The following is a 72,089-nucleotide window of genomic DNA, read 5'->3' as shown; positions in this document are numbered from 1 at the left end:
GTAATTTGGTCATTTCGGGGCTGTGGAAATTGTTTCTTAGGCCGTATTTGATGTCCGGGACAAATATTAGGCGATTTCACGATGGAACAATCCGGGCCCAAGGCGGAGGGCATGGGCTATATAGCACACAAAAATTTGGGACTCGCGCGGATTTGCAGTTTTATGGCTACTGAATGCCAAAGAATATAATTTAGTCATTTCGGGGCGGTGGAAATTATTTCTTAGGTCGTATTTGATGTACGGGACAAATATTAGGCGATTTCACGATGGATCCATCCCGGTCCAAGGCGGAAGGCATGGGCTATAGCACACAAAAATTTGGGACTCGCGCGGATTTGCATGTTTATGGCTATAGAATGCCAAAAAATGTAATTTGGTCAGTTCGGCGCGGTGACAATGGTTTCTTAGGCCGTATTTGATGTCGGGGACAAATATTAGGCGATTCCACGACGGATCCATTCGGGCCCAAGGCGGAAGGCATGGGCTATAACACACAAAAATTTGGGACTCGCGCGGATTTGCAGTTTTATGGCTATAGAATGCCAAAAAATATAATTTGGTCATTTCGGGGCGGTGGAAATTGTTTCTTAGGCCGTATTTGATGTCCGGGACAAATATTAGGCGATTTCACGATGGATCCATCCCGGCCCAAGGTGGAAGGCATGGGCTATAGCACACAAAAATTTGGGACTCGCGCGGATTTGCATGTTTATGGCTATAGAATGCCAAAAAATATAATTTGGTCATTTCGGGGCGGTGGAAATTGTTTCTTAGGCCGTATTTGATGTCCGGGACAAATATTAGGCGATTCCACGACGGATCCATCCGGGCCCAAGGTGGAAGGCATGGGCTATAGCACACAAAAATTTGGAACTCGCGCGGATTTGCAGTTTTATGGCTATAGAATGCAGAAAAATATAATTTGTTCATTTCGGGGTGGTGGAAATTGTTTCTTAGGCCGTATTTGATGTCCGGGACAAATATTAGGCGATTTCACGATGGAACAATCCGGGCCCAAGGCGGAGGGCATGGGCTTTATAGCACACAAAAATTTGGGACTCGCGCGGATTTGCAGTTTTATGGCTATAGAATGCCAAAAAATGTAATTTGGTCATTTCGGGGCTGTGGAAATTGTTTCTTAGGCCGTATTTGATGTCCGGGACAAATATTAGGCGATTTCACGATGGAACAATCCGGGCCCAAGGCGGAGGGCATGGGCTATATAGCACACAAAAATTTGGGACTCGCGCGGATTTGCAGTTTTATGGCTACTGAATGCCAAAGAATATAATTTAGTCATTTCGGGGCGGTGGAAATTATTTCTTAGGTCGTATTTGATGTCCGGGATAAATATTAGGCGATTTCACGATGGATCCATCCCGGTCCAAGGCGGAAGGCATGGGCTATAGCACACAAAAATTTGGGACTCGCGCGGATTTGCATGTTTATGGCTATAGAATGCCAAAAAATATAATTTAGTCATTTCGGGGCGGTGTAAATTATTTCTTAGGTCGTATTTGATGTCCGGGACAAATATTAGGCGATTTCACGATGGATCCATCCCGGTCCAAGGCGGAAGGCATGGGCTATAGCACACAAAAATTTGGGACTCGCGCGGATTTGCATGTTTATGGCTATAGAATGCCAAAAAATGTAATTTGGTCAGTTCGGCGCGGTGACAATGGTTTCTTAGGCCGTATTTGATGTCGGGGACAAATATTAGGCGATTCCACGACGGATCCATTCGGGCCCAAGGCGGAAGGCATGGGCTATAACACACAAAAATTTGGGACTCGCGCGGATTTGCAGTTTTATGGCTATAGAATGCCAAAAAATATAATTTGGTCATTTCGGGGCGGTGGAAATTGTTTCTTAGGCCGTATTTGATGTCCGTGACAAATATTAGGCGATTTCACGATGGATCCATCCCGGCCCAAGGTGGAAGGCATGGGCTATAGCACACAAAAATTTGGGACTCGCGCGGATTTGCATGTTTATGGCTATAGAATGCCAAAAAATATAATTTGGTCATTTCGGGGCGGTGGAAATTGTTTCTTAGGCCGTATTTGATGTCCGGGACAAATATTAGGCGATTCCACGACGGATCCATCCGGGCCCAAGGTGGAAGGCATGGGCTATAGCACACAAAAATTTGGGACTCGCGCGGATTTGCAGTTTTATGGCTGTAAAATGCCAAAAAATATAATGTGGTCATTTCGAGTGGGTGGAAATTGTTTCTTATGCCGTATTTGATGTCCGGGACAAATATTAGGCGATTCCACGATGGATCAATCCGGGCCCAAGGCGGAGGGCATGGGCTTTATAGCACACAAAAATTTGGGACTCGCGCGGATTTGCAGTTTTATGGCTATAGAATGCCAAAAAATGTAATTTGGTCATTTCGGGGCTGTGGAAATTGTTTCTTAGGCCGTATTTGATGTCCAGGACAAATATTAGGCGATTCCACGACGGATCCATCCGGGCCCAAGGCGGAAGGCATGGGCTATAGCACACAAAAATTTGGGACTCGCGCGGATTTGCAGTTTTATGGCTATAGAATGCAGAAAAATATAATTTGGTCATTTCGGCGCGGTGACAATGGTTTCTTAGGCCGTATTTGATGTCCGGGACAAATATTATGCGATTTCACGATGGAACAATCCGGGCCCAAGGCGGAGGGCATGGGCTATATAGCACACAAAAATTTGGGACTCGCGCGGATTTGCAGTTTTATGGCTACAGAATGCCAAAGAATATAATTTAGTCATTTCGAGGCGGTGTAAATTATTTCTTAGGTCGTATTTGATGTCCGGGACAAATATTAGGCGATTTCACGATGGATCCATCCCGGTCCAAGGCGGAAGGCATGGGCTATAGCACACAAAAATTTGGGACTCGCGCGGATTTGCATGTTTATGGCTATAGAATGCCAAAAAATGTAATTTGGTCAGTTCGGCGCGGTGACAATGGTTTCTTAGGCCGTATTTGATGTCGGGGACAAATATTAGGCGATTCCACGACGGATCCATTCGGGCCCAAGGCGGAAGGCATGGGCTATAACACACAAAAATTTGGGACTCGCGCGGATTTGCAGTTTTATGGCTATAGAATGCCAAAAAATATAATTTGGTCATTTCGGGGCGGTGGAAATTGTTTCTTAGGCCGTATTTGATGTCCGGGACAAATATTAGGCGATTTCACGATGGATCCATCCCGGCCCAAGGCGGAAGGCATGGGCTATAGCACACAAAAATTTGGGACTCGCGCGGATTTGCATGTTTATGGCTATAGAATGCCAAAAAATGTAATTTGGTCATTTCGGCGCGGTGACAATGGTTTCTTAGGCCGTATTTGATGTCGGGGACAAATATTAGGCGATTCCACGACGGATCCATTCGGGCCCAAGGCGGAAGGCATGGGCTATAACACACAAAAATTTGGGACTCGCGCGGATTTGCAGTTTTATGGCTATAGAATGCCAAAAAATATAATTTGGTCATTTCGGGGCGGTGGAAATTGTTTCTTAGGCCGTATTTGATGTCCGGGACAAATATTAGGCGATTTCACGATGGATCCATCCCGGCCCAAGATGGAAGGCATGGGCTATAGCACACAAAAATTTGGGACTCGCGCGGATTTGCATGTTTATGGCTATAGAATGCCAAAAAATATAATTTGGTCATTTCGGGGCGGTGGAAATTGTTTCTTAGGCCGTATTTGATGTCCGGGACAAATATTAGGCGATTCCACGACGGATCCATCCGGGCCCAAGGTGGAAGGCATGGGCTATAGCACACAAAAATTTGGAACTCGCGCGGATTTGCAGTTTTATGGCTATAGAATGCAGAAAAATATAATTTGTTCATTTCGGGGTGGTGGAAATTGTTTCTTAGGCCGTATTTGATGTCCGGGACAAATATTAGGCGATTTCACGATGGAACAATCCGGGCCCAAGGCGGAGGGCATGGGCTTTATAGCACACAAAAATTTGGGACTCGCGCGGATTTTCAGTTTTATGGCTATAGAATGCAGAAAAATATAATTTGTTCATTTCGGCGCGGTGACAATGGTTTCTTAGGCCGTATTTGATGTCCGGGACAAATATTATGCGATTTCACGATGGAACAATCCGGGCCCAAGGCGGAGGGCATGGGCTATATAGCACACAAAAATTTGGGACTCGCGCGGATTTGCAGTTTTATGGCTACAGAATGCCAAAGAATATAATTTAGTCATTTCGGGGCGGTGTAAATTATTTCTTAGGTCGTATTTGATGTCCGGGACAAATATTAGGCGATTTCACGATGGATCCATCCCGGTCCAAGGCGGAAGGCATGGGCTATAGCACACAAAAATTTGGGACTCGCGCGGATTTGCATGTTTATGGCTATAGAATGCCAAAAAATGTAATTTGGTCAGTTCGGCGCGGTGACAATGGTTTCTTAGGTCGTATTTGATGTCCGGGACAAATATTAGGCGATTTCACGATGGATCCATCCCGGTCCAAGGCGGAAGGCATGGGCTATAGCACACAAAAATTTGGGACTCGCGCGGATTTGCATGTTTATGGCTATAGAATGCCAAAAAATATAATTTAGTCATTTCGGGGCGGTGTAAATTATTTCTTAGGTCGTATTTGATGTCCGGGACAAATATTAGGCGATTTCACGATGGATCCATCCCGGTCCAAGGCGGAAGGCATGGGCTATAGTACACAAAAATTTGGGACTCGCGCGGATTTGCATGTTTATGGCTATAGAATGCCAAAAAATGTAATTTGGTCAGTTCGGCGCGGTGACAATGGTTTCTTAGGCCGTATTTGATGTCGGGGACAAATATTAGGCGATTCCACGACGGATCCATTCGGGCCCAAGGCGGAAGGCATGGGCTATAACACACAAAAATTTGGGACTCGCGCGGATTTGCAGTTTTATGGCTATAGAATGCCAAAAAATATAATTTGGTCATTTCGGGGCGGTGGAAATTGTTTCTTAGGCCGTATTTGATGTCCGTGACAAATATTAGGCGATTTCACGATGGATCCATCCCGGCCCAAGGTGGAAGGCATGGGCTATAGCACACAAAAATTTGGGACTCGCGCGGATTTGCATGTTTATGGCTATAGAATGCCAAAAAATATAATTTGGTCATTTCGGGGCGGTGGAAATTGTTTCTTAGGCCGTATTTGATGTCCGGGACAAATATTAGGCGATTCCACGACGGATCCATCCGGGCCCAAGGTGGAAGGCATGGGCTATAGCACACAAAAATTTGGGACTCGCGCGGATTTGCAGTTTTATGGCTGTAAAATGCCAAAAAATATAATGTGGTCATTTCGAGTGGGTGGAAATTGTTTCTTATGCCGTATTTGATGTCCGGGACAAATATTAGGCGATTCCACGATGGATCAATCCGGGCCCAAGGCGGAGGGCATGGGCTTTATAGCACACAAAAATTTGGGACTCGCGCGGATTTGCAGTTTTATGGCTATAGAATGCCAAAAAATGTAATTTGGTCATTTCGGGGCTGTGGAAATTGTTTCTTAGGCCGTATTTGATGTCCAGGACAAATATTAGGCGATTCCACGACGGATCCATCCGGGCCCAAGGCGGAAGGCATGGGCTATAGCACACAAAAATTTGGGACTCGCGCGGATTTGCAGTTTTATGGCTATAGAATGCAGAAAAATATAATTTGGTCATTTCGGCGCGGTGACAATGGTTTCTTAGGCCGTATTTGATGTCCGGGACAAATATTAGGCGATTTCACGATGGAACAATCCGGGCCCAAGGCGGAGGGCATGGGCTATATAGCACACAAAAATTTGGGACTCGCGCGGATTTGCAGTTTTATGGCTACAGAGTGCCAAAGAATATAATTTAGTCATTTCGGGGCGGTGTAAATTATTTCTTAGGTCGTATTTGATGTCCGGGACAAATATTAGGCGATTTCACGATGGATCCATCCCGGTCCAAGGCGGAAGGCATGGGCTATAGCACACAAAAATTTGGGACTCGCGCGGATTTGCATGTTTATGGCTATAGAATGCCAAAAAATGTAATTTGGTCAGTTCGGCGCGGTGACAATGGTTTCTTAGGCCGTATTTGATGTCGGGGACAAATATTAGGCGATTCCACGACGGATCCATTCGGGCCCAAGGCGGAAGGCATGGGCTATAACACACAAAAATTTGGGACTCGCGCGGATTTGCAGTTTTATGGCTATAGAATGCCAAAAAATATAATTTGGTCATTTCGGGGCGGTGGAAATTGTTTCTTAGGCCGTATTTGATGTCCGGGACAAATATTAGGCGATTTCACGATGGATCCATCCCGGCCCAAGGTGGAAGGCATGGGCTATAGCACACAAAAATTTGGGACTCGCGCGGATTTGCATGTTTATGGCTATAGAATGCCAAAAAATATAATTTGGTCATTTCGGGGCGGTGGAAATTGTTTCTTAGGCCGTATTTGATGTCCGGGACAAATATTAGGCGATTCCACGACGGATCCATCCGGGCCCAAGGTGGAAGGCATGGGCTATAGCACACAAAAATTTGGGACTCGCGCGGATTTGCAGTTTTATGGCTATATAATGCCAAAAAATATAATTTGGTCATTTCGGGGCGGTGGAAATTGTTTCTTAGGCCGTATTTGATGTCCGGGACAAATATTAGGCGATTCCACGACGGATCCATCCGGGCCCAAGGTGGAAGGCATGGGCTATAGCACACAAAAATTTGGGACTCGCGCGGATTTGCAGTTTTATGGCTATAGAATGCTAAAAAATATAATTTGGTCATTCCGGGGCGGTGGAAATTGTTTCTTAGGCCGTATTTGATGTCCGGGACAAATATTAGGCGATTTCACGATGGATCCATCCCGACCCAAGGCGGAAGATATGAGCTATAGCACACAAAAATTTGGGACTCGCGCGGATTTGTAGTTTTATGGCTATAGAATGCCAAAAAATATAATTTAGTCATTTCGGGGCGGTGGAAATTGTTTCTTAGGCCGTATTTGATGTCCGGGACAAATATTAGGCGATTCCACGACGGATCCATCCGGGCCCAAGGCGGAAGGCATGGGCTATAGCACACAAAAATTTGGGACTCGCGCGGATTTGCAGTTTTATGGCTATAGAATGCTAAAAAATATAATTTGGTCATTCCGGGGCGGTGGAAATTGTTTCTTAGGCCGTATTTGATGTCCGGGACAAATATTAGGCGATTTCACGATGGATCCATCCCGACCCAAGGCGGAAGATATGAGCTATAGCACACAAAAATTTGGGACTCGCGCGGATTTGTAGTTTTATGGCTATAGAATGCCAAAAAATATAATTTAGTCATTTCGGGGTGGTGGAAATTGTTTCTTAGGCCGTGTTTGATGTCCGGGACAAATATTAGGCGATTTCACGATGGAACAATCCGGGCCCAAGGCGGAGGGCATGGGCTTTATAGCACACAAAAATTTGGGACTCGCGCGGATTTGCAGTTTTATGGCTATAGAATGCCAAAAAATGTAATTTGGTCATTTCGGGGCTGTGGAAATTGTTTCTTAGGCCGTATTTGATGTCCAGGACAAATATTAGGCGATTCCACGACGGATCCATCCGGGCCCAAGGCGGAAGGCATGGGCTATAGCACACAAAAATTTGGGACTCGCGCGGATTTGTAGTTTTATGGCTATAGAATGCCAAAAAAATGTAATTTGGTCATTTCGGCGCGGTGACAATGGTTTCTTAGGCCGTATTTGATGTCCGGGACAAATATTAGGCGATTTCACGATGGAACAATCCGGGCCCAAGGCGGAGGGCATGGGCTATATAGCACACAAAAATTTGGGACTCGCGCGGATTTGCAGTTTTATGGCTACAGAGTGCCAAAGAATATAATTTAGTCATTTCGGGGCGGTGTAAATTATTTCTTAGGTCGTATTTGATGTCCGGGACAAATATTAGGCGATTTCACGATGGATCCATCCCGGTCCAAGGCGGAAGGCATGGGCTATAGCACACAAAAATTTGGGACTCGCGCGGATTTGCATGTTTATGGCTATAGAATGCCAAAAAATGTAATTTGGTCAGTTCGGCGCGGTGACAATGGTTTCTTAGGCCGTATTTGATGTCGGGGACAAATATTAGGCGATTCCACGACGGATCCATTCGGGCCCAAGGCGGAAGGCATGGGCTATAACACACAAAAATTTGGGACTCGCGCGGATTTGCAGTTTTATGGCTATAGAATGCCAAAAAATATAATTTGGTCATTTCGGGGCGGTGGAAATTGTTTCTTAGGCCGTATTTGATGTCCGGGACAAATATTAGGCGATTTCACGATGGATCCATCCCGGCCCAAGGTGGAAGGCATGGGCTATAGCACACAAAAATTTGGGACTCGCGCGGATTTGCATGTTTATGGCTATAGAATGCCAAAAAATATAATTTGGTCATTTCGGGGCGGTGGAAATTGTTTCTTAGGCCGTATTTGATGTCCGGGACAAATATTAGGCGATTCCACGACGGATCCATCCGGGCCCAAGGTGGAAGGCATGGGCTATAGCACACAAAAATTTGGGACTCGCGCGGATTTGCAGTTTTATGGCTATATAATGCCAAAAAATATAATTTGGTCATTTCGGGGCGGTGGAAATTGTTTCTTAGGCCGTATTTGATGTCCGGGACAAATATTAGGCGATTCCACGACGGATCCATCCGGGCCCAAGGTGGAAGGCATGGGCTATAGCACACAAAAATTTGGGACTCGCGCGGATTTGCAGTTTTATGGCTATAGAATGCTAAAAAATATAATTTGGTCATTCCGGGGCGGTGGAAATTGTTTCTTAGGCCGTATTTGATGTCCGGGACAAATATTAGGCGATTTCACGATGGATCCATCCCGACCCAAGGCGGAAGATATGAGCTATAGCACACAAAAATTTGGGACTCGCGCGGATTTGTAGTTTTATGGCTATAGAATGCCAAAAAATATAATTTAGTCATTTCGGGGCGGTGGAAATTGTTTCTTAGGCCGTATTTGATGTCCGGGACAAATATTAGGCGATTCCACGACGGATCCATCCGGGCCCAAGGCGGAAGGCATGGGCTATAGCACACAAAAATTTGGGACTCGCGCGGATTTGCAGTTTTATGGCTATAGAATGCAGAAAAATATAATTTGTTCATTTCGGGTTGGTGGAAATTGTTTCTTAGGCCGTATTTGATGTCCGGGACAAATATTAGGCGATTTCACGATGGAACAATCCGGGCCCAAGGCGGAGGGCATGGGCTTTATAGCACACAAAAATTTGGGACTCGCGCGGATTTGCAGTTTTATGGCTATAGAATGCCAAAAAATGTAATTTGGTCATTTCGGGGCGGTGGAAATTGTTTCTTAGGCCGTATTTGATGTCCGGGACAAATATTAGGCGATTTCACGATGGAACAATCCGGGCCCAAGGCGGAGGGCATGGGCTATATAGCACACAAAAATTTGGGACTCGCGCGGATTTGTAGTTTTATGGCTATATAATTCCAAAAAGTATAATTTGGTCATTTCGGGGCGGTGGAAATTTTTTCTTAGGCCGTATTTGATGTCCGGGACAAATATTAGGCGATTTCACGACGGATCCATCCGGGCCCAAGGCGGAAGGCATGGGCTATAGCACACAAAAATTTGGGACTCGCGCGGATTTGCAGTTTTATGGCTTATAGAATGCAGAAAAATATAATTTGTCCATTTCGGGGCGGTGGAAATTGTTTCTTAGGCCGTATTTGATGTCCGGGACAAATATTAGGCGATTTCACGATGGAACAATCCGGGCCCAAGGCGGAGGGCATGGGCTATATAGCACACAAACATTTGGGACTCGCGCGGATTTGTAGTTTTATGGCTATATAATGCCAAAAAGTATAATTTGGTCATTTCGGCGCGGTGACAATGGTTTCTTAGGCCGTATTTGATGTCGAGGACAAATATTAGGCGATTCCACGACGGATCCATTCGGGCCCAAGGCGGAAGGCATGGGCTATAACACACAAAAATTTGGGACTCGCGCGGATTTGCAGTTTTATGGCTATAGAATGCCAAAAAATATAATTTGGTCATTTCGGGGCGGTGGAAATTGTTTCTTAGGCCGTATTTGATGTCCGGGACAAATATTAGGCGATTTCACGATGGATCCATCCCGGCCCAAGGTGGAAGGCATGGGCTATAGCACACAAAAATTTGGGACTCGCGCGGATTTGCATGTTTATGGCTATAGAATGCCAAAAAATATAATTTGGTCATTTCGGGGCGGTGGAAATTGTTTCTTAGGCCGTATTTGATGTCCGGGACAAATATTAGGCGATTCCACGACGGATCCATCCGGGCCCAAGGTGGAAGGCATGGGCTATAGCACACAAAAATTTGGGACTCGCGCGGATTTGCAGTTTTATGGCTGTAAAATGCCAAAAAGTATAATTTGGTCATTTCGGGGCGGTGGAAATTGTTTCTTAGGCCGTATTTGATGTCCGGGACAAATATTAGGCGATTTCACGATGGAACAATCCGGGCCCAAGGCGGAGGGCATGGGCTTTATAACACACAAAAATTTGGGACTCGCGCGGATTTGCAGTTTTATGGCTATAGAATGCCAAAAAATATAATTTGGTCATTTCGGGGTGGTGGAAATTGTTTCTTAGGCCGTATTTGATGTCCGGGACAAATATTAGGCGATTCCACGACGGATCCATCCGGGCCCAAGGCGGAAGGCATGGGCTATAGCACACAAAAATTTGGGACTCGCGCGGATTTGCAGTTTTATGGCTATAGAATGCAGAAAAATATAATTTGTTCATTTCGGGGTGGTGGAAATTGTTTCTTAGGCCGTATTTGATGTCCGGGACAAATATTAGGCGATTTCACGATGGAACAATCCGGGCCCAAGGCGGAGGGCATGGGCTTTATAGCACACAAAAATTTGGGACTCGCGCGGATTTGCAGTTTTATGGCTATAGAATGCCAAAAATATAATTTAGTCATTTCGGGGCGGTGGAAATTGTTTCTTAGGCCGTATTTGATGTCCGGGACAAATATTAGGCGATTCCACGACGGATCCATCCGGGCCCAAGGCGGAAGGCATGGGCTATAGCACACAAAAATTTGGGACTCGCGCGGATTTGCAGTTTTATGGCTATAGAATGCAGAAAAATATAATTTGTCCATTTCGGGGCGGTGGAAATTGTTTCTTAGGCCGTATTTGATGTCCGGGACAAATATTAGGCGATTTCACGATGGAACAATCCGGGCCCAAGGCGGAGGGCATGGGCTATATAGCACACAAACATTTGGGACTCGCGCGGATTTGTAGTTTTATGGCTATATAATGCCAAAAAGTATAATTTGGTCATTTCGGGGCGGTGGAAATTTTTTCTTAGGCCGTATTTGATGTCCGGGACAAATATTAGGCGATTTCACGACGGATCCATCCGGGCCCAAGGCGGAAGGCATGGGCTATAGCACACAAAAATTTGGGACTCGCGCGGATTTGCAGTTTTATGGCTATAGAATGCCAAAAAATATAATTTGGTCATTTCGGGGCGGTGGAAATTGTTTCTTAGGCCGTATTTGATGTCCGGGACAAATATTAGGAGATTTCACGACGGATCCATCCGGGCCCAAGGCGGAAGGCATGGGCTATAACACACAAAAATTTGGGACTCGCGCGGATTTGCAATTTTATGGCTATAGAATGCCAAAGAATATAATTTAGTCATTTCGGGGCGATGGAAATTGTTTCTTAGGCCATATTTGATGTCCGGGACAAATATTAGGCGATTCCACGACGGATCCATCCCGGCCCAAGGCGGAAGGCATGGGCTATAGCACACAAAAATTTGGGACTCGCGCGGATTTGCAGTTTTATGGCTGTAAAATGCCAAAAAATATAATGTGGTCATTTCGAGTGGGTGAAAATTGTTTCTTAGGCCGTATTTGATGTCCGGGACAAATATTAGGCGATTTCACGATGGATCCATCCCGGCCCAAGGCGGAAGGCATGGGCTATAGCACACAAAAATTTGGGACTCGCGCGGATTTGCAGTTTTATGGCTATAGAATGCCAAAAAATATAATTTGGTCATTTCGGGGCGGTGGAAATTGTTTCTTAGGCCGTATTTGATGTCCGGGACAAATATTAGGCGATTTCACGATGGATCCATCCCGGCCCAAGGTGGAAGGCATGGGCTATAGCACACAAAAATTTGGGACTCGCGCGGATTTGCATGTTTATGGCTATAGAATGCCAAAAAATATAATTTGGTCATTTCGGGGCGGTGGAAATTGTTTCTTAGGCCGTATTTGATGTCCGGGACAAATATTAGGCGATTCCACGACGGATCCATCCGGGCCCAAGGTGGAAGGCATGGGCTATAGCACACAAAAATTTGGGACTCGCGCGGATTTGCAGTTTTATGGCTGTAAAATGCCAAAAAGTATAATTTGGTCATTTCGGGGCGGTGGAAATTGTTTCTTAGGCCGTATTTGATGTCCGGGACAAATATTAGGCGATTTCACGATGGAACAATCCGGGCCCAAGGCGGAGGGCATGGGCTTTATAACACACAAAAATTTGGGACTCGCGCGGATTTGCAGTTTTATGGCTATAGAATGCCAAAAAATATAATTTGGTCATTTCGGGGTGGTGGAAATTGTTTCTTAGGCCGTATTTGATGTCCGGGACAAATATTAGGCGATTCCACGACGGATCCATCCGGGCCCAAGGCGGAAGGCATGGGCTATAGCACACAAAAATTTGGGACTCGCGCGGATTTGCAGTTTTATGGCTATAGAATGCAGAAAAATATAATTTGTTCATTTCGGGGTGGTGGAAATTGTTTCTTAGGCCGTATTTGATGTCCGGGACAAATATTAGGCGATTTCACGATGGAACAATCCGGGCCCAAGGCGGAGGGCATGGGCTTTATAGCACACAAAAATTTGGGACTCGCGCGGATTTGCAGTTTTATGGCTATAGAATGCCAAAAAATATAATTTAGTCATTTCGGGGCGGTGGAAATTGTTTCTTAGGCCGTATTTGATGTCCGGGACAAATATTAGGCGATTCCACGACGGATCCATCCGGGCCCAAGGCGGAAGGCATGGGCTATAGCACACAAAAATTTGGGACTCGCGCGGATTTGCAGTTTTATGGCTATAGAATGCAGAAAAATATAATTTGTCCATTTCGGGGCGGTGGAAATTGTTTCTTAGGCCGTATTTGATGTCCGGGACAAATATTAGGCGATTTCACGATGGAACAATCCGGGCCCAAGGCGGAGGGCATGGGCTATATAGCACACAAACATTTGGGACTCGCGCGGATTTGTAGTTTTATGGCTATATAATGCCAAAAAGTATAATTTGGTCATTTCGGGGCGGTGGAAATTTTTTCTTAGGCCGTATTTGATGTCCGGGACAAATATTAGGCGATTTCACGACGGATCCATCCGGGCCCAAGGCGGAAGGCATGGGCTATAGCACACAAAAATTTGGGACTCGCGCGGATTTGCAGTTTTATGGCTATAGAATGCCAAAAAATATAATTTGGTCATTTCGGGGCGGTGGAAATTGTTTCTTAGGCCGTATTTGATGTCCGGGACAAATATTAGGAGATTTCACGACGGATCCATCCGGGCCCAAGGCGGAAGGCATGGGCTATAACACACAAAAATTTGGGACTCGCGCGGATTTGCAATTTTATGGCTATAGAATGCCAAAGAATATAATTTAGTCATTTCGGGGCGATGGAAATTGTTTCTTAGGCCATATTTGATGTCCGGGACAAATATTAGGCGATTCCACGACGGATCCATCCCGGCCCAAGGCGGAAGGCATGGGCTATAGCACACAAAAATTTGGGACTCGCGCGGATTTGCAGTTTTATGGCTGTAAAATGCCAAAAAATATAATGTGGTCATTTCGAGTGGGTGAAAATTGTTTCTTAGGCCGTATTTGATGTCCGGGACAAATATTAGGCGATTTCACGATGGATCCATCCCGGCCCAAGGCGGAAGGCATGGGCTATAGCACACAAAAATTTGGGACTCGCGCGGATTTGCAGTTTTATGGCTATAGAATGCCAAAAAATATAATTTGGTCATTTCGGGGCGGTGGAAATTGTTTCTTAGGCCGTATTTGATGTCCGGGACAAATATTAGGCGATTTCACGATGGATCCATCCCGGCCCAAGGTGGAAGGCATGGGCTATAGCACACAAAAATTTGGGACTCGCGCGGATTTGCATGTTTATGGCTATAGAATGCCAAAAAATATAATTTGGTCATTTCGGGGCGGTGGAAATTGTTTCTTAGGCCGTATTTGATGTCCGGGACAAATATTAGGCGATTCCACGACGGATCCATCCGGGCCCAAGGTGGAAGGCATGGGCTATAGCACACAAAAATTTGGGACTCGCGCGGATTTGCAGTTTTATGGCTGTAAAATGCCAAAAAATATAATGTGGTCATTTCGGGTGGGTGGAAATTGTTTCTTAGGCCGTATATGATGTCCGGGACAAATATTAGGCGATTTCACGATGGAACAATCCGGGCCCAAGGCGGAGGGCATGGGCTTTATAGCACACAAAAATTTGGGACTCGCGCGGATTTGCAGTTTTATGGCTATAGAATGCCAAAAAATATAATTTGTTCATTTCGAGGAAGTGGAAATTGTTTCTTAGGCCGTATTTGATGTCCGGGACAAATATTAGGCGATTCCACGACGGATCCATCCGGGCCCAAGGCGGAAGGCATGGGCTATAGCACACAAAAATTTGGGACTCGCGCGGATTTGCAGTTTTATGGCTATAGAATGCAGAAAAATATAATTTGTTCATTTCGGGGTGGTGGAAATTGTTTCTTAGGCCGTATTTGATGTCCGGGACAAATATTAGGCGATTTCACGATGGAACAATCCGGGCCCAAGGCGGAGGGCATGGGCTTTATAGCACACAAAAATTTGGGACTCGCGCGGATTTGCAGTTTTATGGCTATAGAATGCCAAAAAATATAATTTAGTCATTTCGGGGCGGTGGAAATTGTTTCTTAGGCCGTATTTGATGTCCGGGACAAATATTAGGCGATTCCACGACGGATCCATCCGGGCCCAAGGCGGAAGGCATGGGCTATAGCACACAAAAATTTGGGACTCGCGCGGATTTGCAGTTTTATGGCTATAGAATGCAGAAAAATATAATTTGTCCATTTCGGGGCGGTGGAAATTGTTTCTTAGGCCGTATTTGATGTCCGGGACAAATATTAGGCGATTTCACGATGGAACAATCCGGGCCCAAGGCGGAGGGCATGGGCTATATAGCACACAAACATTTGGGACTCGCGCGGATTTGTAGTTTTATGGCTATATAATGCCAAAAAGTATAATTTGGTCATTTCGGGGCGGTGGAAATTTTTTCTTAGGCCGTATTTGATGTCCGGGACAAATATTAGGCGATTTCACGACGGATCCATCCGGGCCCAAGGCGGAAGGCATGGGCTATAGCACACAAAAATTTGGGACTCGCGCGGATTTGCAGTTTTATGGCTATAGAATGCCAAAAAATATAATTTGGTCATTTCGGGGCGGTGGAAATTGTTTCTTAGGCCGTATTTGATGTCCGGGACAAATATTAGGAGATTTCACGACGGATCCATCCGGGCCCAAGGCGGAAGGCATGGGCTATAACACACAAAAATTTGGGACTCGCGCGGATTTGCAATTTTATGGCTATAGAATGCCAAAGAATATAATTTAGTCATTTCGGGGCGATGGAAATTGTTTCTTAGGCCATATTTGATGTCCGGGACAAATATTAGGCGATTCCACGACGGATCCATCCCGGCCCAAGGCGGAAGGCATGGGCTATAGCACACAAAAATTTGGGACTCGCGCGGATTTGCAGTTTTATGGCTATAGAATGCCAAAAAATGTAATTTGGTCATTTCGGCGCGGTGACAATGGATTCATAGGCCGTATTTGATGTCCGGGACAAATATTAGGCTATTTCACGATGGATCCATCCCGGCCCAAGGCGGAAGGCATGGGCTATAGCACACAAAAATTTGGGAGTCGCGCAGATTTGCAGTTTTATGGCTATAGAATGCCAAAAAATGTAATTTGGTCATTTCGGCGCGGTGACAATGGTTTCTTAGGCCGTATTTGATGTCGGGGACAAATATTAGGCGAATCCACGATGGAGCCATCCCGGTCCAAGGCGGAAGGCATGGGCTATAGCACACATAAATTTGGGACTCGCGCGGATTTGCAGGTTTATGGCTATAGAATGCCAAAAAATATAATTTGGTCATTTCGGGGCGGTGGAAATTGTTTCTTAGGCCGTATTTGATGTCCGGGACAAATATTAGGCTATTTCAAGATGGATCCATCCCGGCCCAAGGCGGAAGGCATGGGCTATAACACACAAAATTTGGGACTCGCGCGGATTTGCATGTTTATGGCTATAGAATGCAGAAAAATGTAATTTGGTCATTTCGGCGCAGTGACAATGGTTTCTTAGGCCGTATTTGATGTCGGGGACAAATATTAGGCGAATTCACGATGGATCCATCCCGGTCCAAGGCGGAAGGCATGGGCTATAGCACACAAAAATTTGGGACTCGCGCGGATGTGCAGTTTTATGGCTATAGAATGCCAAAAAATATAATTTAGTCATTTCGGGGCGGTGGAAATTGTTTCTTAGGCCGTATTTGATGTCCGGGACAAATATTAGGCGATTCCACGACGGATCCATCCGGGCCCAAGGCGGAAGGCATGGGCTATAGCACACAAAAATTTGGGACTCGCGCGGATTTGCAGTTTTATGGCTATAGAATGCAGAAAAATATAATTTGTCCATTTCGGGGCGGTGGAAATTGTTTCTTAGGCCGTATTTGATGTCCGGGACAAATATTAGGCGATTTCACGATGGAACAATCCGGGCCCAAGGCGGAGGGCATGGGCTATATAGCACACAAACATTTGGGACTCGCGCGGATTTGTAGTTTTATGGCTATATAATGCCAAAAAGTATAATTTGGTCATTTCGGGGCGGTGGAAATTTTTTCTTAGGCCGTATTTGATGTCCGGGACAAATATTAGGCGATTTCACGATGGATCCATCCCGGCCCAAGGCGGAAGGCATGGGCTATAGCACACAAAAATTTGGGACTCGCGCGGATTTGCATGTTTATGGCTATAGAATGCCAAAAAATGTAATTTGGTCATTTCGGCGCGGTGACAATGGTTTCTTAGGCCGTATTTGATGTCGGGGACAAACATTAGGCGATTTCACGATGGATCCATCCCGGTCCAAGGCGGAAGGCATGGGCTATAGCACACAAAAATTTGGGACTCGCGCGGATGTGTAGTTTTATGGCTATAGAATGCCAAAAAATATAATTTAGTCATTTTGGGGCGGTGGAAATTGTTTCTTAGGCCGTATTTGATGTCCGGGACAAATATTAGGCGATTCCACGACGGATCCATCCGGGCCCAAGGCGGAAGGCATGGGCTATAGCACACAAAAATTTGGGACTCGCGCGGATTTGCAGTTTTATGGCTATAGAATGCCAGCAGAAAAATATAATTTGTCCATTTCGGGGCGGTGGAAATTGTTTCTTAGGCCGTATTTGATGTCCGGGACAAATATTAGGCGATTTCACGATGGAACAATCCGGGCCCAAGGCGGAGGGCATGGGCTATATAGCACACAAACATTTGGGACTCGCGCGGATTTGTAGTTTTATGGCTATATAATGCCAAAAAGTATAATTTGGTCATTTCGGGGCGGTGGAAATTTTTTCTTAGGCCGTATTTGATGTCCGGGACAAATATTAGGCGATTTCACGATGGATCCATCCCGGCCCAAGGCGGAAGGCATGGGCTATAGCACACAAAAATTTGGGACTCGCGCGGATTTGCATGTTTATGGCTATAGAATGCCAAAAAATGTAATTTGGTCATTTCGGCGCGGTGACACTGGTTTCTTAGGCCGTATTTGATGTCGGGGACAAATATTAGGCGATTTCACGATGGATCCATCCCGGTCCAAGGCGGAAGGCATGGGCTATAGCACACAAAAATTTGGGACTCACGCGGATTTGCAGTTTTATGGCTATAGAATGCCAAAAAATATAATTTAGTCATTTCGGGGCGGTGGAAATTGTTTCTTAGGCCGTATTTGATGTCCGGGACAAATATTAGGCGATTTCACGATGGATCCATCCCGGCCCAAGGCGGAAGGCATGGGCTATAGCACACAAAAATTTGGGACTCGCGCGGATTTGCATGTTTATGGCTATAGAATGCCAAAAAATGTAATTTGGTCATTTCGGCGCGGTGACAATGGTTTCTTAGGCCGTATTTGATGTCGGGGACAAACATTAGGCGATTTCACGATGGATCCATCCCGGTCCAAGGCGGAAGGCATGGGCTATAGCACACAAAAATTTGGGACTCGCGCGGATGTGTAGTTTTATGGCTATAGAATGCCAAAAAATATAATTTAGTCATTTTGGGGCGGTGGAAATTGTTTCTTAGGCCGTATTTGATGTCCGGGACAAATATTAGGCGATTCCACGACGGATCCATCCGGGCCCAAGGCGGAAGGCATGGGCTATAGCACACAAAAATTTGGGACTCGCGCGAATTTGCAGTTTTATGGCTGTAATAGAATGCAGAAAAATATAATTTGTCCATTTCGGGGCGGTGGAAATTGTTTCTTAGGCCGTATTTGATGTCCGGGACAAATATTAGGCGATTTCACGATGGAACAATCCGGGCCCAAGGCGGAGGGCATGGGCTATATAGCACACAAACATTTGGGACTCGCGCGGATTTGTAGTTTTATGGCTATATAATGCCAAAAAGTATAATTTGGTCATTTCGGGGCGGTGGAAATTTTTTCTTAGGCCGTATTTGATGTCCGGGACAAATATTAGGCGATTTCACGATGGATCCATCCCGGCCCAAGGCGGAAGGCATGGGCTATAGCACACAAAAATTTGGGACTCGCGCGGATTTGCATGTTTATGGCTATAGAATGCCAAAAAATGTAATTTGGTCATTTCGGCGCGGTGACACTGGTTTCTTAGGCCGTATTTGATGTCGGGGACAAATATTAGGCGATTTCACGATGGATCCATCCCGGTCCAAGGCGGAAGGCATGGGCTATAGCACACAAAAATTTGGGACTCACGCGGATTTGCAGTTTTATGGCTATAGAATGCCAAAAAATATAATTTAGTCATTTCGGGGCGGTGGAAATTGTTTCTTAGGCCGTATTTGATGTCCGGGACAAATATTAGGCGATTCCACGACGGATCCATCCGGGCCCAAGGCGGAAGGCATGGGCTATAGCACACAAAAATTTGGGACTCGCGCGGATTTGCAGTTTTATGGCTATAGAATGCAGAAAAATATAATTTGTCCATTTCGGGGCGGTGGAAATTGTTTCTTAGGCCGTATTTGATGTCCGGGACAAATATTAGGCGATTTCACGATGGAACAATCCGGGCCCAAGGCGGAGGGCATGGGCTATATAGCACACAAACATTTGGGACTCGCGCGGATTTGTAGTTTTATGGCTATATAATGCCAAAAAGTATAATTTGGTCATTTCGGGGCGGTGGAAATTTTTTCTTAGGCCGTATTTGATGTCAGGGACAAATATTAGGCGATTTCACGATGGATCCATCCCGGCCCAAGGCGGAAGGCATGGGCTATAGCACACAAAAATTTGGGACTCGCGCGGATTTGCATGTTTATGGCTATAGAATGCCAAAAAATGTAATTTGGTCATTTCGGCGCGGTGACAATGGTTTCTTAGGCCGTATTTGATGTCGGGGACAAATATTAGGCGATTTCACGATGGATCCATCCCGGTCCAAGGCGGAAGGCATGGGCTATAGCACACAAAAATTTGGGACTCGCGCGGATGTGCAGTTTTATGGCTATAGAATGCCAAAAAATATAATTTAGTCATTTCGGGGCGGTGGAAATTGTTTCTTAGGCCGTATTTGATGTCCGGGACAAATATTAGGCGATTCCACGACGGATCCATCCGGGCCCAAGGCGGAAGGCATGGGCTATAGCACACAAAAATTTGGGACTCGCGCGGATTTGCAGTTTTATGGCTATAGAATGCAGAAAAATATAATTTGTCCATTTCGGGGCGGTGGAAATTGTTTCTTAGGCCGTATTTGATGTCCGGGACAAATATTAGGCGATTTCACGATGGAACAATCCGGGCCCAAGGCGGAGGGCATGGGCTATATAGCACACAAACATTTGGGACTCGCGCGGATTTGTAGTTTTATGGCTATATAATGCCAAAAAGTATAATTTGGTCATTTCGGGGCGGTGGAAATTTTTTCTTAGGCCGTATTTGATGTCCGGGACAAATATTAGGCGATTTCACGATGGATCCATCCCGGCCCAAGGCGGAAGGCATGGGCTATAGCACACAAAAATTTGGGACTCGCGCGGATTTGCATGTTTATGGCTATAGAATGCCAAAAAATGTAATTTGGTCATTTCGGCGCGGTGACACTGGTTTCTTAGGCCGTATTTGATGTCGGGGACAAATATTAGGCGATTTCACGATGCATCCATCCCGGTCCAAGGCGGAAGGCATGGGCTATAGCACACAAAAATTTGGGACTCACGCGGATTTGCAGTTTTATGGCTATAGAATGCCAAAAAATATAATTTAGTCATTTCGGGGCGGTGGAAATTGTTTCTTAGGCCGTATTTGATGTCCGGGACAAATATTAGGCGATTCCACGACGGATCCATCCGGGCCCAAGGCGGAAGGCATGGGCTATAGCACACAAAAATTTGGGACTCGCGCGGATTTGCAGTTTTATGGCTATAGAATGCAGAAAAATATAATTTGTCCATTTCGGGGCGGTGGAAATTGTTTCTTAGGCCGTATTTGATGTCCGGGACAAATATTAGGCGATTTCACGATGGAACAATCCGGGCCCAAGGCGGAGGGCATGGGCTATATAGCACACAAACATTTGGGACTCGCGCGGATTTGTAGTTTTATGGCTATATAATGCCAAAAAGTATAATTTGGTCATTTCGGGGCGGTGGAAATTTTTTCTTAGGCCGTATTTGATGTCAGGGACAAATATTAGGCGATTTCACGATGGATCCATCCCGGCCCAAGGCGGAAGGCATGGGCTATAGCACACAAAAATTTGGGACTCGCGCGGATTTGCATGTTTATGGCTATAGAATGCCAAAAAATGTAATTTGGTCATTTCGGCGCGGTGACAATGGTTTCTTAGGCCGTATTTGATGTCGGGGACAAATATTAGGCGATTTCACGATGGATCCATCCCGGTCCAAGGCGGAAGGCATGGGCTATAGCACACAAAAATTTGGGACTCGCGCGGATGTGCAGTTTTATGGCTATAGAATGCCAAAAAATATAATTTAGTCATTTCGGGGCGGTGGAAATTGTTTCTTAGGCCGTATTTGATGTCCGGGACAAATATTAGGCGATTCCACGACGGATCCATCCGGGCCCAAGGCGGAAGGCATGGGCTATAGCACACAAAAATTTGGGACTCGCGCGGATTTGCAGTTTTATGGCTATAGAATGCAGAAAAATATAATTTGTCCATTTCGGGGCGGTGGAAATTGTTTCTTAGGCCGTATTTGATGTCCGGGACAAATATTAGGCGATTTCACGATGGAACAATCCGGGCCCAAGGCGGAGGGCATGGGCTATATAGCACACAAACATTTGGGACTCGCGCGGATTTGTAGTTTTATGGCTATATAATGCCAAAAAGTATAATTTGGTCATTTCGGGGCGGTGGAAATTTTTTCTTAGGCCGTATTTGATGTCAGGGACAAATATTAGGCGATTTCACGATGGATCCATCCCGGCCCAAGGCGGAAGGCATGGGCTATAGCACACAAAAATTTGGGACTCGCGCGGATTTGCATGTTTATGGCTATAGAATGCCAAAAAATGTAATTTGGTCATTTCGGCGCGGTGACAATGGTTTCTTAGGCCGTATTTGATGTCGGGGACAAATATTAGGCGATTTCACGATGGATCCATCCCGGTCCAAGGCGGAAGGCATGGGCTATAGCACACAAAAATTTGGGACTCGCGCGGATGTGCAGTTTTATGGCTATAGAATGCCAAAAAATATAATTTAGTCATTTCGGGGCGGTGGAAATTGTTTCTTAGGCCGTATTTGATGTCCGGGACAAATATTAGGCGATTCCACGACGGATCCATCCGGGCCCAAGGCGGAAGGCATGGGCTATAGCACACAAAAATTTGGGACTCGCGCGGATTTGCAGTTTTATGGCTATAGAATGCAGAAAAATATAATTTGTCCATTTCGGGGCGGTGGAAATTGTTTCTTAGGCCGTATTTGATGTCCGGGACAAATATTAGGCGATTTCACGATGGAACAATCCGGGCCCAAGGCGGAGGGCATGGGCTATATAGCACACAAACATTTGGGACTCGCGCGGATTTGTAGTTTTATGGCTATATAATGCCAAAAAGTATAATTTGGTCATTTCGGGGCGGTGGAAATTTTTTCTTAGGCCGTATTTGATGTCCGGGACAAATATTAGGCGATTTCACGATGGATCCATCCCGGCCCAAGGCGGAAGGCATGGGCTATAGCACACAAAAATTTGGGACTCGCGCGGATTTGCATGTTTATGGCTATAGAATGCCAAAAAATGTAATTTGGTCATTTCGGCGCGGTGACAATGGTTTCTTAGGCCGTATTTGATGTCGGGGACAAACATTAGGCGATTTCACGATGGATCCATCCCGGTCCAAGGCGGAAGGCATGGGCTATAGCACACAAAAATTTGGGACTCGCGCGGATGTGTAGTTTTATGGCTATAGAATGCCAAAAAATATAATTTAGTCATTTTGGGGCGGTGGAAATTGTTTCTTAGGCCGTATTTGATGTCCGGGACAAATATTAGGCGATTCCACGACGGATCCATCCGGGCCCAAGGCGGAAGGCATGGGCTATAGCACACAAAAATTTGGCACTCGCGCGGATTTGCAGTTTTATGGCTGTAAAATGCAGAAAAATATAATTTGTCCATTTCGGGGCGGTGGAAATTGTTTCTTAGGCCGTATTTGATGTCCGGGACAAATATTAGGCGATTTCACGATGGAACAATCCGGGCCCAAGGCGGAGGGCATGGGCTATATAGCACACAAACATTTGGGACTCGCGCGGATTTGTAGTTTTATGGCTATATAATGCCAAAAAGTATAATTTGGTCATTTCGGGGCGGTGGAAATTTTTTCTTAGGCCGTATTTGATGTCCGGGACAAATATTAGGCGATTTCACGATGGATCCATCCCGGCCCAAGGCGGAAGGCATGGGCTATAGCACACAAAAATTTGGGACTCGCGCGGATTTGCATGTTTATGGCTATAGAATGCCAAAAAATGTAATTTGGTCATTTCGGCGCGGTGACACTGGTTTCTTAGGCCGTATTTGATGTCGGGGACAAATATTAGGCGATTTCACGATGGATCCATCCCGGTCCAAGGCGGAAGGCATGGGCTATAGCACACAAAAATTTGGGACTCACGCGGATTTGCAGTTTTATGGCTATAGAATGCCAAAAAATATAATTTAGTCATTTCGGGGCGGTGGAAATTGTTTCTTAGGCCGTATTTGATGTCCGGGACAAATATTAGGCGATTCCACGAAGGATCCATCCGGGCCCAAGGCGGAAGGCATGGGCTATAGCACACAAAAATTTGGGACTCGCGCGGATTTGCAGTTTTATGGCTATAGAATGCAGAAAAATATAATTTGTCCATTTCGGGGCGGTGGAAATTGTTTCTTAGGCCGTATTTGATGTCCGGGACAAATATTAGGCGATTTCACGATGGAACAATCCGGGCCCAAGGCGGAGGGCATGGGCTATATAGCACACAAACATTTGGGACTCGCGCGGATTTGTAGTTTTATGGCTATATAATGCCAAAAAGTATAATTTGGTCATTTCGGGGCGGTGGAAATTTTTTCTTAGGCCGTATTTGATGTCAGGGACAAATATTAGGCGATTTCACGATGGATCCATCCCGGCCCAAGGCGGAAGGCATGGGCTATAGCACACAAAAATTTGGGACTCGCGCGGATTTGCATGTTTATGGCTATAGAATGCCAAAAAATGTAATTTGGTCATTTCGGCGCGGTGACAATGGTTTCTTAGGCCGTATTTGATGTCGGGGACAAATATTAGGCGATTTCACGATGGATCCATCCCGGTCCAAGGCGGAAGGCATGGGCTATAGCACACAAAAATTTGGGACTCGCGCGGATGTGCAGTTTTATGGCTATAGAATGCCAAAAAATATAATTTAGTCATTTCGGGGCGGTGGAAATTGTTTCTTAGGCCGTATTTGATGTCCGGGACAAATATTAGGCGATTCCACGACGGATCCATCCGGGCCCAAGGCGGAAGGCATGGGCTATAGCACACAAAAATTTGGGACTCGCGCGGATTTGCAGTTTTATGGCTATAGAATGCAGAAAAATATAATTTGTCCATTTCGGGGCGGTGGAAATTGTTTCTTAGGCCGTATTTGATGTCCGGGACAAATATTAGGCGATTTCACGATGGAACAATCCGGGCCCAAGGCGGAGGGCATGGGCTATATAGCACACAAACATTTGGGACTCGCGCGGATTTGTAGTTTTATGGCTATATAATGCCAAAAAGTATAATTTGGTCATTTCGGGGCGGTGGAAATTTTTTCTTAGGCCGTATTTGATGTCCGGGACAAATATTAGGCGATTTCACGATGGATCCATCCCGGCCCAAGGCGGAAGGCATGGGCTATAGCACACAAAAATTTGGGACTCGCGCGGATTTGCATGTTTATGGCTATAGAATGCCAAAAAATGTAATTTGGTCATTTCGGCGCGGTGACAATGGTTTCTTAGGCCGTATTTGATGTCGGGGACAAACATTAGGCGATTTCACGATGGATCCATCCCGGTCCAAGGCGGAAGGCATGGGCTATAGCACACAAAAATTTGGGACTCGCGCGGATGTGTAGTTTTATGGCTATAGAATGCCAAAAAATATAATTTAGTCATTTTGGGGCGGTGGAAATTGTTTCTTAGGCCGTATTTGATGTCCGGGACAAATATTAGGCGATTCCACGACGGATCCATCCGGGCCCAAGGCGGAAGGCATGGGCTATAGCACACAAAAATTTGGCACTCGCGCGGATTTGCAGTTTTATGGCTGTAAAATGCAGAAAAATATAATTTGTCCATTTCGGGGCGGTGGAAATTGTTTCTTAGGCCGTATTTGATGTCCGGGACAAATATTAGGCGATTTCACGATGGAACAATCCGGGCCCAAGGCGGAGGGCATGGGCTATATAGCACACAAACATTTGGGACTCGCGCGGATTTGTAGTTTTATGGCTATATAATGCCAAAAAGTATAATTTGGTCATTTCGGGGCGGTGGAAATTTTTTCTTAGGCCGTATTTGATGTCCGGGACAAATATTAGGCGATTTCACGATGGATCCATCCCGGCCCAAGGCGGAAGGCATGGGCTATAGCACACAAAAATTTGGGACTCGCGCGGATTTGCATGTTTATGGCTATAGAATGCCAAAAAATGTAATTTGGTCATTTCGGCGCGGTGACACTGGTTTCTTAGGCCGTATTTGATGTCGGGGACAAATATTAGGCGATTTCACGATGGATCCATCCCGGTCCAAGGCGGAAGGCATGGGCTATAGCACACAAAAATTTGGGACTCACGCGGATTTGCAGTTTTATGGCTATAGAATGCCAAAAAATATAATTTAGTCATTTCGGGGCGGTGGAAATTGTTTCTTAGGCCGTATTTGATGTCCGGGACAAATATTAGGCGATTCCACGAAGGATCCATCCGGGCCCAAGGCGGAAGGCATGGGCTATAGCACACAAAAATTTGGGACTCGCGCGGATTTGCAGTTTTATGGCTATAGAATGCAGAAAAATATAATTTGTCCATTTCGGGGCGGTGGAAATTGTTTCTTAGGCCGTATTTGATGTCCGGGACAAATATTAGGCGATTTCACGATGGAACAATCCGGGCCCAAGGCGGAGGGCATGGGCTATATAGCACACAAACATTTGGGACTCGCGCGGATTTGTAGTTTTATGGCTATATAATGCCAAAAAGTATAATTTGGTCATTTCGGGGCGGTGGAAATTTTTTCTTAGGCCGTATTTGATGTCAGGGACAAATATTAGGCGATTTCACGATGGATCCATCCCGGCCCAAGGCGGAAGGCATGGGCTATAGCACACAAAAATTTGGGACTCGCGCGGATTTGCATGTTTATGGCTATAGAATGCCAAAAAATGTAATTTGGTCATTTCGGCGCGGTGACAATGGTTTCTTAGGCCGTATTTGATGTCGGGGACAAATATTAGGCGATTTCACGATGGATCCATCCCGGTCCAAGGCGGAAGGCATGGGCTATAGCACACAAAAATTTGGGACTCGCGCGGATGTGCAGTTTTATGGCTATAGAATGCCAAAAAATATAATTTAGTCATTTCGGGGCGGTGGAAATTGTTTCTTAGGCCGTATTTGATGTCCGGGACAAATATTAGGCGATTCCACGACGGATCCATCCGGGCCCAAGGCGGAAGGCATGGGCTATAGCACACAAAAATTTGGGACTCGCGCGGATTTGCAGTTTTATGGCTATAGAATGCAGAAAAATATAATTTGTCCATTTCGGGGCGGTGGAAATTGTTTCTTAGGCCGTATTTGATGTCCGGGACAAATATTAGGCGATTTCACGATGGAACAATCCGGGCCCAAGGCGGAGGGCATGGGCTATATAGCACACAAACATTTGGGACTCGCGCGGATTTGTAGTTTTATGGCTATATAATGCCAAAAAGTATAATTTGGTCATTTCGGGGCGGTGGAAATTTTTTCTTAGGCCGTATTTGATGTCCGGGACAAATATTAGGCGATTTCACGATGGATCCATCCCGGCCCAAGGCGGAAGGCATGGGCTATAGCACACAAAAATTTGGGACTCGCGCGGATTTGCATGTTTATGGCTATAGAATGCCAAAAAATGTAATTTGGTCATTTCGGCGCGGTGACAATGGTTTCTTAGGCCGTATTTGATGTCGGGGACAAATATTAGGCGATTTCACGATGGATCCATCCCGGTCCAAGGCGGAAGGCATGGGCTATAGCACACAAAAATTTGGGACTCACGCGGATTTGCAGTTTTATGGCTATAGAATGCCAAAAAATATAATTTAGTCATTTCGGGGCGGTGGAAATTGTTTCTTAAGCCGTATTTGATGTCCGGGACAAATATTAGGCGATTCCACGACGGATCCATCCGGGCCCAAGGCGGAAGGCATGGGCTATAGCACACAAAAATTTGGGACTCGCGCTGATTTGCAGTTTTATGGCTGTAAAATGCCAAAAAATATAATGTGGTCATTTCGGGGGCGGTGGAAATTGTTTCTTAGGCCGTATTTGATGTCCGGGACAAATATTAGGCGATTTCACGATGGAACAATCCGGGCCCAAGGCGGAGGGCATGGGCTATATAGCACACAAACATTTGGGACTCGCGCGGATTTGTAGTTTTATGGCTATATAATGCCAAAAAGTATAATTTGGTCATTTCGGGGCGGTGGAAATTTTTTCTTAGGCCGTATTTGATGTCCGGGACAAATATTAGGCGATTTCACGATGGATCTATCCCGGCCCAAGGCGGAAGGCATGGGCTATAGCACACAAAAATTTGGGACTCGCGCGGATTTGCATGTTTATGGCTATAGAATGCCAAAAAATGTAATTTGGTCATTTCGGCGCGGTGACAATGGTTTCTTAGGCCGTATTTGATGTCGGGGACAAATATTAGGCGATTTCACGATGGATCCATCCCGGTCCAAGGCGGAAGGCATGGGCTATAGCACACAAAAATTTGGGACTCGCGCGGATTTGCAGGTTTATGGCTATAGAATGCCAAAAAATATAATTTGGTCATTTCGGGGTGGTGGAAATTGTTTCTTAGGCCGTATTTGATGTCCGGGACAAATATTAGGCGATTCCACGACGGATCCATCCGGGCCCAAGGCGGAAGGCATGGGCTATAGCACACAAAAATTTGGGACTCGCGCGGATTTGCAGTTTTATGGTTGTAAAATGCCAAAAAATATAATGTGGTCCATTTCGGGGCGGTGGAAATTGTTTCTTAGGCCGTATTTGATGTCCGGGACAAATATTAGGCGATTTCACGATGGAACAATCCGGGCCCAAGGCGGAGGGCATGGGCTATATAGCACACAAACATTTGGGACTCGCGCGGATTTGTAGTTTTATGGCTATATAATGCCAAAAAGTATAATTTGGTCATTTCGGGGCGGTGGAAATTTTTTCTTAGGCCGTATTTGATGTCCGGGACAAATATTAGGCGATTTCACGACGGATCCATCCGGGCCCAAGGCGGAAGGCATGGGCTATAGCACACAAAAATTTGGGACTCGCGCGGATTTGCAATTTTATGGCTATAGAATGCCAGAGAATATAATTTAGTCATTTCTGGGCGGTGGAAATTGTTTCTTAGGCCCTATTTGATGTCCGGGACAAATATTAGGCGATTCCACGACGGATCCATCCCGGCCCAAAGCGGAAGGCATGGGCTATAGCACACAAAAATTAGGGACTCGCGCGGATTTGCAGTTTTATGGCTATAGAATGCCAAAAAATATAATTTGGTCATTTCGAGGCGGTGGAAATTGTTTCTTAGGCCGTATTTGATGTCCGGGACAAATATTAGGCGATTCCACGACGGATCCATCCGGGCCCAAGGCGGAAGGCATGGGCTATAGTACAGAAAAATTTGGGACTCGCGCGGATTTGCAGTTTTATGGATGTAGAATGCCAAAAAATATAATTTGGTCTTTTCAGGGCGGTGGAAATTATTTCGTAGGCCGTATTTGATGCCCGGGACAAATATTAGGCGATTTCACGATGGATCCATCCCAGCCCAAAGCGGAAGGCATGGGCTATATCACAAAAATTTTGGACTCGTGTGGATTTGCAGTTTTATGGCTATAGAATGCCAAAGAATATAATTTGGTCATTTTGGGGTGGTGAAAATTTTTTCTTAGGCCGTATTTGATGTCCGGGACAAATATTAGGCGATTCCACGACGGATCCATCCGGGCCCAAGGCGGAGGGCATGGGCTATATAGCACAAAAAAATTGGGACTCGCGCGGATTTGTAGTTTTATGGCTATAGAATGCCAAAAAATATAATTTGGTCATTTCGGGGCGGTGGAAATTGTTTCTTAGGCCGTATTTGATGTCCGGGACAAATATTAGGCGATTTCACGACGGATCCATCTAGGCCCAAGACGGGAGGCATGGGCTATAGCACACAAAAATTTGGGACTCACGCAGATTTGCAGTTTTATGGCTATAGAATGCCAAAAAATATAATTTGGTCATTTCGGGGTGCTGGAAATTTTTTCTTAGGCCGTATTTGATGTCCGGGACAAATATTAGACGATTCCACGATGGATCCATCCGGGCCCAAGGTGGAAGGCATGGGCTATAGAACACAAAAATTTGGGACTTGCGCGGATTTGCAGTTTTATGGATGTAGAATGCCAAAAAATATAATTAGGTCATTTCGGGGTGGTGGAAATTGTTTCTTAGGCCGTATTTGATATCCGGGACAAATATTAGGCGATTTCACGATGGATCCATCCCGGCCTAAAGCGGAAGGCATGGGCTATAGCACACAAAAATTTGGGACTCGCGCGGATTTGCAGGTTTATGGCTATAGAATGCCAAAAAATATAATTTGGTCATTTCGGGGCGGTGGAAATTGTTTCTTAGGCCGTATTTGATGTCCGGGACAAATATTAGGCGATTCCAAGACGGATCCATCCGGGCCCAAGGCGGAAGGCATGGGCTATAGCACACAAAAATTTGGGACTCGCGCGGATTTGCAGTTTTATGGCTATAGAATGCCAAAGAATATAATTTAGTCATTTCGGGGCGGTGGAAATTGTTTCTTAGGCCGTATTTGATGTCCGGGACAAATATTAGGCGATTCCACGACGGATCCATCCGGGCCCAAGGCGGAAGGCATGGGCTATAGCACACAAAAATTTGGGACTCGCGCGGATTTGCAGTTTTATGGCTATAGAATGCCAAAGAATATAATTTGATCATTTTGGGGAGGTGGAAATTGTTTCTTAGGCCGTATTTGATGTCCGGGACAACTATTAGGCAATTCCACGATGGATCCACCCGGGCCCAAGGCGGAGGGCATGGGCTATATAGCACACAAAAATTTGGGACTCGCGCGGATTTGTAGTTTTATGGCTATAGAATGCCAAAAAATATAATTTGGTCATTTCGGGGCGGTGGAAATTGTTTCTTAGGCCGTATTTGATGTCCGGGACAAATATTAGGCGATTCCACGACGGATCCATCTAGGCCCAAGACGGAAGGCATGGGCTATAGCACACAAAAATTTGGGAATCACGCAGATTTGCAGTTTTATGGCTATAGAATGCCAAAAAATATAATTTGGTCATTTCGGGGCGCTGGAAATTTTTTCTTAGGCCGTATTTGATGTCCGGGACAAATATTAGGCGATTCCACGATGGATCCATCCGGGCCCAAGGTGGAAGGCATGGGCTATAGAACACAAAAATTTGGGACTTGCGCGGATTTGCAGTTTTATGGATGTAGAATGCCAAAAAATATAATTAGGTCATTTCGAGTGGGTGGAAATTGTTTCTTAGGCCGTATTTGATATCCGGGACAAATATTAGGCGATTCCACGACGGATCCATCCGGGCCCAAGGCGGAAGGCATGGGCTATAGCACACAAAAATTTGGGACTCGCGCGGATTTGCAGTTTTATGGCTATAGAATGCCAAAGAATATAATTTGATCATTTTGGGGAGGTGGAAATTGTTTCTTAGGCCGTATTTGATGTCCGGGACAAATATTAGGCGATTCCACGACGGATCCATCCGGGCCCAAGGCGGAGGGCATGGGCTATATAGCACACAAAAATTTGGGACTCGCGCGGATTTGTAGTTTTATGGCTATATAATGCCAAAAAGTATAATTTGGTCATTTCGGGGCGGTGGAAATTTTTTCTTAGGCCGTATTTGATGTCCGGGACAAATATTAGGCGATTTCACGACGGATCCATCCGGGCCCAAGGCGGGAGGCATGGGCTATAGCACACAAAAATTTGGGACTCGCGCGGATTTGCAGTTTTATGGCTATAGAATGCCAAAGAATATAATTTAGTCATTTCGGGGCGGTGGAAATTGTTTCTTAGGCCGTATTTGATGTCCGGGACAAATATTAGGCGATTTCACGATGGATCCATCCCGGCCCAAAGCGGAAGGCATGGGCTATAGCACACAAAAATTTGGGACTCGCGCGGATTTGCAGTTTTATGGCTATAGAATGCCAAAAAATATAATTTGGTCAATTCGGGGCGGTGGAAATTGTTTCTTAGGCCGTATTTGATGTCCGGGACAAATATTAGGCGATTCCACGATGGATCCATTCGGGCCCAAGGAGGAGGGCATGGGCTATATAGCACACAAAAATTTGGGACTCGCGCGGATTTGTAGTATTATGGCTATATAATGCCAAAAAGTATAATTTGGTCATTTCGGGGCTGTGGAAATTGTTTCTTAGGCCGTATTTGATGTCGAGGACAAATATTAGGCGATTCCACGACGGATCCATCCGGGCCCAAGGCGGAAGGCATGGGCTATAGCACACAAAAATTTGGGACTCGCGCGGATTTGCATTTTTATGGCTATAGAATGCAGAAAAATATAATTTCTTCATTTCGGGGCGGTGGAAAATGTTTCTTAGGCCGTATTTGATGTCCGGGACAAATATTAGGCGATTTCACGACGTATCCATCCCGGTCCAAGGCGGAAGGCATGGGCTATATAGCACACAAAAATTTGGGACTCGCGCGGATTTGTAGTTTTATGGCTATATAATGCCAAAAAGTATAATTTGGTCATTTCGGGGCGGTGGAAATTTTTCTTAGGCCGTATTTGATGTCCGGGACAAATATTAGGCGATTTCACGACGGATCCATCCGGGCCCAAGGCGGGAGGCATGGGCTATAGCACACAAAAATTTGGGACTCGCGCGGATTTGCAGTTTTATGGCTATAGAATGCCAAAGAATATAATTTAGTCATTTCGGGGCGGTGGAAATTGTTTCTTAGGCCGTATTTGATGTCCGGGACAAATATTAGGCGATTTCACGATGGATCCATCCCGGCCCAAAGCGGAAGGCATGGGCTATAGCACACAAAAATTTGGGACTCGCGCGGATTTGCAGTTTTATGGCTATAGAATGCCAAAAAATATAATTTGGTCAATTCGGGGCGGTGGAAATTGTTTCTTAGGCCGTATTTGATGTCCGGGACAAATATTAGGCGATTCCACGACGGATCCATTCGGGCCCAAGGCGGAGGGCATGGGCTATATAGCACACAAAAATTTGGGACTCGCGCGGATTTGTAGTTTTATGGCTATATAATGCCAAGAAGTATAATTTGGTCATTTCGGGGCTGTGGAAATTGTTTCTTAGGCCGTATTTGATGTCGAGGACAAATATTAGGCGATTCCACGACGGATCCATCCGGGCCCAAGGCGGAAGGCATGGGCTATAGCACACAAAAATTTGGGACTCGCGCGGATTTGCATTTTTATGGCTATAGAATGCAGAAAAATATAATTTCTTCATTTCGGGGCGGTGGAAAATGTTTCTTAGGCCGTATTTGATGTCCGGGACAAATATTAGGCGATTTCACGACGTATCCATCCCGGTCCAAGGCGGAAGGCATGGGCTATATAGCACACAAAAATTTGGGACTCGCGCGGATTTGTAGTTTTATGGCTATATAATGCCAAAAAGTATAATTTGGTCATTTCGGGGCGCTGGAAATTTTTTCTTAGGCCGTATTTGATGTCCGGGACAAATATTAGGCGATTCCACGATGGATCCATCCGGGCCCAAGGTGGAAGGCATGGGCTATAGAACACAAAAATTTGGGACTTGCGCGGATTTGCAGTTTTATGGATGTAGAATGCCAAAAAATATAATTAGGTCATTTCGGGGTGGTGGAAATTGTTTTTTAGACCGTATTTGATATCCGGGACAAATATTAGGCGATTTCACGATGGATCCATCCCGGCCTAAAGCGGAAGGCATGGGCTATAGCACACAAAAATTTGGGACTCGCGCGGATTTGCAGTTTTATGGCTATAGAATGCCAAAAAATATAATTTGGTCATTTCGAGGCGGTGGAAATTGTTTCTTAGGCCGTATTTGATGTCCGGGACAAATATTAGGCGATTCCACGACGGATCCATCCGGGCCCAAGGCGGAAGGCATGGGCTATAGCACACAAAAATTTGGGACTCGCGCGGATTTGCAGTTTTATGGCTATAGAATGCTAAAAAATATAATTTGGTCATTCCGGGGCGGTGGAAATTGTTTCTTAGGCCGTATTTGATGTCCGGGATAAATATTAGGCGATTCCACGACGGATCCATCCGGGCCCAAGGCGGAAGGCATGGGCTATAGTACAGAAAAATTTGGGACTCGCGAGGATTTGCATGTTTATGGCAATAGAATGCCAAAAAATGTAATTTGGTCATTTCGGCGCGGTGACAATGGTTTCTTAGGCCGTATTTGATGTCGGGGACAAATATTAGGCGATTTCACGATGGATCCATCCCAGTCCAAGGCGGAAGGCATGGGCTATAGGACACAAAAATTTGGGACTCGCGCGGATTTGCAGTTTTATGGCTATAGAATGCAGAAAAATATAATTTGTCCATTTCGGGGCGGTGGAAATTGTTTCTTAGGCCGTATTTGATGTCCGGGACAAATATTAGGCGATTTCACGATGGAACAATCCGGGCCCAAGGCGGAGGGCATGGGCTATATAGCACACAAACATTTGGGACTCGCGCGGATTTGTAGTTTTATGGCTATATAATGCCAAAAAGTATAATTTGGTCATTTCGGGGCGGTGGAAATTTTTTCTTAGGCCGTATTTGATGTCCGGGACAAATATTAGGCGATTTCACGACGGATCCATCCGGGCCCAAGGCGGAAGGCATGGGCTATAGCACACAAAAATTTGGGACTCGCGCGGATTTGCAGTTTTATGGCTATAGAATGCCAAAGAATATAATTTAGTCATTTCGGGGTGGTGGAAATTGTTTATTAGGCCCTATTTGATGTCCGGGACAAATATTAGGCGATTCCACGACGGATCCATCCCGGCCCAAAGCGGAAGACATGGGCTATAGCACACAAAAATTAGGGACTCGCACGGATTTGCAGTTTTATGGCTATAGAATGCCAAAAAATATAATTTCGTCATTTCGAGGCGGTGGAAATTGTTTCTTAGGCTGTATTTGATGTCCGGGACAAATATTAGGCGATTCCACGACGGATCCATCCGGGCCCAAGGCGGAAGGCATGGGCTATAGTACAGAAAAATTTGGGACTCGCGCGGATTTGCAGTTTTATGAATGTAGAATGCCAAAAAATATAATTTGGTCATTTCGGGGCGGTGGAAATTATTTCTTAGGCCGTATTTGATGCCCGGGACAAATATTAGGCGATTTCACGATGGATCCATCCCGGCCCAAAGCGGAAGGCGTGGGCTATATCACAAAAATTTTGGACTCGTGTGGATTTGCAGTTTTATGGCTATAGAATGCCAAAGAATATAATTTGGTCATTTTGGGGCGGTGAAAATTGTTTCTTAGGCCGTATTTGATGTCCGGGACAAATATTAGGCGATTCCACGACGAATCCATCTGGGCCCAAGACGGGAGGCATGGGCTATAGCACACAAAAATTTGGGACTCACGCAGATTTGCAGTTTTATGGCTATAGAATGCCAAAAAATATAATTTGGTCATTTCGGGGCGGTGGAAATTTTTCTTAGGCCGTATTTGATGTCCGGGACAAATATTAGGCGATTTCACGACGGATCCATCCGGGCCCAAGGCGGGAGGCATGGGCTATAGCACACAAAAATTTGGGACTCGCGCGGATTTGCAGTTTTATGGCTATAGAATGCCAAAAAATATAATTTGGTCATTTCGAGGCGGTGGAAATTGTTTCTTAGGCCGTATTTGATGTCCGGGACAAATATTAGGCGATTCCACGACGGATCCATCCGGGCCCAAGGTGGAAGGCATGGGCTATAGCACACAAAAATTTGGGACTCGCGCGGATTTGCAGTTTTATGGCTGTAAAATGCCAAAAAATATAATGTGGTCATTTCGAGTGGGTGGAAATTGTTTCTTATGCCGTATTTGATGTCCAGGACAAATATTAGGCGATTCCACGACGGATCCATCCGGGCCCAAGGCGGAAGGCATGGGCTATAGCACACAAAAATTTGGGACTCGCGCGGATTTGCATTTTTATGGCTATAGAATGCAGAAAAATATAATTTCTTCATTTCGGGGCGGTGGAAAATGTTTCTTAGGCCGTATTTGATGTCCGGGACAAATATTAGGCGATTTCACGACGTATCCATCCCGGTCCAAGGCGGAAGGCATGGGCTATATAGCACACAAAAATTTGGGACTCGCGCGGATTTGTAGTTTTATGGCTATATAATGCCAAAAAGTATAATTTGGTCATTTCGGGGCGCTGGAAATTTTTTCTTAGGCCGTATTTGATGTCCGGGACAAATATTAGGCGATTCCACGATGGATCCATCCGGGCCCAAGGTGGAAGGCATGGGCTATAGAACACAAAAATTTGGGACTTGCGCGGATTTGCAGTTTTATGGATGTAGAATGCCAAAAAATATAATTAGGTCATTTCGGGGTGGTGGAAATTGTTTTTTAGACCGTATTTGATATCCGGGACAAATATTAGGCGATTTCACGATGGATCCATCCCGGCCTAAAGCGGAAGGCATGGGCTATAGCACACAAAAATTTGGGACTCGCGCGGATTTGCAGTTTTATGGCTATAGAATGCCAAAAAATATAATTTGGTCATTTCGAGGCGGTGGAAATTGTTTCTTAGGCCGTATTTGATGTCCGGGACAAATATTAGGCGATTCCACGACGGATCCATCCGGGCCCAAGGCGGAAGGCATGGGCTATAGCACACAAAAATTTGGGACTCGCGCGGATTTGCAGTTTTATGGCTATAGAATGCTAAAAAATATAATTTGGTCATTCCGGGGCGGTGGAAATTGTTTCTTAGGCCGTATTTGATGTCCGGGATAAATATTAGGCGATTCCACGACGGATCCATCCGGGCCCAAGGCGGAAGGCATGGGCTATAGTACAGAAAAATTTGGGACTCGCGAGGATTTGCATGTTTATGGCAATAGAATGCCAAAAAATGTAATTTGGTCATTTCGGCGCGGTGACAATGGTTTCTTAGGCCGTATTTGATGTCGGGGACAAATATTAGGCGATTTCACGATGGATCCATCCCAGTCCAAGGCGGAAGGCATGGGCTATAGGACACAAAAATTTGGGACTCGCGCGGATTTGCAGTTTTATGGCTATAGAATGCAGAAAAATATAATTTGTCCATTTCGGGGCGGTGGAAATTGTTTCTTAGGCCGTATTTGATGTCCGGGACAAATATTAGGCGATTTCACGATGGAACAATCCGGGCCCAAGGCGGAGGGCATGGGCTATATAGCACACAAACATTTGGGACTCGCGCGGATTTGTAGTTTTATGGCTATATAATGCCAAAAAGTATAATTTGGTCATTTCGGGGCGGTGGAAATTTTTTCTTAGGCCGTATTTGATGTCCGGGACAAATATTAGGCGATTTCACGACGGATCCATCCGGGCCCAAGGCGGAAGGCATGGGCTATAGCACACAAAAATTTGGGACTCGCGCGGATTTGCAGTTTTATGGCTATAGAATGCCAAAGAATATAATTTAGTCATTTCGGGGTGGTGGAAATTGTTTATTAGGCCCTATTTGATGTCCGGGACAAATATTAGGCGATTCCACGACGGATCCATCCCGGCCCAAAGCGGAAGACATGGGCTATAGCACACAAAAATTAGGGACTCGCACGGATTTGCAGTTTTATGGCTATAGAATGCCAAAAAATATAATTTCGTCATTTCGAGGTGGTGGAAATTGTTTCTTAGGCTGTATTTGATGTCCGGGACAAATATTAGGCGATTCCACGACGGATCCATCCGGGCCCAAGGCGGAAGGCATGGGCTATAGTACAGAAAAATTTGGGACTCGCGCGGATTTGCAGTTTTATGAATGTAGAATGCCAAAAAATATAATTTGGTCATTTCGGGGCGGTGGAAATTATTTCTTAGGCCGTATTTGATGCCCGGGACAAATATTAGGCGATTTCACGATGGATCCATCCCGGCCCAAAGCGGAAGGCGTGGGCTATATCACAAAAATTTTGGACTCGTGTGGATTTGCAGTTTTATGGCTATAGAATGCCAAAGAATATAATTTGGTCATTTTGGGGCGGTGAAAATTGTTTCTTAGGCCGTATTTGATGTCCGGGACAAATATTAGGCGATTCCACGACGAATCCATCTGGGCCCAAGACGGGAGGCATGGGCTATAGCACACAAAAATTTGGGACTCACGCAGATTTGCAGTTTTATGGCTATAGAATGCCAAAAAATATAATTTGGTCATTTCGGGGCGGTGGAAATTTTTCTTAGGCCGTATTTGATGTCCGGGACAAATATTAGGCGATTTCACGACGGATCCATCCGGGCCCAAGGCGGGAGGCATGGGCTATAGCACACAAAAATTTGGGACTCGCGCGGATTTGCAGTTTTATGGCTATAGAATGCCAAAAAATATAATTTGGTCATTTCGAGGCGGTGGAAATTGTTTCTTAGGCCGTATTTGATGTCCGGGACAAATATTAGGCGATTCCACGACGGATCCATCCGGGCCCAAGGTGGAAGGCATGGGCTATAGCACACAAAAATTTGGGACTCGCGCGGATTTGCAGTTTTATGGCTATAGAATGCTAAAAAATATAATTTGGTCATTCCGGGGCGGTGGAAATTGTTTCTTAGGCCGTATTTGATGTCCGGGACAAATATTAGGCGATTTCACGATGGATCCATCCCGGTCCAAGGCGGAAGGCATGGGCTATAGCACACAAAAATTTGGGACTCGCGCGGATTTGCAGTTTTATGGCTATAGAATGCAGAAAAATATAATTTGTCCATTTCGGGGCGGTGGAAATTGTTTCTTAGGCCGTATTTGATGTCCGGGACAAATATTAGGCGATTTCACGATGGAACAATCCGGGCCCAAGGCGGAGGGCATGGGCTATATAGCACACAAACATTTGGGACTCGCGCGGATTTGTAGTTTTATGGCTATATAATGCCAAAAAGTATAATTTGGTCATTTCGGGGCGGTGGAAATTTTTTCTTAGGCCGTATTTGATGTCCGGGACAAATATTAGGCGATTTCACGACGGATCCATCCGGGCCCAAGGCGGAAGGCATGGGCTATAGCACACAAAAATTTGGGACTCGCGCGGATTTGCAGTTTTATGGCTATAGAATGCCAAAGAATATAATTTAGTCATTTCGGGGTGGTGGAAATTGTTTCTTAGGCCCTATTTGATGTCCGGGACAAATATTAGGCGATTCCACGACGGATCCATCCCAGCCCAAAGCGGAAGGCATGGGCTATAGCACACAAAAATTAGGGACTCGCACGGATTTGCAGTTTTATGGCTATAGAATGCCAAAAAATATAATTTGGTCATTTCGAGGCGGTGGAAATTGTTTCTTAGGCTGTATTTGATGTCCGGGACAAATATTAGGCGATTCCACGACGAATCCATCCGGGCCCAAGGCGGAAGGCATGGGCTATAGTACAGAAAAATTTGGGACTCGCGCGGATTTGCAGTTTTATGAATGTAGAATGCCAAAAAATATAATTTGGTCATTTCGGGGCGGTGGAAATTATTTCTTAGGCCGTATTTGATGCCCGGGACAAATATTAGGCGATTTCACGATGGATCCATCCCGGCCTAAAGCGGAAGGCATGGGCTATATCACAAAAATTTTGGACTCGTGTGGATTTGCAGTTTTATGGCTATAGAATGCCAAAGAATATAATTTGGTCATTTTGGGGCGGTGAAAATTGTTTCTTAGGCCGTATTTGATGTCCGGGACAAATATTAGGCGATTCCACGACGAATCCATCTGGGCCCAAGACGGGAGGCATGGGCTATAGCACACAAATCTTTGGGACTCACGCAGATTTGCAGTTTTATGGCTATAGAATGCCAAAAAATATAATTTGGTCATTTCGGGGCGGTGGAAATTTTTCTTAGGCCGTATTTGATGTCCGGGACAAATATTAGGCGATTTCACGACGGATCCATCCGGGCCCAAGGCGGGAGGCATGGGCTATAGCACACAAAAATTTGGGACTCGCGCGGATTTGCAGTTTTATGGCTATAGAATGCCAAAGAATATAATTTAGTCATTTCGAGTGGGTGGAAATTGTTTCTTAGGCCGTATTTGATGTCCGGGACAAATATTAGGCGATTCCACGACAGATCCATCCGGGCCCAAGGCGGAAGGCATGGGCTATAGCACACAAAAATTTGGGACTCGCGCGGATTTGCAGTTTTATGGCTATAGAATGCTAAAAAATATAATTTGGTCATTCCGGGGCGGTGGAAATTGTTTCTTAGGCCGTATTTGATGTCCGGGACAAATATTAGGCGATTTCACGATGGATCCATCCCGACCCAAGGCGGAAGACATGAGCTATAGCACACAAAAATTTTGGACTCGCGCGGATTTGCATGTTTATGGCTATAGAATGCCAAAAAATGTAATTTGGTCATTTCGGCGCGGTGACAATGGTTTCTTAGGCCGTATTTGATGTCGGGGACAAATATTAGGCGATTTCACGATGGATCCATCCCAGTCCAAGGCGGAAGGCATGGGCTATAGCACACAAAAATTTGGGACTCGCGCGGATTTGCAGTTTTATGGCTATAGAATGCAGAAAAATATAATTTGTCCATTTCGGGGCGGTGGAAATTGTTTCTTAGGCCGTATTTGATGTCCGGGACAAATATTAGGCGATTTCACGATGGAACAATCCGGGCCCAAGGCGGAGGGCATGGGCTATATAGCACACAAACATTTGGGACTCGCGCGGATTTGTAGTTTTATGGCTATATAATGCCAAAAAGTATAATTTGGTCATTTCGGGGCGGTGGAAATTTTTTCTTAGGCCGTATTTGATGTCCGGGACAAATATTAGGCGATTTCACGACGGATCCATCCGGGCCCAAGGCGGAAGGCATGGGCTATAGCACACAAAAATTTGGGACTCGCGCGGATTTGCAGTTTTATGGCTATAGAATGCCAAAGAATATAATTTAGTCATTTCGGGGTGGTGGAAATTGTTTATTAGGCCCTATTTGATGTCCGGGACAAATATTAGGCGATTCCACGACGGATCCATCCCGGCCCAAAGCGGAAGACATGGACTATAGCACACAAAAATTAGGGACTCGCACGGATTTGCAGTTTTATGGCTATAGAATGCCAAAAAATATAATTTCGTCATTTCGAGGCGGTGGAAATTGTTTCTTAGGCTGTATTTGATGTCCGGGACAAATATTAGGCGATTCCACGACGGATCCATCCGGGCCCAAGGCGGAAGGCATGGGCTATAGTACAGAAAAATTTGGGACTCGCGCGGATTTGCAGTTTTATGAATGTAGAATGCCAAAAAATATAATTTGGTCATTTCGGGGCGGTGGAAATTATTTCTTAGGCCGTATTTGATGCCCGGGACAAATATTAGGCGATTTCACGATGGATCCATCCCGGCCCAAAGCGGAAGGCGTGGGCTATATCACAAAAATTTTGGACTCGTGTGGATTTGCAGTTTTATGGCTATAGAATGCCAAAGAATATAATTTGGTCATTTTGGGGCGGTGAAAATTGTTTCTTAGGCCGTATTTGATGTCCGGGACAAATATTAGGCGATTCCACGACGAATCCATCTGGGCCCAAGACGGGAGGCATGGGCTATAGCACACAAAAATTTGGGACTCACGCAGATTTGCAGTTTTATGGCTATAGAATGCCAAAAAATATAATTTGGTCATTTCGGGGCGGTGGAAATTTTTCTTAGGCCGTATTTGATGTCCGGGACAAATATTAGGCGATTTCACGACGGATCCATCCGGGCCCAAGGCGGGAGGCATGGGCTATAGCACACAAAAATTTGGGACTCGCGCGGATTTGCAGTTTTATGGCTATAGAATGCCAAAAAATATAATTTGGTCATTTCGAGGCGGTGGAAATTGTTTCTTAGGCCGTATTTGATGTCCGGGACAAATATTAGGCGATTCCACGACGGATCCATCCGGGCCCAAGGTGGAAGGCATGGGCTATAGCACACAAAAATTTGGGACTCGCGCGGATTTGCAGTTTTATGGCTATAGAATGCTAAAAAATATAATTTGGTCATTCCGGGGCGGTGGAAATTGTTTCTTAGGCCGTATTTGATGTCCGGGACAAATATTAGGCGATTTCACGATGGATCCATCCCGGTCCAAGGCGGAAGGCATGGGCTATAGCACACAAAAATTTGGGACTCGCGCGGATTTGCAGTTTTATGGCTATAGAATGCAGAAAAATATAATTTGTCCATTTCGGGGCGGTGGAAATTGTTTCTTAGGCCGTATTTGATGTCCGGGACAAATATTAGGCGATTTCACGATGGAACAATCCGGGCCCAAGGCGGAGGGCATGGGCTATATAGCACACAAACATTTGGGACTCGCGCGGATTTGTAGTTTTATGGCTATATAATGCCAAAAAGTATAATTTGGTCATTTCGGGGCGGTGGAAATTTTTTCTTAGGCCGTATTTGATGTCCGGGACAAATATTAGGCGATTTCACGACGGATCCATCCGGGCCCAAGGCGGAAGGCATGGGCTATAGCACACAAAAATTTGGGACTCGCGCGGATTTGCAGTTTTATGGCTATAGAATGCCAAAGAATATAATTTAGTCATTTCGGGGTGGTGAAAATTGTTTCTTAGGCTGTATTTGATGTCCGGGACAAATATTAGGCGATTCCACGACGGATCCATCCGGGCCCAAGGCGGAAGGCATGGGCTATAGTACAGAAAAATTTGGGACTCGCGCGGATTTGCAGTTTTATGAATGTAGAATGCCAAAAAATATAATTTGGTCATTTCGGGGCGGTGGAAATTATTTCTTAGGCCGTATTTGATGCCCGGGACAAATATTAGGCGATTTCACGATGGATCCATCCCGGCCTAAAGCGGAAGGCATGGGCTATATCACAAAAATTTTGGACTCGTGTGGATTTGCAGTTTTATGGCTATAGAATGCCAAAGAATATAATTTGGTCATTTTGGGGCGGTGAAAATTGTTTCTTAGGCCGTATTTGATGTCCGGGACAAATATTAGGCGATTCCACGACGAATCCATCTGGGCCCAAGACGGGAGGCATGGGCTATAGCACACAAATCTTTGGGACTCACGCAGATTTGCAGTTTTATGGCTATAGAATGCCAAAAAATATAATTTGGTCATTTCGGGGCGGTGGAAATTTTTCTTAGGCCGTATTTGATGTCCGGGACAAATATTAGGCGATTTCACGACGGATCCATCCGGGCCCAAGGCGGGAGGCATGGGCTATAGCACACAAAAATTTGGGACTCGCGCGGATTTGCAGTTTTATGGCTATAGAATGCCAAAAAATATAATTTGGTCATTTCGAGGCGGTGGAAATTGTTTCTTAGGCCGTATTTGATGTCCGGGACAAATATTAGGCGATTCCACGACAGATCCATCCGGGCCCAAGGCGGAAGGCATGGGCTATAGCACACAAAAATTTGGGACTCGCGCGGATTTGCAGTTTTATGGCTATAGAATGCTAAAAAATATAATTTGGTCATTCCGGGGCGGTGGAAATTGTTTCTTAGGCCGTATTTGATGTCCGGGACAAATATTAGGCGATTTCACGATGGATCCATCCCGACCCAAGGCGAAAGACATGAGCTATAGCACACAAAAATTTTGGACTCGCGCGGATTTGCATGTTTATGGCTATAGAATGCCAAAAAATGTAATTTGGTCATTTCGGCGCGGTGACAATGGTTTCTTAGGCCGTATTTGATGTCGGGGACAAATATTAGGCGATTTCACGATGGATCCATCCCAGTCCAAGGCGGAAGGCATGGGCTATAGCACACAAAAATTTGGGACTCGCGCGGATTTGCAGTTTTATGGCTATAGAATGCAGAAAAATATAATTTGTCCATTTCGGGGCGGTGGAAATTGTTTCTTAGGCCGTATTTGATGTCCGGGACAAATATTAGGCGATTTCACGATGGAACAATCCGGGCCCAAGGCGGAGGGCATGGGCTATATAGCACACAAACATTTGGGACTCGCGCGGATTTGTAGTTTTATGGCTATATAATGCCAAAAAGTATAATTTGGTCATTTCGGGGCGGTGGAAATTTTTTCTTAGGCCGTATTTGATGTCCGGGACAAATATTAGGCGATTTCACGACGGATCCATCCGGGCCCAAGGCGGAAGGCATGGGATATAGCACACAAAAATTTGGGACTCGCGCGGATTTGCAGTTTTATGGCTATAGAATGCCAAAGAATATAATTTAGTCATTTTGGGGCGGTGAAAATTGTTTCTTAGGCCGTATTTGATGTCCGGGACAAATATTAGGCGATTCCACGACGAATCCATCTGGGCCCAAGACGGGAGGCATGGGCTATAGCACACAAATCTTTGGGACTCACGCAGATTTGCAGTTTTATGGCTATAGAATGCCAAAAAATATAATTTGGTCATTTCGGGGCGGTGGAAATTTTTCTTAGGCCGTATTTGATGTCCGGGACAAATATTAGGCGATTTCACGACGGATCCATCCGGGCCCAAGGCGGGAGGCATGGGCTATAGCACACAAAAATTTGGGACTCGCGCGGATTTGCAGTTTTATGGCTATAGAATGCCAAAAAATATAATTTGGTCATTTCGAGGCGGTGGAAATTGTTTCTTAGGCCGTATTTGATGTCCGGGACAAATATTAGGCGATTCCACGACAGATCCATCCGGGCCCAAGGCGGAAGGCATGGGCTATAGCACACAAAAATTTGGGACTCGCGCGGATTTGCAGTTTTATGGCTATAAGAATGCTAAAAAATATAATTTGGTCATTCCGGGGCGGTGGAAATTGTTTCTTAGGCCGTATTTGATGTCCGGGACAAATATTAGGCGATTTCACGATGGATCCATCCCGACCCAAGGCGGAAGACATGACCTATAGCACACAAAAATTTTGGACTCGCGCGGATTTGCATGTTTATGGCTATAGAATGCCAAAAAATGTAATTTGGTCATTTCGGCGCGGTGACAATGGTTTCTTAGGCCGTATTTGATGTCGGGGACAAATATTAGGCGATTTTACGATGGATCCATCCCGGTCCAAGGTGGAAGGCATGGGCTATAGCACACAAAAATTTGGGACTCGCGCGGATTTGCAGTTTTATGGCTATAGAATGCAGAAAAATATAATTTGTCCATTTCGGGGCGGTGGAAATTGTTTCTTAGGCCGTATTTGATGTCCGGGACAAATATTAGGCGATTTCACGATGGAACAATCCGGGCCCAAGGCGGAGGGCATGGGCTATATAGCACACAAACATTTGGGACTCGCGCGGATTTGTAGTTTTATGGCTATATAATGCCAAAAAGTATAATTTGGTCATTTCGGGGCGGTGGAAATTTTTTCTTAGGCCGTATTTGATGTCCGGGACAAATATTAGGCGATTTCACGACGGATCCATCCGGGCCCAAGGCGGAAGGCATGGGCTATAGCACACAAAAATTAGGGACTCACGCGGATTTGCAGTTTTATGGCTATAGAATGCCAAAGAATATAATTTAGTCATTTCGGGGTGGTGGAAATTGTTTCTTAGGCCCTATTTGATGTCCGGGACAAATATTAGGCGATTCCACGACGGATCCATCCCGGCCCAAAGCGGAAGGCATGGGCTATAGCACACAAAAATTAGGGACTCGCGCGGATTTGCAGTTTTATGGCTATAGAATGCCAAAGAATATAATTTAGTCATTTCGGGGTGGTGGAAATTGTTTCTTAGGCCCTATTTGATGTCCGGGACAAATATTAGGCGATTCCACGACGGATCCATCCCGGCCCAAAGCGGAAGGCATGGGCTATAGCACACAAAAATTAGGGACTCGCGCGGATCTGCAGTTTTATGGCTATAGAATGCCAAAAAATATAATTTGGTCATTTCGAGGCGGTGGAAATTGTTTCTTAGGCCGTATTTGATGTCCGGGACAAATATTAGGCGATTCCACGACGGATCCATCTGGGCCCAAGACGGGAGGCATGGGCTATAGCACACAAATCTTTGGGACTCACGCAGATTTGCAGTTTTATGGCTATAGAATGCCAAAAAATATAATTTGGTCATTTCGGGGCGGTGGAAATTTTTCTTAGGCCGTATTTGATGTCCGGGACAAATATTAGGCGATTTCACGACGGATCCATCCGGGCCCAAGGCGGGAGGCATGGGCTATAGCACACAAAAATTTGGGACTCGCGCGGATTTGCAGTTTTATGGCTATAGAATGCCAAAAAATATAATTTGGTCATTTCGAGGCGGTGGAAATTGTTTCTTAGGCCGTATTTGATGTCCGGGACAAATATTAGGCGATTCCACGACGGATCCATCCGGGCCCAAGGCGGAAGGCATGGGCTATAGCACACAAAAATTTGGGACTCGCGCGGATTTGCAGTTTTATGGCTATAGAATGCTAAAAAATATAATTTGGTCATTCCGGGGCGGTGGAAATTGTTTCTTAGGCCGTATTTGATGTCCGGGACAAATATTAGGCGATTTCACGATGGATCCATCCCGACCCAAGGCGGAAGACATGAGCTATAGCACACAATAATTTTGGACTCGCGCGGATTTGCATGTTTATGGCTATAGAATGCCAAAAAATGTAATTTGGTCATTTCGGCGCGGTGACAATGGTTTCTTAGGCCGTATTTGATGTCGGGGACAAATATTAGGCGATTTCACGATGGATCCATCCCAGTCCAAGGCGGAAGGCATGGGCTATAGCACACAAAAATTTGGGACTCGCGCGGATTTGCAGTTTTATGGCTATAGAATGCAGAAAAATATAATTTGTCCATTTCGGGGCGGTGGAAATTGTTTCTTAGGCCGTATTTGATGTCCGGGACAAATATTAGGCGATTTCACGATGGAACAATCCGGGCCCAAGGCGGAGGGCATGGGCTATATAGCACACAAACATTTGGGACTCGCGCGGATTTGTAGTTTTATGGCTATATAATGCCAAAAAGTATAATTTGGTCATTTCGGGGCGGTGGAAATTTTTTCTTAGGCCGTATTTGATGTCCGGGACAAATATTAGGCGATTTCACGACGGATCCATCCGGGCCCAAGGCGGAAGGCATGGGATATAGCACACAAAAATTTGGGACTCGCGCGGATTTGCAGTTTTATGGCTATAGAATGCCAAAGAATATAATTTAGTCATTTTGGGGCGGTGAAAATTGTTTCTTAGGCCGTATTTGATGTCCGGGACAAATATTAGGCGATTCCACGACGAATCCATCTGGGCCCAAGACGGGAGGCATGGGCTATAGCACACAAATCTTTGGGACTCACGCAGATTTGCAGTTTTATGGCTATAGAATGCCAAAAAATATAATTTGGTCATTTCGGGGCGGTGGAAATTTTTCTTAGGCCGTATTTGATGTCCGGGACAAATATTAGGCGATTTCACGACGGATCCATCCGGGCCCAAGGCGGGAGGCATGGGCTATAGCACACAAAAATTTGGGACTCGCGCGGATTTGCAGTTTTATGGCTATAGAATGCCAAAAAATATAATTTGGTCATTTCGAGGCGGTGGAAATTGTTTCTTAGGCCGTATTTGATGTCCGGGACAAATATTAGGCGATTCCACGACAGATCCATCCGGGCCCAAGGCGGAAGGCATGGGCTATAGCACACAAAAATTTGGGACTCGCGCGGATTTGCAGTTTTATGGCTATAAGAATGCTAAAAAATATAATTTGGTCATTCCGGGGCGGTGGAAATTGTTTCTTAGGCCGTATTTGATGTCCGGGACAAATATTAGGCGATTTCACGATGGATCCATCCCGACCCAAGGCGGAAGACATGACCTATAGCACACAAAAATTTTGGACTCGCGCGGATTTGCATGTTTATGGCTATAGAATGCCAAAAAATGTAATTTGGTCATTTCGGCGCGGTGACAATGGTTTCTTAGGCCGTATTTGATGTCGGGGACAAATATTAGGCGATTTTACGATGGATCCATCCCGGTCCAAGGTGGAAGGCATGGGCTATAGCACACAAAAATTTGGGACTCGCGCGGATTTGCAGTTTTATGGCTATAGAATGCAGAAAAATATAATTTGTCCATTTCGGGGCGGTGGAAATTGTTTCTTAGGCCGTATTTGATGTCCGGGACAAATATTAGGCGATTTCACGATGGAACAATCCGGGCCCAAGGCGGAGGGCATGGGCTATATAGCACACAAACATTTGGGACTCGCGCGGATTTGTAGTTTTATGGCTATATAATGCCAAAAAGTATAATTTGGTCATTTCGGGGCGGTGGAAATTTTTTCTTAGGCCGTATTTGATGTCCGGGACAAATATTAGGCGATTTCACGACGGATCCATCCGGGCCCAAGGCGGAAGGCATGGGCTATAGCACACAAAAATTAGGGACTCACGCGGATTTGCAGTTTTATGGCTATAGAATGCCAAAGAATATAATTTAGTCATTTCGGGGTGGTGGAAATTGTTTCTTAGGCCCTATTTGATGTCCGGGACAAATATTAGGCGATTCCACGACGGATCCATCCCGGCCCAAAGCGGAAGGCATGGGCTATAGCACACAAAAATTAGGGACTCGCGCGGATTTGCAGTTTTATGGCTATAGAATGCCAAAGAATATAATTTAGTCATTTCGGGGTGGTGGAAATTGTTTCTTAGGCCCTATTTGATGTCCGGGACAAATATTAGGCGATTCCACGACGGATCCATCCCGGCCCAAAGCGGAAGGCATGGGCTATAGCACACAAAAATTAGGGACTCGCGCGGATCTGCAGTTTTATGGCTATAGAATGCCAAAAAATATAATTTGGTCATTTCGAGGCGGTGGAAATTGTTTCTTAGGCCGTATTTGATGTCCGGGACAAATATTAGGCGATTCCACGACGGATCCATCTGGGCCCAAGACGGGAGGCATGGGCTATAGCACACAAATCTTTGGGACTCACGCAGATTTGCAGTTTTATGGCTATAGAATGCCAAAAAATATAATTTGGTCATTTCGGGGCGGTGGAAATTTTTCTTAGGCCGTATTTGATGTCCGGGACAAATATTAGGCGATTTCACGACGGATCCATCCGGGCCCAAGGCGGGAGGCATGGGCTATAGCACACAAAAATTTGGGACTCGCGCGGATTTGCAGTTTTATGGCTATAGAATGCCAAAAAATATAATTTGGTCATTTCGAGGCGGTGGAAATTGTTTCTTAGGCCGTATTTGATGTCCGGGACAAATATTAGGCGATTCCACGACGGATCCATCCGGGCCCAAGGCGGAAGGCATGGGCTATAGCACACAAAAATTTGGGACTCGCGCGGATTTGCAGTTTTATGGCTATAGAATGCTAAAAAATATAATTTGGTCATTCCGGGGCGGTGGAAATTGTTTCTTAGGCCGTATTTGATGTCCGGGACAAATATTAGGCGATTTCACGATGGATCCATCCCGACCCAAGGCGGAAGACATGAGCTATAGCACACAATAATTTTGGACTCGCGCGGATTTGCATGTTTATGGCTATAGAATGCCAAAAAATATAATTTGGTCATTTCGGCGCGGTGACAATGGTTTCTTAGGCCGTATTTGATGTCGGGGACAAATATTAGGCGATTTTACGATGGATCCATCCCGGTCCAAGGTGGAAGGCATGGGCTATAGCACACAAAAATTTGGGACTCGCGCGGATTTGCAGTTTTATGGCTATAGAATGCAGAAAAATATAATTTGTCCATTTCGGGGCGGTGGAAATTGTTTCTTAGGCCGTATTTGATGTCCGGGACAAATATTAGGCGATTTCACGATGGAACAATCCGGGCCCAAGGCGGAGGGCATGGGCTATATAGCACACAAACATTTGGGACTCGCGCGGATTTGTAGTTTTATGGCTATATAATGCCAAAAAGTATAATTTGGTCATTTCGGGGCGGTGGAAATTTTTTCTTAGGCCGTATTTGATGTCCGGGACAAATATTAGGCGATTTCACGACGGATCCATCCGGGCCCAAGGCGGAAGGCATGGGCTATAGCACACAAAAATTTGGGACTCACGCGGATTTGCAGTTTTATGGCTATAGAATGCCAAAGAATATAATTTAGTCATTTCGGGGTGGTGGAAATTGTTTCTTAGGCCCTATTTGATGTCCGGGACAAATATTAGGCGATTCCACGACGGATCCATCCCAGCCCAAAGCGGAAGGCATGGGCTATAGCACACAAAAATTAGGGACTCGCACGGATTTGCAGTTTTATGGCTATAGAATGCCAAAGAATATAATTTAGTCATTTCGGGGTGGTGGAAATTGTTTCTTAGGCCCTATTTGATGTCCGGGACAAATATTAGGCGATTCCACGACGGATCCATCCCGGCCCAAAGCGGAAGGCATGGGCTATAGCACACAAAAATTAGGGACTCGCGCGGATTTGCAGTTTTATGGCTATAGAATGCCAAAAAATATAATTTGGTCATTTCGAGGCGGTGGAAATTGTTTCTTAGGCCGTATTTGATGTCCGGGACAAATATTAGGCGATTCCACGACGGATCCATCCGGGCCCAAGGCGGAAGGCATGGGCTATAGTACAGAAAAATTTGGGACTCGCGAGGATTTGCAGTTTTATGGATGTAGAATGCCAAAAAATATAATTTGGTCATTTCGGGGCGGTGGAAATTATTTCTTAGGCTGTATTTGATGCCCGGGACAAATATTAGGCGATTTCACGATGGATCCATCCCGCTCCAAAGCGGAAGGCATGGGCTATATCACAAAAATTTTGGACTCGTGTGGATTTGCAGTTTTATGGCTATAGAATGCCAAAGAATATAATTTGGTCATTTTGGGGAGGTGAAAATTGTTTCTTAGGCCGTATTTGATGTCCGGGACAAATATTAGGCGATTTCACGATGGATCCATCCCGGTCCAAGGCGGAAGGCATGGGCTATAGCACACAAAAATTTGGGACTCGCGCGGATTTGCAGTTTTATGGCTATAGAATGCAGAAAAATATAATTTGTCCATTTCGGGGCGGTGGAAATTGTTTCTTAGGCCGTATTTGATGTCCGGGACAAATATTAGGCGATTTCACGATGGAACAATCCGGGCCCAAGGCGGAGGGCATGGGCTATATAGCACACAAACATTTGGGACTCGCGCGGATTTGTAGTTTTATGGCTATATAATGCCAAAAAGTATAATTTGGTCATTTCGGGGCGGTGGAAATTTTTTCTTAGGCCGTATTTGATGTCCGGGACAAATATTAGGCGATTTCACGACGGATCCATCCGGGCCCAAGGCGGAAGGCATGGGCTATAGCACACAAAAATTTGGGACTCGCGCGGATTTGCAGTTTTATGGCTATAGAATGCCAAAGAATATAATTTAGTCATTTCGGGGTGGTGGAAATTGTTTCTTAGGCCCTATTTGATGTCCGGGACAAAAATTAGGTGATTCCACGACGGATCCATCCCGGCCCAAAGCGGAAGGCATGGGCTATAGCAAACAAAAATTAGGGACACGCGCAGATTTGCAGTTTTATGGCTATAGAATGCCAAAAAATATAATTTGGTCATTTCGAGGCGGTGGAAATTGTTTCTTAGGCCGTATTTGATGTCCGGGACAAATATTAGGCGATTCCACGACGGATCCATCCGGGCCCAAGGCGGGAAGGCATGGGCTATAGTACAGAAAAATTTGGGACTCGCGAGGATTTGCAGTTTTATGGATGTAGAATGCCAAAAAATATAATTTGGTCATTTCGGGGCGGTGGAAATTATTTCTTAGGCTGTATTTGATGCCCGGGACAAATATTAGGCGATTTCACGATGGATCCATCCCGGCCCAAAGCAGAAGGCATGGGCTATATCACAAAAATTTTGGACTCGTGTGGATTTGCAGTTTTATGGCTATAGAATGCCAAAGAATATAATTTGGTCATTTTGGGGCGGTGAAAATTGTTTCTTAGGCCGTATTTGATGTCCGGGACAAATATTAGGCGATTCCACGACGAATCCATCCCGGTCCAAGGCGGAAGGCATGGGCTATAGCACACAAAAATTTGGGACTCGCGCGGATTTGCAGTTTTATGGCTATAGAATGCAGAAAAATATAATTTGTCCATTTCGGGGCGGTGGAAATTGTTTCTTAGGCCGTATTTGATGTCCGGGACAAATATTAGGCGATTTCACGATGGAACAATCCGGGCCCAAGGCGGAGGGCATGGGCTATATAGCACACAAACATTTGGGACTCGCGCGGATTTGTAGTTTTATGGCTATATAATGCCAAAAAGTATAATTTGGTCATTTCGGGGCGGTGGAAATTTTTTCTTAGGCCGTATTTGATGTCCGGGACAAATATTAGGCGATTTCACGACGGATCCATCCGGGCCCAAGGCGGAAGGCATGGGCTATAGCACACAAAAATTTGGGACTCGCGCGGATTTGCAGTTTTATGGCTATAGAATGCCAAAAAATATAATTTGGTCATTTCGGGGCGGTGGAAATTGTTTCTTAGGCCCTATTTGATGTCCGGGACAAATATTAGGCGATTCCACGACGGATCCATCCCGGCCCAAAGCGGAAGGCATGGGCTATAGCACACAAAAATTAGGGACTCGCGCGGATTTGCAGTTTTATGGCTATAGAATGCCAAAAAATATAATTTGGTCATTTCGAGGCGGTGGAAATTGTTTCTTAGGCCGTATTTGATGTCCGGGACAAATATTAGGCCATTCCACGACGGATCCATCCGGGCCCAAGGCGGAAGGCATGGGCTATAGTACAGAAAAATTTGGGACTCGCGCGGATTTGCAGTTTTATGAATGTAGAATGCCAAAAAATATAATTTGGTCATTTCGGGGCGGTGGAAATTATTTCTTAGGCCGTATTTGATGCCCGGGACAAATATTAGGCGATTTCACGATGGATCCATCCCGGCCCAAAGCGGAAGGCATGGGCTATATCACAAAAATTTTGGACTCGTGTGGATTTGCAGTTTTATGGCTATAGAATGCCAAAGAATATAATTTGGTCATTTTGGGGCGGTGAAAATTGTTTCTTAGGCCGTATTTGATGTCCGGGACAAATATTAGGCGATTCCACGACGAATCCATCTGGGCCCAAGACGGGAGGCATGGGCTATAGCACACAAAAATTTGGGACTCACGCAGATTTGCAGTTTTATGGCTATAGAATGCCAAAAAATATAATTTGGTCATTTCGGGGCGGTGGAAATTTTTCTTAGGCCGTATTTGATGTCCGGGACAAATATTAGGCGATTTCACGACGGATCCATCCGGGCCCAAGGCGGGAGGCATGGGCTATAGCACACAAAAATTTGGGACTCGCGCGGATTTGCAGTTTTATGGCTATAGAATGCCAAAAAATATAATTTGGTCATTCCGAGTGGGTGGAAATTTTTTCTTAGGCCGTATTTGATGTCCGGGACAAATATTAGGCGATTCCACGACGGATCCATCCGGGCCCAAGGCGGAAGGCATGGGCTATAGCACACAAAAATTTGGGACTCGCGCGGATTTGCAGTTTTATGGCTATAGAATGCTAAAAAATATAATTTGGTCATTCCGGGGAGGTGGAAATTGTTTCTTAGGCCGTATTTGATGTCCGGGACAAATATTAGGCGATTTCACGATGGATCCATCCCGACCCAAGGCGGAAGACATGAGCTATAGCACACAAAAATTTGGGACTCGCGCGGATTTGCATGTTTATGGCTATAGAATGCCAAAAAATGTAATTTGGTCATTTCGGCGCGGTGACAATGGTTTCTTAGGCCGTATTTGATGTCGGGGACAAATATTAGGCGATTTCACGATGGATCCATCCCGGTCCAAGGCGGAAGGCATGGGCTATAGCACACAAAAATTTGGGACTCGCGCGGATTTGCAGTTTTATGGCTATAGAATGCAGAAAAATATAATTTGTCCATTTCGGGGCGGTGGAAATTGTTTCTTAGGCCGTATTTGATGTCCGGGACAAATATTAGGCGATTTCACGATGGAACAATCCGGGCCCAAGGCGGAGGGCATGGGCTATATAGCACACAAACATTTGGGACTCGCGCGGATTTGTAGTTTTATGGCTATATAATTGCCAAAAAGTATAATTTGGTCATTTCGGGGCGGTGGAAATTTTTTCTTAGGCCGTATTTGATGTCCGGGACAAATATTAGGCGATTTCACGACGGATCCATCCGGGCCCAAGGCGGAAGGCATGGGCTATAGCACACAAAAATTTGGGACTCGCGCGGATTTGCAGTTTTATGGCTATAGAATGCCAAAAAATATAATTTGGTCATTTCGGGGCGGTGGAAATTGTTTCTTAGGCCGTATTTGATGTCCGGGACAAATATTAGGCGATTCCACGACAGATCCATCCCGGCCCAAAGCGGAAGGCATGGGCTATAGCACACAAAAATTAGGGACTCGCGCGGATTTGCAGTTTTATGGCTATAGAATGCCAAAAAATATAATTTGGTCATTTCGAGGCGGTGGAAATTGTTTCTTAGGCCGTATTTGATGTCCGGGACAAATATTAGGCCATTCCACGACGGATCCATCCGGGCCCAAGGCGGAAGGCATGGGCTATAGTACAGAAAAATTTGGGACTCGCGCGGATTTGCAGTTTTATGAATGTAGAATGCCAAAAAATATAATTTGGTCATTTCGGGGCGGTGGAAATTATTTCTTAGGCCGTATTTGATGCCCGGGACAAATATTAGGCGATTTCACGATGGATCCATCCCGGCCCAAAGCGGAAGGCATGGGCTATATCACAAAAATTTTGGACTCGTGTGGATTTGCAGTTTTATGGCTATAGAATGCCAAAGAATATAATTTGGTCATTTTGGGGCGGTGAAAATTGTTTCTTAGGCCGTATTTGATGTCCGGGACAAATATTAGGCGATTCCACGACGAATCCATCTGGGCCCAAGACGGGAGGCATGGGCTATAGCACACAAAAATTTGGGACTCACGCAGATTTGCAGTTTTATGGCTATAGAATGCCAAAAAATATAATTTGGTCATTTCGGGGCGGTGGAAATTTTTCTTAGGCCGTATTTGATGTCCGGGACAAATATTAGGCGATTTCACGACGGATCCATCCGGGCCCAAGGCGGGAGGCATGGGCTATAGCACACAAAAATTTGGGACTCGCGCGGATTTGCAGTTTTATGGCTATAGAATGCCAAAAAATATAATTTGGTCATTCCGAGTGGGTGGAAATTTTTTCTTAGGCCGTATTTGATGTCCGGGACAAATATTAGGCGATTCCACGACGGATCCATCCGGGCCCAAGGCGGAAGGCATGGGCTATAGCACACAAAAATTTGGGACTCGCGCGGATTTGCAGTTTTATGGCTATAGAATGCTAAAAAATATAATTTGGTCATTCCGGGGAGGTGGAAATTGTTTCTTAGGCCGTATTTGATGTCCGGGACAAATATTAGGCGATTTCACGATGGATCCATCCCGACCCAAGGCGGAAGACATGAGCTATAGCACACAAAAATTTGGGACTCGCGCGGATTTGCATGTTTATGGCTATAGAATGCCAAAAAATGTAATTTGGTCATTTCGGCGCGGTGACAATGGTTTCTTAGGCCGTATTTGATGTCGGGGACAAATATTAGGCGATTTCACGATGGATCCATCCCGGTCCAAGGCGGAAGGCATGGGCTATAGCACACAAAAATTTGGGACTCGCGCGGATTTGCAGTTTTATGGCTATAGAATGCAGAAAAATATAATTTGTCCATTTCGGGGCGGTGGAAATTGTTTCTTAGGCCGTATTTGATGTCCGGGACAAATATTAGGCGATTTCACGATGGAACAATCCGGGCCCAAGGCGGAGGGCATGGGCTATATAGCACACAAACATTTGGGACTCGCGCGGATTTGTAGTTTTATGGCTATATAATTGCCAAAAAGTATAATTTGGTCATTTCGGGGCGGTGGAAATTTTTTCTTAGGCCGTATTTGATGTCCGGGACAAATATTAGGCGATTTCACGACGGATCCATCCGGGCCCAAGGCGGAAGGCATGGGCTATAGCACACAAAAATTTGGGACTCGCGCGGATTTGCAGTTTTATGGCTATAGAATGCCAAAGAATATAATTTAGTCATTTCGGGGTGGTGGAAATTGTTTCTTAGGCCCTATTTGATGTCCGGGACAAATATTAGGCGATTCCACGACGGATCCATCCCGGCCCAAAGCGGAAGGCATGGGCTATAGCACACAAAAATTAGGGACTCGCGCGGATTTGCAGTTTTATGGCTATAGAATGCCAAAAAATATAATTTGGTCATTTCGAGGCGGTGGAAATTGTTTCTTAGGCCGTATTTGATGTCCGGGACAAATATTAGGCCATTCCACGACGGATCCATCCGGGCCCAAGGCGGAAGGCATGGGCTATAGTACAGAAAAATTTGGGACTCGCGCGGATTTGCAGTTTTATGAATGTAGAATGCCAAAAAATATAATTTGGTCATTTCGGGGCGGTGGAAATTATTTCTTAGGCCGTATTTGATGCCCGGGACAAATATTAGGCGATTTCACGATGGATCCATCCCGGCCCAAAGCGGAAGGCATGGGCTATATCACAAAAATTTTGGACTCGTGTGGATTTGCAGTTTTATGGCTATAGAATGCCAAAGAATATAATTTGGTCATTTTGGGGCGGTGAAAATTGTTTCTTAGGCCGTATTTGATGTCCGGGACAAATATTAGGCGATTCCACGACGAATCCATCTGGGCCCAAGACGGGAGGCATGGGCTATAGCACACAAAAATTTGGGACTCACGCAGATTTGCAGTTTTATGGCTATAGAATGCCAAAAAATATAATTTGGTCATTTCGAGGCGGTGGAAATTGTTTCTTAGGCCGTATTTGATGTCCGGGACAAATATTAGGCCATTCCACGACGGATCCATCCGGGCCCAAGGCGGAAGGCATGGGCTATAGTACAGAAAAATTTGGGACTCGCGCGGATTTGCAGTTTTATGAATGTAGAATGCCAAAAAATATAATTTGGTCATTTCGGGGCGGTGGAAATTATTTCTTAGGCCGTATTTGATGTTCGGGACAAATATTAGGCGATTCCACGACGGATCCATCCGGGCCCAAGGCGGAAGGCATGGGCTATAGCACACAAAAATTTGGGACTCGCGCGGATTTGCAGTTTTATGGCTATAGAATGCTAAAAAATATAATTTGGTCATTCCGGGGAGGTGGAAATTGTTTCTTAGGCCGTATTTGATATCCGGGACAAATATTAGGCGATTTCACGATGGATCCATCCCGACCCAAGGCGGAAGACATGAGCTATAGCACACAAAAATTTGGGACTCGCGCGGATTTGCATGTTTATGGCTATAGAATGCCAAAAAAATGTAATTTGGTCATTTCGGCGCGGTGACAATGGTTTATTAGGCCGTATTTGATGTCGGGGACAAATATTAGGCGATTTCACGATGGATCCATCCCGGTCCAAGGCGGAAGGCATGGGCTATAGCACACAAAAATTTGGGACTCGCGCGGATTTGCAGTTTTATGGCTATAGAATGCAGAAAAATATAATTTGTCCATTTCGGGGCGGTGGAAATTGTTTCTTAGGCCGTATTTGATGTCCGGGACAAATATTAGGCGATTTCACGATGGAACAATCCGGGCCCAAGGCGGAGGGCATGGGCTATATAGCACACAAACATTTGGGACTCGCGCGGATTTGTAGTTTTATGGCTATATAATGCCAAAAAGTATAATTTGGTCATTTCGGGGCGGTGGAAATTTTTTCTTAGGCCGTATTTGATGTCCGGGACAAATATTAGGCGATTTCACGACGGATCCATCCGGGCCCAAGGCGGAAGGCATGGGCTATAGCACACAAAAATTTGGGACTCGCGCGGATTTGCAGTTTTATGGCTATAGAATGCCAAAGAATATAATTTATTCATTTCGGGGTGGTGGAAATTGTTTCTTAGGCCCTATTTGATGTCCGGGACAAATATTAGGCGATTCCACGACGGATCCATCCCGGCCCAAAGCGGAAGGCATGGGCTATAGCACACAAAAATTAGGGACTCGCGCGGATTTGCAGTTTTATGGCTATAGAATGCCAAAAAATATAATTTGGTCATTTCGAGGCGGTGGAAATTGTTTCTTAGGCCGTATTTGATGTCCGGGACAAATATTAGGCGATTCCACGACGGATCCATCCGGGCCCAAGGCGGAAGGCATGGGCTATAGTACAGAAAAATTTGGGACTCGCGAGGATTTGCAGTTTTATGGATGTAGAATGCCAAAGAATATAATTTATTCATTTCGGGGTGGTGGAAATTGTTTCTTAGGCCCTATTTGATGTCCGGGACAAATATTAGGCGATTCCACGACGGATCCATCCCGGCCCAAAGCGGAAGGCATGGGCTATAGCACACAAAAATTAGGGACTCGCGCGGATTTGCAGTTTTATGGCTATAGAATGCCAAAAAATATAATTTGGTCATTTCGAGGCGGTGGAAATTGTTTCTTAGGCCGTATTTGATGTCCGGGACAAATATTAGGCGATTCCACGACGGATCCATCCGGGCCTAAGACGGGAGGCATGGGCTATAGCACACAAAAATTTGGGACTCACGCAGATTTGCAGTTTTATGGCTATAGAATGCCAAAAAATATAATTTGGTCATTTCGGGGCGGTGGAAATTTTTCTTAGGCCGTATTTGATGTCCGGGACAAATATTAGGCGATTTCACGATGGATCCATCCGGGCCCAAGGCGGGAGGCATGGGCTATAGCACACAAAAATTTGGGACTCGCGCGGATTTGCAGTTTTATGGCTATAGAATGCCAAAAAATATAATTTGGTCATTTCGAGGCGACACAAAAATTGTTTCTTAGGCCCTATTTGATGTCCGGGACAAATATTAGGCGATTCCACGACGGATCCATCCCGGCCCAAAGCGGAAGGCATGGGCTATAGCACACAAAAATTAGGGACTCGCGCGGATTTGCAGTTTTATGGCTATAGAATGCCAAAAAATATAATTTGGTCATTTCGAGGCGGTGGAAATTGTTTCTTAGGCCGTATTTGATGTCCGGGATAAATATTAGGCGATTCCACGACGGATCCATCCGGGCCCAAGGCGGAAGGCATGGGCTATAGTATAGAAAAATTTGGGACTCGCGCGGATTTGCAGTTTTATGGATGTAGAATGCCAAAAAATATAATTTGGTCATTTCGGGGCGGTGGAAATTGTTTCTTAGGCCGTATTTGATGTCGGGGACAAATATTAGGCGATTTCACGATGGATCCATCCCGGTCCAAGGCGGAAGGCATGGGCTATAGCACACAAAAATTTGGGACTCGCGCGGATTTGCAGTTTTATGGCTATAGAATGCAGAAAAATATAATTTGTCCATTTCGGGGCGGTGGAAATTGTTTCTTAGGCCGTATTTGATGTCCGGGACAAATATTAGGCGATTTCACGATGGAACAATCCGGGCCCAAGGCGGAGGGCATGGGCTATATAGCACACAAACATTTGGGACTCGCGCGGATTTGTAGTTTTATGGCTATATAATGCCAAAAAGTATAATTTGGTCATTTCGGGGCGGTGGAAATTTTTTCTTAGGCCGTATTTGATGTCCGGGACAAATATTAGGCGATTTCACGACGGATCAATCCGGGCCCAAGGCGGAAGGCATGGGCTATAGCACACAAAAATTAGGGACTCGCGCGGATTTGCAGTTTTATGGCTATAGAATGCCAAAGAATATAATTTATTCATTTCGGGGTGGTGGAAATTGTTTCTTAGGCCCTATTTGATGTCCGGGACAAATATTAGGCGATTCCACGACGGATCCATCCCGGCCCAAAGCGGAAGGCATGGGCTATAGCACACAAAAATTAGGGACTCGCGCGGATTTGCAGTTTTATGGCTATAGAATGCCAAAATATATAATTTGGTCATTTCGAGGCGGTGGAAATTGTTTCTTAGGCCGTATTTGATGTCCGGGACAAATATTAGGCCATTTCACGACGGATCCATCCGGGCCCAAGGCGGAAGGCATGGGCTATAGTACAGAAAAATTTGGGACTCGCGCGGATTTGCAGTTTTATGAATGTAGAATGCCAAAAAATATAATTTGGTCATTTCGGGGTGGTGGAAATTATTTCTTAGGCCGTATTTGATGCCCGGGACAAATATTAGGCGATTTCACGATGGATCCATCCCGGCCCAAAGCGGAAGGCATGGGCTATATCACAAAAATTTTGGACTCGTGTGGATTTGCAGTTTTATGGCTATAGAATGCCAAAGAATATAATTTGGTCATTTTGGGGCGGTGAAAATTGTTTCTTAGGCCGTATTTGATGTCCGGGACAAATATTAGGCGATTCCACGATGGATCCATCCGGGCCCAAGGTGGAAGGCATGGGCTATAGAACACAAAAATTTGGGACTTGCGCGAATTTGCAGTTTTATGGATGTAGAATGCCAAAAAATATAATTAGGTCATTTCGGGGTGGTGGAAATTGTTTCTTAGGCCGTATTTGATATCCGGGACAAATATTAGGCGATTTCACGATGGATCCATCCCGTCCTAAAGCGGAAGGCATGGGCTATAGCACACAAAAATTAGGGACTCGCGCGGATTTGCAGTTTTATGGCTATAGAATGCCAAAAAGTATAATTTGGTCATTTCGAGGCGGTGGAAATTGTTTCTTAGGCTGTATTTGATGTCGATTCCATGACGGATCCATCCGGGCCCAAGGCGGAAGGCATGGGCTATAGCACACAAAAATTTGGGACTCGCGCGGATTTGCAGTTTTATGGCTATAGAATGCTAAAAAATATAATTTGGTCATTCCGGGGAGGTGGAAATTGTTTCTTAGGCCGTATTTGATGTCCGGGACAAATATTAGGCGATTTCACGATGGATCCATCCCGACCCAAGGCGGAAGACATGAGCTATAGCACACAAAAATTTGGGACTCGCGCGGATTTGCATGTTTATGGCTATAGAATGCCAAAAAATGTAATTTGGTCATTTCGGCGCGGTGACAATGGTTTCTTAGGCCGTATTTGATGTCGGGGACAAATATTAGGCGATTTCACGATGGATCCATCCCGGTCCAAGGCGGAAGGCATGGGCTATAGCACACAAAAATTTGGGACTCGCGCGGATTTGCAGTTTTATGGCTATAGAATGCAGAAAAATATAATTTGTCCATTTCGGGGCAGTGGAAATTGTTTCTTAGGCCGTATTTGATGTCCGGGACAAATATTAGGCGATTTCACGATGGAACAATCCGGGCCCAAGGCGGAGGGCATGGGCTATATAGCACACAAACATTTGGGACTCGCGCGGATTTGTAGTTTTATGGCTATATAATGCCAAAAAGTATAATTTGGTCATTTCGGGGCGGTGGAAATTTTTTCTTAGGCCGTATTTGATGTCCGGGACAAATATTAGGCGATTTCACGATGGATCCATCCCGGCCCAAGGCGGAAGGCATGGGCTATAGCACACAAAAATTTGGGACTCGCGCGGATTTGCATGTTTATGGCTATAGAATGCCAAAAAATGTAATTTGGTCATTTCGGCGCGGTGACAATGGTTTCTTAGGCCGTATTTGATGTCGGGGACAAATATTAGGCGATTTCACGATGGATCCATCCCGGTCCAAGGCGGAAGGCATGGGCTATAGCACACAAAAATTTGGGACTCGCGCGGATTTGCAGTTTTATGGCTATAGAATGCAGAAAAATATAATTTGTCCATTTCGGGGCAGTGGAAATTGTTTCTTAGGCCGTATTTGATGTCCGGGACAAATATTAGGCGATTTCACGATGGAACAATCCGGGCCCAAGGCGGAGGGCATGGGCTATATAGCACACAAACATTTGGGACTCGCGCGGATTTGTAGTTTTATGGCTATATAATTCCAAAAAGTATAATTTGGTCATTTCGGGGAGGTGGAAATTGTTTCTTAGGCCGTATTTGAAGTCCGGGACAAATATTAGGCGATTTCACGATGGATCCATCCCGACCCAAGGCAGAAGACATGAGCTATAGCACACAAAAATTTGGGACTCGCGCGGATTTGCATGTTTATGGCTATAGAATGCCAAAAAATGTAATTTGGTCATTTCGGCGCGGTGACAATGGTTTCTTAGGCCGTATTTGATGTCGGGGACAAATATTAGGCGATTTCACGATGGATCCATCCCGGTCCAAGGCGGAAGGCATGGGCTATAGCACACAAAAATTTGGGACTCGCGCGGATTTGCAGTTTTATGGCTATAGAATGCAGAAAAATATAATTTGTCCATTTCGGGGCGGTGGAAATTGTTTCTTAGGCCGTATTTGATGTCCGGGACAAATATTAGGCGATTTCACGATGGAACAATCCGGGCCCAAGGCGGAGGGCATGGGCTATATAGCACACAAACATTTGGGACTCGCGCGGATTTGTAGTTTTATGGCTATATAATGCCAAAAAGTATAATTTGGTCATTTCGGGGCGGTGGAAATTTTTTCTTAGGCCGTATTTGATGTCCGGGACAAATATTAGGCGATTTCACGACGGATCCATCCGGGCCCAAGGCGGGAGGCATGGGCTATAGCACACAAAAATTTGGGACTCACGCGGATTTGCAGTTTTATGGCTATAGAATGCCAAAGAATATAATTTATTCATTTCGGGGTGGTGGAAATTGTTTCTTAGGCCCTATTTGATGTCCGGGACAAATATTAGGCGATTCCACGACGGATCCATCCCGGCCCAAAGCGGAAGGCATGGGCTATAGCACACAAAAATTAGGGACTCGCGCGGATTTGCAGTTTTATGGCTATAGAATGCCAAAATATATAATTTGGTCATTTCGAGGCGGTGGAAATTGTTTCTTAGGCCGTATTTGATGTCCGGGACAAATATTAGGCCATTTCACGACGGATCCATCCGGGCCCAAGGCGGAAGGCATGGGCTATAGTACAGAAAAATTTGGGACTCGCGCGGATTTGCAGTTTTATGAATGTAGAATGCCAAAAAATATAATTTGGTCATTTCGGGGTGGTGGAAATTATTTCTTAGGCCGTATTTGATGCCCGGGACAAATATTAGGCGATTTCACGATGGATCCATCCCGTCCCAAAGCGGAAGGCATGGGCTATATCACAAAAATTTTGGACTCGTGTGGATTTGCAGTTTTATGGCTATAGAATGCCAAAGAATATAATTTGGTCATTTTGGGGCGGTGAAAATTGTTTCTTAGGCCGTATTTGATGTCCGGGACAAATATTAGGCGATTCCACGACGAATCCATCTGGGCCCAAGACGGGAGGCATGGGCTATAGCACACAAAAATTTGGGACTCACGCAGATTTGCAGTTTTATGGCTATAGAATGCCAAAAAATATAATTTGGTCATTTCGGGGCGGTGGAAATTTTTCTTAGGCCGTATTTGATGTCCGGGACAAATATTAGGCGATTTCACGATGGATCCATCCGGGCCCAAGGCGGGAGGCATGGGCTATAGCACACAAAAATTTGGTACTCGCGCGGATTTGCAGTTTTATGGCTATAGAATGCCAAAAAATGTAATTTGGTCATTTCGGCGCGGTGACAATGGTTTCTTAGGCCGTATTTGATGTCGGGGACAAATATTAGGCGATTTCACGATGGATCCATCCCGGTCCAAGGCGGAAGGCATGGGCTATAGCACACAAAAATTTGGGACTCGCGCGGATTTGCAGTTTTATGGCTATAGAATGCAGAAAAATATAATTTGTCCATTTCGGGGCAGTGGAAATTGTTTCTTAGGCCGTATTTGATGTCCGGGACAAATATTAGGCGATTTCACGATGGAACAATCCGGGCCCAAGGCGGAGGGCATGGGCTATATAGCACACAAACATTTGGGACTCGCGCGGATTTGTAGTTTTATGGCTATATAATTCCAAAAAGTATAATTTGGTCATTTCGGGGAGGTGGAAATTGTTTCTTAGGCCGTATTTGAAGTCCGGGACAAATATTAGGCGATTTCACGATGGATCCATCCCGACCCAAGGCAGAAGACATGAGCTATAGCACACAAAAATTTGGGACTCGCGCGGATTTGCATGTTTATGGCTATAGAATGCCAAAAAATGTAATTTGGTCATTTCGGCGCGGTGACAATGGTTTCTTAGGCCGTATTTGATGTCGGGGACAAATATTAGGCGATTTCACGATGGATCCATCCCGGTCCAAGGCGGAAGGCATGGGCTATAGCACACAAAAATTTGGGACTCGCGCGGATTTGCAGTTTTATGGCTATAGAATGCAGAAAAATATAATTTGTCCATTTCGGGGCGGTGGAAATTGTTTCTTAGGCCGTATTTGATGTCCGGGACAAATATTAGGCGATTTCACGATGGAACAATCCGGGCCCAAGGCGGAGGGCATGGGCTATATAGCACACAAACATTTGGGACTCGCGCGGATTTGTAGTTTTATGGCTATATAATGCCAAAAAGTATAATTTGGTCATTTCGGGGCGGTGGAAATTTTTTCTTAGGCCGTATTTGATGTCCGGGACAAATATTAGGCGATTTCACGACGGATCCATCCGGGCCCAAGGCGGGAGGCATGGGCTATAGCACACAAAAATTTGGGACTCACGCGGATTTGCAGTTTTATGGCTATAGAATGCCAAAGAATATAATTTATTCATTTCGGGGTGGTGGAAATTGTTTCTTAGGCCCTATTTGATGTCCGGGACAAATATTAGGCGATTCCACGACGGATCCATCCCGGCCCAAAGCGGAAGGCATGGGCTATAGCACACAAAAATTAGGGACTCGCGCGGATTTGCAGTTTTATGGCTATAGAATGCCAAAATATATAATTTGGTCATTTCGAGGCGGTGGAAATTGTTTCTTAGGCCGTATTTGATGTCCGGGACAAATATTAGGCCATTTCACGACGGATCCATCCGGGCCCAAGGCGGAAGGCATGGGCTATAGTACAGAAAAATTTGGGACTCGCGCGGATTTGCAGTTTTATGAATGTAGAATGCCAAAAAATATAATTTGGTCATTTCGGGGTGGTGGAAATTATTTCTTAGGCCGTATTTGATGCCCGGGACAAATATTAGGCGATTTCACGATGGATCCATCCCGTCCCAAAGCGGAAGGCATGGGCTATATCACAAAAATTTTGGACTCGTGTGGATTTGCAGTTTTATGGCTATAGAATGCCAAAGAATATAATTTGGTCATTTTGGGGCGGTGAAAATTGTTTCTTAGGCCGTATTTGATGTCCGGGACAAATATTAGGCGATTCCACGACGAATCCATCTGGGCCCAAGACGGGAGGCATGGGCTATAGCACACAAAAATTTGGGACTCACGCAGATTTGCAGTTTTATGGCTATAGAATGCCAAAAAATATAATTTGGTCATTTCGGGGCGGTGGAAATTTTTCTTAGGCCGTATTTGATGTCCGGGACAAATATTAGGCGATTTCACGATGGATCCATCCGGGCCCAAGGCGGGAGGCATGGGCTATAGCACACAAAAATTTGGGACTCGCGCGGATTTGCAGTTTTATGGCTATAGAATGCCAAAAAATATAATTTGGTCATTTCGAGTGGGTGGAAATTGTTTCTTAGGCCGTATTTGATGTTCGGGACAAATATTAGGCGATTCCACGACGGATCCATCCGGGCCCAAGGCGGAAGGCATGGGCTATAGCACACAAAAATTTGGGACTCGCGCGGATTTGCAGTTTTATGGCTATAGAATGCTAAAAAATATAATTTGGTCATTCCGGGGAGGTGGAAATTGTTTCTTAGGCCGTATTTGATATCCGGGACAAATATTAGGCGATTTCACGATGGATCCATCCCGACCCAAGGCGGAAGACATGAGCTATAGCACACAAAAATTTGGGACTCGCGCGGATTTGCATGTTTATGGCTATAGAATGCCAAAAAAATGTAATTTGGTCATTTCGGCGCGGTGACAATGGTTTATTAGGCCGTATTTGATGTCGGGGACAAATATTAGGCGATTTCACGATGGATCCATCCCGGTCCAAGGCGGAAGGCATGGGCTATAGCACACAAAAATTTGGGACTCGCGCGGATTTGCAGTTTTATGGCTATAGAATGCAGAAAAATATAATTTGTCCATTTCGGGGCGGTGGAAATTGTTTCTTAGGCCGTATTTGATGTCCGGGACAAATATTAGGCGATTTCACGATGGAACAATCCGGGCCCAAGGCGGAGGGCATGGGCTATATAGCACACAAACATTTGGGACTCGCGCGGATTTGTAGTTTTATGGCTATATAATTGCCAAAAAGTATAATTTGGTCATTTCGGGGCGGTGGAAATTTTTTCTTAGGCCGTATTTGATGTCCGGGACAAATATTAGGCGATTTCACGACGGATCCATCCGGGCCCAAGGCGGAAGGCATGGGCTATAGCACACAAAAATTTGGGACTCGCGCGGATTTGCAGTTTTATGGCTATAGAATGCCAAAGAATATAATTTATTCATTTCGGGGTGGTGGAAATTGTTTCTTAGGCCCTATTTGATGTCCGGGACAAATATTAGGCGATTCCACGACGGATCCATCCCGGCCCAAAGCGGAAGGCATGGGCTATAGCACACAAAAATTAGGGACTCGCGCGGATTTGCAGTTTTATGGCTATAGAATGCCAAAAAATATAATTTGGTCATTTCGAGGCGGTGGAAATTGTTTCTTAGGCCGTATTTGATGTCCGGGATAAATATTAGGCGATTCCACGACGGATCCATCCGGGCCCAAGGCGGAAGGCATGGGCTATAGTACAGAAAAATTTGGGACTCGCGAGGATTTGCAGTTTTATGGATGTAGAATGCCAAAAAATATAATTTGGTCATTTCGGGGCGGTGGAAATTATTTCTTAGGCTGTATTTGATGCCCGGGACAAATATTAGGCGATTTCACGATGGATCCATCCCGGCCCAAAGCGGAAGGCATGGGCTATATCACAAAAATTTTGGACTCGTGTGGATTTGCAGTTTTATGGCTAAAGAATGCCAAAGAATATAATTTGGTCATTTTGGGGCGGTGAAAATTGTTTCTTAGGCCGTATTTGATGTCCGGGACAAATATTAGGTGATTCCACGACGAAACAATCCGGGCCCAAGGCGGAGGGCATGGGCTATATAGCACACAAACATTTGGGACTCGCGCGGATTTGTAGTTTTATGGCTATATAATGCCAAAAAGTATAATTTGGTCATTTCGGGGCGGTGGAAATTTTTTCTTAGGCCGTATTTGATGTCCGGGACAAATATTAGGCGATTCCACGACGGATCCATCCGGGCCCAAGGCGGAAGGCATGGGATATAGCACACAAAAATTTGGGACTCGCGCGGATTTGCAGTTTTATGGCTGTAAAATGCCAAAAAATATAATGTGGTCATTTCGAGTGGGTGGAAATTGTTTCTTAGGCCGTATTTGATGTCCGGGACAAATATTAGGCGATTCCACGACGAATCCATCTGGGCCCAAGACGGGAGGCATGGGCTATAGCACACAACAATTTGGGACCCACGCAGATTTGCAGTTTTATGGCTATAGAATGCCAAAAAATATAATTTGGTCATTTCGGGGCGCTTGAAATTTTCTCTTAGGCCGTATTTGATGTCCGGGACAAATATTAGGCGATTCCACGATGGATCCATCCGGGCCCAAGGTGGAAGGCATGGGCTATAGAACACAAAAATTTGGGACTTGCGCGAATTTGCAGTTTTATGGATGTAGAATGCCAAAAAATATAATTAGGTCATTTTGGGGTGGTGGAAATTGTTTCTTAGGCCGTATTTGATATCCGGGACAAATATTAGGCGATTTCACGATGGATCCATCCCGTCCTAAAGCGGAAGGCATGGGCTATAACACACAAAAATTAGGGACTCGCGCGGATTTGCAGTTTTTATGGCTATAGAATGCCAAAAAGTATAATTTGGTCATTTCGAGGCGGTGGAAATTGTTTCTTAGGCTGTATTTGATGTCGATTCCATGACGGATCCATCCGGGCCCAAGGCGGAAGGCATGGGCTATAGCACACAAAAATTTGGGACTCGCGCGGATTTGCAGTTTTATGGCTATAGAATGCTAAAAAATATAATTTGGTCATTCCGGGGAGGTGGAAATTGTTTCTTAGGCCGTATTTGATGTCCGGGACAAATATTAGGCGATTTCACGATGGATCCATCCCGACCCAAGGCGGAAGACATGAGCTATAGCACACAAAAATTTGGGACTCGCGCGGATTTGCATGTTTATGGCTATAGAATGCCAAAAAATGTAATTTGGTCATTTCGGCGCGGTGACAATGGTTTCTTAGGCCGTATTTGATGTCGGGGACAAATATTAGGCGATTTCACGATGGATCCATCCCGGTCCAAGGCGGAAGGCATGGGCTATAGCACACAAAAATTTGGGACTCGCGCGGATTTGCAGTTTTATGGCTATAGAATGCAGAAAAATATAATTTGTCCATTTCGGGGCGGTGGAAATTGTTTCTTAGGCCGTATTTGATGTCCGGGACAAATATTAGGCGATTTCACGATGGAACAATCCGGGCCCAAGGCGGAGGGCATGGGCTATATAGCACACAAACATTTGGGACTCGCGCGGATTTGTAGTTTTATGGCTATATAATGCCAAAAAGTATAATTTGGTCATTTCGGGGCGGTGGAAATTTTTTCTTAGGCCGTATTTGATGTCCGGGACAAATATTAGGCGATTTCACGACGGATCCATCCGGGCCCAAGGCGGGAGGCATGGGCTATAGCACACAAAAATTTGGGACTCACGCGGATTTGCAGTTTTATGGCTATAGAATGCCAAAGAATATAATTTATTCATTTCGGGGTGGTGGAAATTGTTTCTTAGGCCCTATTTGATGTCCGGGACAAATATTAGGCGATTCCACGACGGATCCATCCCGGCCCAAAGCGGAAGGCATGGGCTATAGCACACAAAAATTAGGGACTCGCGCGGATTTGCAGTTTTATGGCTATAGAATGCCAAAAAATATAATTTGGTCATTTCGAGGCGGTGGAAATTGTTTCTTAGGCCGTATTTGATATCCGGGACAAATATTAGGCGATTTCACGATGGATCCATCCCGACCCAAGGCGGAAGACATGAGCTATAGCACACAAAAATTTGGGACTCGCGCGGATTTGCATGTTTATGGCTATAGAATGCCAAAAAAATGTAATTTGGTCATTTCGGCGCGGTGACAATGGTTTATTAGGCCGTATTTGATGTCGGGGACAAATATTAGGCGATTTCACGATGGATCCATCCCGGTCCAAGGCGGAAGGCATGGGCTATAGCACACAAAAATTTGGGACTCGCGCGGATTTGCAGTTTTATGGCTATAGAATGCAGAAAAATATAATTTGTCCATTTCGGGGCGGTGGAAATTGTTTCTTAGGCCGTATTTGATGTCCGGGACAAATATTAGGCGATTTCACGATGGAACAATCCGGGCCCAAGGCGGAGGGCATGGGCTATATAGCACACAAACATTTGGGACTCGCGCGGATTTGTAGTTTTATGGCTATATAATTGCCAAAAAGTATAATTTGGTCATTTCGGGGCGGTGGAAATTTTTTCTTAGGCCGTATTTGATGTCCGGGACAAATATTAGGCGATTTCACGACGGATCCATCCGGGCCCAAGGCGGAAGGCATGGGCTATAGCACACAAAAATTTGGGACTCGCGCGGATTTGCAGTTTTATGGCTATAGAATGCCAAAAAATATAATTTGGTCATTTCGGGGCGGTGGAAATTGTTTCTTAGGCCCTATTTGATGTCCGGGACAAATATTAGGCGATTCCACGACGGATCCATCCCGGCCCAAAGCGGAAGGCATGGGCTATAGCATACAAAAATTAGGGACTCGCGCGGATTTGCAGTTTTATGGCTATAGAATGCCAAAAAATATAATTTGGTCATTTCGAGGCGGTGGAAATTGTTTCTTAGGCCGTATTTGATGTCCGGGATAAATATTAGGCGATTCCACGACGGATCCATCCGGGCCCAAGGCGGAAGGCATGGGCTATAGTACAGAAAAATTTGGGACTCGCGAGGATTTGCAGTTTTATGGATGTAGAATGCCAAAAAATATAATTTGGTCATTTCGGGGCGGTGGAAATTATTTCTTAGGCTGTATTTGATGCCCGGGACAAATATTAGGCGATTTCACGATGGATCCATCCCGGCCCAAAGCGGAAGGCATGGGCTATATCACAAAAATTTTGGACTCGTGTGGATTTGCAGTTTTATGGCTAAAGAATGCCAAAGAATATAATTTGGTCATTTTGGGGCGGTGAAAATTGTTTCTTAGGCCGTATTTGATGTCCGGGACAAATATTAGGTGATTCCACGACGAAACAATCCGGGCCCAAGGCGGAGGGCATGGGCTATATAGCACACAAACATTTGGGACTCGCGCGGATTTGTAGTTTTATGGCTATATAATGCCAAAAAGTATAATTTGGTCATTTCGGGGCGGTGGAAATTTTTTCTTAGGCCGTATTTGATGTCCGGGACAAATATTAGGCGATTCCACGATGGATCCATCCGGGCCCAAGGCGGAAGGCATGGGATATAGCACACAAAAATTTGGGACTCGCGCGGATTTGCAGTTTTATGGCTGTAAAATGCCAAAAAATATAATTTGGTCATTCCGGGGCGGTGGAAATTGTTTCTTAGGCCGTATTTGATGTCCGGGACAAATATTAGGCGATTCCACGACGAATCCATCTGGGCCCAAGACGGGAGGCATGGGCTATAGCACACAAAAATTTGGGACCCACGCAGATTTGCAGTTTTATGGCTATAGAATGCCAAAAAATATAATTTGGTCATTTCGGGGCGCTTGAAATTTTCTCTTAGGCCGTATTTGATGTCCGGGACAAATATTAGGCGATTCCACGATGGATCCATCCGGGCCCAAGGTGGAAGGCATGGGCTATAGAACACAAAAATTTGGGACTTGCGCGAATTTGCAGTTTTATGGATGTAGAATGCCAAAAAATATAATTAGGTCATTTTGGGGTGGTGGAAATTGTTTCTTAGGCCGTATTTGATATCCGGGACAAATATTAGGCGATTTCACGATGGATCCATCCCGTCCTAAAGCGGAAGGCATGGGCTATAGCACACAAAAATTAGGGACTCGCGCGGATTTGCAGTTTTTATGGCTATAGAATGCCAAAAAGTATAATTTGGTCATTTCGAGGCGGTGGAAATTGTTTCTTAGGCTGTATTTGATGTCGATTCCATGACGGATCCATCCGGGCCCAAGGCGGAAGGCATGGGCTATAGCACACAAAAATTTGGGACTCGCGCGGATTTGCAGTTTTATGGCTATAGAATGCTAAAAAATATAATTTGGTCATTCCGGGGAGGTGGAAATTGTTTCTTAGGCCGTATTTGATGTCCGGGACAAATATTAGGCGATTTCACGATGGATCCATCCCGACCCAAGGCGGAAGACATGAGCTATAGCACACAAAAATTTGGGACTCGCGCGGATTTGCATGTTTATGGCTATAGAATGCCAAAAAATGTAATTTGGTCATTTCGGCGCGGTGACAATGGTTTCTTAGGCCGTATTTGATGTCGGGGACAAATATTAGGCGATTTCACGATGGATCCATCCCGGTCCAAGGCGGAAGGCATGGGCTATAGCACACAAAAATTTGGGACTCGCGCGGATTTGCAGTTTTATGGCTATAGAATGCAGAAAAATATAATTTGTCCATTTCGGGGCGGTGGAAATTGTTTCTTAGGCCGTATTTGATGTCCGGGACAAATATTAGGCGATTTCACGATGGAACAATCCGGGCCCAAGGCGGAGGGCATGGGCTATATAGCACACAAACATTTGGGACTCGCGCGGATTTGTAGTTTTATGGCTATATAATGCCAAAAAGTATAATTTGGTCATTTCGGGGCGGTGGAAATTTTTTCTTAGGCCGTATTTGATGTCCGGGACAAATATTAGGCGATTTCACGACGGATCCATCCGGGCCCAAGGCGGGAGGCATGGGCTATAGCACACAAAAATTTGGGACTCACGCGGATTTGCAGTTTTATGGCTATAGAATGCCAAAGAATATAATTTATTCATTTCGGGGTGGTGGAAATTGTTTCTTAGGCCCTATTTGATGTCCGGGACAAATATTAGGCGATTCCACGACGGATCCATCCCGGCCCAAAGCGGAAGGCATGGGCTATAGCACACAAAAATTAGGGACTCGCGCGGATTTGCAGTTTTATGGCTATAGAATGCCAAAAAATATAATTTGGTCATTTCGAGGCGGTGGAAATTGTTTCTTAGGCCGTATTTGATATCCGGGACAAATATTAGGCGATTTCACGATGGATCCATCCCGACC

Source organism: Nicotiana sylvestris, chromosome 2, assembly GCF_000393655.2.
Source record: "Nicotiana sylvestris chromosome 2, ASM39365v2, whole genome shotgun sequence".
Lineage (NCBI taxonomy): Eukaryota > Viridiplantae > Streptophyta > Magnoliopsida > Solanales > Solanaceae > Nicotiana > Nicotiana sylvestris.
The sequence above is the reverse complement of the archived record's forward strand: the minus strand, read 5'-3'. Positions refer to the sequence as shown.